At 41.1% G+C, this 60,948-nt stretch overlaps 1 protein-coding gene, 2 long non-coding RNA genes and 1 pseudogene across 4 annotated transcripts; 2 read left to right on the forward strand and 2 right to left on the reverse strand.

The window, feature by feature from the left end:
- The first annotated feature begins 23,492 nt into the window (after nucleotides 1-23,492).
- Nucleotides 23,493-25,292, forward strand: LOC120106778. Its single transcript, XR_005508814.1, has 2 exons — nucleotides 23,493-23,946; nucleotides 25,042-25,292. It is a non-coding gene; the product is annotated as an uncharacterized LOC120106778 (long non-coding RNA).
- A 26,562-nt stretch (nucleotides 25,293-51,854) lies between these two features.
- Nucleotides 51,855-51,973, forward strand: LOC113461785 (annotated as a pseudogene).
- Nucleotides 51,974-52,876: 903 nt separating this feature from the next.
- On the reverse strand, nucleotides 52,877-54,380 carry LOC120106777. 2 transcript variants are annotated; one of them, XR_005508812.1, is made up of 3 exons: nucleotides 53,911-54,380; nucleotides 53,685-53,826; nucleotides 52,877-53,405 (listed from the first exon to the last, which is right to left on the reverse strand). It is a non-coding gene; the product is annotated as an uncharacterized LOC120106777 (long non-coding RNA). The 2 variants fall into 2 exon arrangements; XR_005508813.1 differs by having other exon boundaries at nucleotides 54,106-54,379.
- A 4,577-nt stretch (nucleotides 54,381-58,957) lies between these two features.
- LOC120106779 lies at nucleotides 58,958-59,365 on the reverse strand. Its single transcript, XM_039119833.1, has one exon. The coding sequence runs from the start codon at nucleotides 59,363-59,365 to the stop codon at nucleotides 58,958-58,960; it is 408 nt and encodes a 135-aa protein (XP_038975761.1).
- Nucleotides 59,366-60,948: the final 1,583 nt, after the last annotated feature.

The following is a 60,948-nucleotide window of genomic DNA, read 5'->3' on the forward strand; positions in this document are numbered from 1 at the left end:
CGGACCGACTAGAACAACAAGCCTAGGTGGAAATAAATATGGTCTAGTTATAGTAGATGATTATTCTAGGTACACATGGGTCATGTTCCTAGCACATAAGGATCAAGCTTTTTCTGTTTTTAAGAAATTCCATAAAGAAGTAACCAATGCTAGAGATACCTCAGTAATAGCTATTAGAAGTGACCATGGTACCGAATTCGAAAATCAGTCATTTGATGAGTTTTGTAGTAAAAAGGGGATAACCCATAATTTTTCTGCACCTAGGACACCACAACAAAATGGAGTTGTGGAGAGGAAAAATAGAACTCTAGAGGAAATGGCAAGAACTATGTTATGTGAAAGTAACCTCCCTAAGTACTTTTGGGGAGAAGCCATTAATACTTCTTGTCATATATTAAATAGAGTTTTATTAAGACCCATTATAAAGAAAACACCTTATGAACTTTGGAAAAACAGAAAACCAAAAGTTAATTACTTTCATGTTTTTGGATGTAGGTGTTTTGTTCATAATAATGGGAAAGATAATCTAGGTAAATTTGACTCTAAATCTGATGAGGGAATATTCTTAGGTTACTCTACAACTAGTAAAGCCTATAGAGTCTTTAATAAAAGAACCTTAGTTATAGAAGAATCTATACATGTTGTATTTGATGATTCTAGTGACATCTCCTCTAGTAAGAGAGTTAACTTTGATGATGATGCTGAAATTCTTGAAGAAAAGATAGACGAGATGACATTACAAGATGATAATCAAAAATTGATTGAAGGAACATCATCAAGCCAAGAGGCTATTGTGGATCATGGGCTAACTAAAGCTTGGAGGTATGCTCACGGGCATCCTAAGGAACTAATTCTAGATGATCCATCTCAACCGGTTAGGACTAGAGCATCCCTTAGGAATTTAAATAACCATCTAGCTTTTGTCTCACATTTTGAGCCCAAACATATAGAAGAAGCCAAAAATGATGTAAATTGGATAAATGCAATGCAAGAAGAATTAAACCAATTTACTAGAAACAAGGTATGGAATCTAGTAGAGAGACCTTCTGAATATCCTATTATAGGTACTAAATGGATTTATAAAAATAAACTTGATGAAAATGGAATTGTTATAAGGAATAAGGCTAGACTAGTAGCAAAGGGTTATAATCAAGAAGAAGGTATAGATTTTGATGAAACCTTTGCTCCTGTAGCTAGACTTGAGGCTATTAGATTATTATTAGCATATGCATGCTCTAAGGACTTCAAACTATTTCAAATGGATGTAAAAAGTGCATTTTTAAATGGGTATATTAATGAGGAGGTATATGTAGAACAACCTCCTGGTTTTGAAAATCATCAATACCCTAATCATGTATATAAACTGAACAAAGCACTTTATGGGTTAAAACAAGCACCTAGAGCATGGTATGAGAGGCTTAGCAAATTCCTATTAGAACATAAATTCTCTAGGAGAAATGTAGATACAACACTATTTCTGAAAAAGCAAAATAAAGATATGTTATTAGTACAGATTTATGTTGATGATATTATTTTCGGTGCTACTAACAATCGCCTCTGCGAAGAATTTGCTGATCTAATGCCAGAGTGAATTTGAGATGAGCATGATGGAAGAGCTGAACTACTTCCTCGGGCTTCAAATCAAACAGTCTGAAGGAGGCATCTTCATCAATCAAGCCAAATATATCAAGGAGATGCTCAAGAAGTTTGATATGGAGGGAAACAAGTCAATCAGCACCCCCATGAGCTCATCATGCAAATTAGACCAAGATGAATCAGGTAAATCTGTAGATCAGAAACTGTATAGAGGTATGATAGGATCCTTATTGTATCTTACTGCAAGTAGACCTGATATTATGTTTAGTGTTTGTATGTGTGCTAGATATCAGGCTAATCCTAAAGAATCACATCTAGTTGCAGTTAAGAGAATTTTTAAATACTTAATAGGAACTAAGAATATAGGGTTATGGTACTCTAAAGAATCTAGCCTAAACTTAATAGGATACACAGATTCAGACTTCGCTGGATGTAAGCTTGATAGAAAAAGTACCAGCGGGTCTTGTCAATTTCTAGGAGAAAACCTTATCTCATGGTTTAGCAAGAAACAAAACTCGGTTGCATTATCTACTGCTGAAGCTGAATATGTTGCAGCCGGGAGTTGTTGTGCTCAAATCTTGTGGATTAAACAATAACTAGAAGATTATGGCATTAAACAAGATAAAATTCCCATTAATTGTGATAATACAAGTGCCATTAATCTAACTAAAAATCCAATTCAGCATTCAAGAACTAAACACATTGAGATAAGACATCACTTCATAAGAGATCATGTATTGAATGGTGATGTGACACTCCAATTTGTTTGTACTGATGATCAATTAGCAGATATTTTTACAAAACCCCTAAGTGAAGAGAGGTTTAGTGTGCTTAGGAGGGGATTAGGAGTGATTGATCCATCCTAGTGGTAGTTTCCACTAGATTCATTGATTTTGATGATTAGTTTGTGGTTAAAATAGAGTTTCTCTTCAATGATCATCAAATCAGATCTTAATTTAGTGATTTTCCCTCGTTTGGCACAAACATAGCATGATTTTTAGGTGCGTGCCAAAGTTAGAGACGACTCGAGTAAGTTTCAGAGTCGGCTCCTGAGGGAGAGTCGACTCGCGCATTTGCGGGAGTCGACTCGAAAAGATGGCAGCAGAGGGGGAGTCGACTCGCATATAGTCGGGAGTCGACTCGAGGTCTACAGGTGCATAAGGAGAGTCGACTCGCGCATATTCTGGAGTCGACTCGAGGTCGAGTCGACTCGCGACTTAGTGGAGTCGACTCGCAGTCGGGATCCGACTTTTTAACCCTAACTTTGTCGTTTCGAAAACACTTCTTTCTCAAGCCGCCACTGTTCACAAGCCCTAGAGCCGACTCCTAGGTCGTCCCCAAGGCTTTTTCCGTCGACCCTTCACCGTCCCCTAGGGTTTTCCTCCCTTTCTAGGTCGTCCTCGATCGTCCCCAAGACTTTCCCGTCGGTTCTTCACCGTTCATTAGGTTTTCCTCCCATTTTAGGTCATTATGCCGCGCAAGACCGTAGTCCGGAAGAGGTCCCGACCCGAGGCCGGTCCCGAGCGGCGCTCCAAGGCTCGGCACGATCCCGCGAGGCCACAACCTCCGGCTCGTTCCCCGCCAAGGGCGGTTCCCGCGAGACCATTGGCCGGGAAGGCCGTCACCACCGGGAGATATGTCGACTTCGACTATCTCTCCCGGGAGGGTTTCACCATAGGTGAAAGACTTAGGGTCCAGGGCTTAGAGTTTTTTCCTTACATTAGACCTCCTCACTTACCCTGGCCTCATTAGAGAGTTCTACGGTACCGTCCATCGGGGAGATGGAGGTATCGAGGGCACAGTAGCCGGTGTCCCTCTGTTCATTACGGAGGATCTCATTGCCCACATCCTCCACCTTCCACAAGTCGGGGTGGCTCCCACACACCCCGAGGACAGGGTTGAGGCCCTTACGGCCGTATTAGGGCATCCACCTCAGTCCCCCCTAGACGAGGTATCTGCTAGCTCACTTCCGATTGAGGTGCGGATCCTCTTGAGTATATTGTCTAGGTCCATCTTCCCTAAGACAGGGAGATTTGATTTTGTAAATGAGAGAGACCTAGCTCTTATGTTTTATATTCTTCAGGACACCCCAATCAACTTTTCCAAACTCATCTATAGGTATCTGTGTGAGCCCCTAGATAGACCTAGGCTCACCCTCCCATACGGCATGATATTCACTCTTCTGTTTAGGGAGTACGAGATTCCCATTCCTGAGGGGGAACCCTCCAAGGCATTGCGATGGACAGATCGCATGCGAGCGGGGACCCTACACAGGATGGGGTTTCGGAAGAGAGAGGGGATTTGGGTTAGGAAGTCATCCATCACCACACAGACCACCAGACCTTCCCCCAGTCCTGAGCCCGATTCTGACTTTCCCGACGTACCAGACTTTCCATCCACTTCTGCTCCTACCACCTCCGCCGGACCCTCCTCCTCAGCTCCACCCACTCAGCCTATGGAGGTCCGGATCTCGTCTGAGCAGCTCCGGGAGCTGCGGCAGGAGATAGTCCGAGATCTGCTCCAGGAGCTCCGAGGTTCGGTGCCTGCTCCCACTCCTGCACCCGTATCTTCTCAGTTGGTCCCTTTCTTGACAGCCGTGACTGACATGACGGCTCATGTACGAGAAGAGATCTACAATGTCCGGAGTTTGGTCCAGGGTCAGTCCTCCAGTATGAGTGAGGTCACGGGCATCACTCGGAAGATGCGCGATGACATCCGGAAGGACATGAGCACCACCACCCAGGGGGCCGAGCGCTTGTCGAATGTGCTCATCGACAAGCTGGATACACTTCAGACGTCGGTGACTGAGCTCTCCACTACACACAGCAGGGCCACCTCATCCATCATCACTCAGCTCGGGCATCTTACAGATGCGGTCACCCTCCTCATGGAGGAGAACAGATTGAGAGGAGGAGCCACATCCTCGAGAGGCGGAGCCACATCCTCGAGAGGAGGAGCCACATCCTCGAGAGGAGGAGATACATCCTCGAGAGGAGGAGCTACATCCTCGAGGAGATCATAGCTGCTTTTTGTGTTTTATTTTGACATGTATTGTTTTGCTTTACTTATTGTATTCTCAAATGTATTTACATACAAATCAATACAATGAGTAGCCCTATTTTCTTCCATTCTGTGCCATTTGATCTATGCTTGATTGTGTGTGTTTACCTCCTTTTTGATCCGATGACAAAAAGGGGGAGAAATATATATAAAATATGTAAAAGAAATCAATGAAAATCAATAAAAAGAAAAACTTTTAAACACACAAAATTTGTTCTAAGTGGATTTGGTACCTCGAGGCTCATTATCTCTCTTTTGGGGCTCCTAATGGAGTAATCTCCAGAATCTATTCAAGGGATATTCGGAGATTAGCTGAATCCTACTCAAGAACAAATTGACAGATTTTCCCTCTAAAAACCAAAAATTTAAAAGTCAAAAATTCTTAGAATCAAAACAAAGTAGATTGCATATGTTGAGGGGGAGAATCTGAATTTTAAGCAAGCTAAATCATTAAAGATATATAAGCCAAACAATTGATTGCATAATATGAAGGCTTATATAATTCCAAATGAAAGGGGGAGCTTTAACTCCGAAATTTATTGTTCACACCTTTCAAACTTGGATAAATTAAATTACCAGACATCTGAATTCATTTATGGATTTTACTTCCTTGTTTATAGAGCAATTCACTTTACATATACTCAATGTTTTGTCATCATCAAAAAGGGGGAGATTGTGGAGTGATTGATTAAAACCCTATTTGATTTTGATGAGCTCAAAGCATTTGAGTATATCTCTTGTTTACTAATGAATTCAATTAAGTGTTTCAGTGAAAATCTTGTCTAAGTGTCTCTAGACTTGGTTCATAATATTTTGGATAAGTTAAGAAGTCAGCTTGAATCAAAGTCTGAGACTCGAGTCGACTCCAGAGTATCACGAGTCGACTCCAAGCGTATCAAGTTCACTGGCACGAGCTCGAGTCGACTCCGGATCAGTACGAGTCGACTCCGACTGAGAACAGGCAGAAAAGTCAGAGAGCAGTTTTCGGGTCTGAGATTTGAGTCGACTCCAGTGGAACGCGAGTCGACTCCGATAGTTGGCAGGTCGACTCCAAGGAAAGCGAGAGTCGACTCTCAGCGGTACACAAAGAAAAAGTCAGAGGGCAGTTTCTAGACTCTGAGATTCGAGTCGACTCCCGCAATACGCGAGTCGACTCCGAGACTCCGCGACCACAAAGAAGACAGAAGACCAAGTTACTGCCTCTGAGATTCGAGTCGACTCCCAGACAGCTAGAGTCGACTCCAAGGCAGCTTCACATCAAAAAGGCAGAAGACCAAGTTTCGGAAACTGATAGCCGAGTCGACCCCGAGGAAGTTCGAGTCGACTCCAAGACTGGACGAGCCAAAAAGACAGAAGATAGGGAGTTCGGGCTCTGAGCGCCGAGTCGACTCCCAGGATTGACGAGTCGACTCGAGTGGACCAAATTCAAAAATAGATCCACGGACTCCATGGGATGAGCCGACTCCGAGAAAGCCAAGTCAGCTCCAGAAGTTGGCGAGTCGACTCTGGGTCAAGACGAGTCGACTCCCAGTCGCGAAGGCAACTTTAATTCAAATCTGGAACAGTTGCAGAGTCGACTCCAGAAAAGTATGAGTCGACTCCCGCTACAGACGAGTCGACTCCTGATCGCGCGAGTCGACTCCAACCCACCAACGGACACATTGTCAGACTGTACAGAGTGTGCAGAACGGGCAGAAAAAGCTCTCTAACGGCTAGTTTTCGTGGGGGTTGGTTTAAATAGCCACAGAGGACTGTAGCAAGGAAGAGAACAACCATTCCACTCCAAGTAATCAAGCATTCAATCTCTGCAACCTGTTCTTCAACGAAAAAGAGGGAAGAGCTGCATTAACTGCATTCACCTACATCTTCCCAGCAATTAAAGAAGCCTCCTCCTGCATTCAAGTCGACTACACATTCAAGAGGAGACCCGAAGTTTAAGAAGCCATTCCTCTTCTCCAACTTAAAAGTGTTTGAGGGCTTCTAAACTCTCTTCAGATTATATTGTTTTTCATCTGCTTTTGAGAAGCTTAGTTTTCTGTTTGTCTATTTTATTTACAACTTGTATTTGCTTGGTTCAATCGGGGGATTGAATCAAGGGTATTGAGGTTGGTTGGTGAGCGAGTGTAAAACCAACGTGTGTAAGGGTTCGATTGTGATCCCGGGAAAACAATCGGGGTGGTTCTAGTCGGTGAGCCTGGAAAAACCGACCGAGTTCGTTGTGAGCTCGTAAAACAACAAGTTTGGTTGTGAGCTTGGAAAACAACCGGCTGTAATCCAAGGGGGTTATAGTGAATTCCCAAGTGAGACTTGGGGAGTGGACGTAGGAGCAAGGGTTAGCTCCGAACCACTATAAAACTTGGTGTTTGTGATTGATTGTCTCTCTTCTTCTTCCTCTCATATCACTCACAGCACATAGCAATTAATTAAACAACTTGCAATAGTTTTAATTAGTCATTCACAACGTTTTAAATATTCAAATTATTTTAAAACCCAATTCACCCCCCTCTTGGGTTGTCTATCTGGGCAACACCCGGCAACGGCGCCAAAAAAATTGATAGTCAAATTTAAAGACCACGCAATAGCACGTATCTGGTAGGATAGTGATTACGGGTATCGATCCATAGGGATTGGGGTACAGTTATTTTTTTTAAAAAACAAAAATATTTAAAAGGAAGAGTTTGTGAAAAAACTTAACTAAGAAATTTTAATAGAAAAATGTAATTAAAATGATATCAGTTTGGGAGAACCTAGGGCATGGAATTCACCACTAACATCTGAACAAAGATTAATTGTATTTTAATTTATTCTTGGATTAACATGCAAATTGGCTATAAGCCTAATAAGCATTCAAATAAAATTTCACAAAAGTCATTTAGGAACATCCATCTTCAGTTAGCATGAAATTGTTAGATGTATGCCCTAGAAGCCAATCTGGCTGACACATTATTAATTCTAGGGACATAATTTTGTACTTGACTATTTATTATTGAATAAATAAAAGGCATCTTCTCATTCATATTATTTATGTGTCTATGAATCGTCCAAAAAATTAATAAGATGATGATACATATTCTCAAGAGTTGAGAATTTGAGCCATGTATCATTGGTGATTAATTTCTAAATACTCCTGATCAATGGATCATCACGAGGATGGTGATCGATCCGATCAGTGCACAGATCACTTTCCTTCTGGATGGACGAGACTTGAGTTCACAGTGTAGGGACACTGAAGTAATAGTGCAGGTGCTTGTTAGAGAACAAGGGTACTGAGCGTGACCAAGACAAGAAGTCACTTGGATGTCTATCCACTCGTCAGTGACTTGCTTGATGTTGCAGTAGTGTGACTGGTCCTTTGACCTGCGGTGCTTCGGCTACTCACAGTGAGGTTATTGTAGTTTGACTGCACACATACATGGTCTCTAGCCATATGGATTCATGCAGTGTAGATTGGCCGCAGTAGGTTCACTGTAGGAGTAGGGTATGCACCTACAAGGAATCTATCGACCTTGATAGAAGAGGAGTGATCCTATGTGATTTGTTAGACTGAGTTCTAAGACCTTGGCAGGGCAGTAATATAAAGTGGAGAAAGAGTTTTCCACTATCGAACTCGAGTCGAATAAATCTTGACATATGACAAACGAAGGGGTTTTGACGAGTTATCCATGACCTCCGTCCTGTAGGGATCCACGATAGTAGGACTGTATCACACGTTAACTGCACCTAGAGGTTCATCATTCCATTCTACTGGGTAGCCACTACATGCTGCTAGGTGTCACTGGTGGATGGTGGGACTCACAGGGATTATCTCGATGATCGATAACCCTAATGAGTTGAGTTGGAATCGTTCCAACCCATTGAAAGGAGTTTTCAAATGATATAGTGATAGAGATCACAATATATCTCACTACCAGTCAGAATAGAACCTATGGGGTCACACACACTAGAAGTATTGACCGATCCGATGGTTGAAAAGTGATTATGAATCACGAGTAATCAATTCGATTGATAAGAAGTTGAAGAAGGAAAGGGAATTAATTAATTGGACTTGAAACAGAGTCCTACTTCGAGTAGGATTCCTAGAGTCCTAATTGGATTAGGACTGGGAATCCTAGTTGGAGTAGGACTGGGATTCCCTACTTGGAATAGGATTCCTGCAATCCTAATGAGATTAGGAGTTTTGAATCAAAATTGGATTCCTACTGGAGTAGGATTTCTAGAGTCTAATCGGATTAGGACTTCGGATTCAAATAGAGTCCTAATTGATTAGGACTAAATTAAATATGTCCTAATTTGGATTAGGGTTTCTTAGTCACAATTAATTATTAATCTAATGAATCAATAAGACTCCTAATTGGATTAGGATTGAAGAGTTCAATTGAGTCAAAATTGATTTAAGTTCTAATTGGATTAGGACTTACCTAGATTGGATCCTATTGGTTCACCCTTGGACTAAGCCTAATCGGATTAGGGCTTGACCACATTAGGGCATTTCAAACCCTACTTAATGTGGATTAGGGTTTACCATGAGGAGGGGAATATGCCCTCCCCTTTTCCATGTGGAGAAGGGAGAAGAGAGGGGGCCGGTGCCCCCTCCTAGGAAATAACTCTAGGGCTCCTAGATTGTAGGAGCCCTAGATGGCTTTAAAAAGGGGAGCAAGGGGCCGGCGCCCTAGACTTGAATCCTCTCCTTCCAAGCCGTGGCCTCCCTCCCTCCTCTTCCCCTTGGTTCAGCCGCAAGCAAGGAAGAACATCCAAGGTGTTGGCGGCTTCCTCCCTGCTCCATCCTTGTTCCAACGCAAGGAAGAAAAGAAGGCTGCGTGGGGATTTCTTCTTCTTCCTCTTCTTCATCCTTCTTCTTCCTCCTCTCAAAGCACAATCAAGGGTTGATTGAAAGAGAGGAGATCAGCCATCAAAAGAAGTCTTTGCAAGGGAGCTAGCACCCCGGGAAGACAAGAAAGCTTTGATCGGTCCTCTGCTTCGTGTGGATACCCCGTAGAGGCCGGACGTTTGAACGGCTTCAAACGAACCTTCATCCTAAAACCACGAACTCAGTATTGCGGTGATCATCTACCCGCACAAGGTGAAGATCTGATCTTCTAAATGCATTTAAAAGTTTTAATTCTTATCTAACTACGAACGGTTTCATGAAACAACGTTCATAGCGATGAACGTCGATCCCGCTTATGCCGATTCCGCTGCCATCTGAATTTTTTTGAAATATCAGCGGCATGGGCGGGCTTCTAACAGAAATGTCTACCCCTAAACTAATGCGGCAGGACACTGCATCTTCCCCTAAGCATGAATGATCTTATATTATACTTAGTGAGCATGAAGAACAATTGTATAAACGTCATACTAAAATCACAGAAATTAATATGAGATAAAAGGATATTCAAATAAGATCAATTAAGTTCATACAATTCCAAGAAAATAAAAAAATACAAAACCTGTGTCGCTTTGTTAGGGCTGCATCCGGCCTAGAGAGAGGAGATCAGCCTTCCATGAAGAGTTGAACAGGCTAGCACTGCAAGGGAACTTCATTATGATTGGCTCCTTCCTCCTTCCTCCCGTCGGCTCCCTCTCAGCATACATCATCTTTTCATTTGGGAAATCATTCCAAAATACTCAAGAAACTCTTCTCCCTCCTCTGTTTCCTGTGAGACTTCCCAAATAAAAAAAAACTAAAGGATGGGATCAGACTTTGGGAAAAGAATGAAATGGGACCGAGCCGAAGTGAAGTGCCCTCCCCTGTTTCACATCTGGGCCCTTTTACTAGACTGCTACTTCTCTCTTCTTGTTCCAATTTCATGTCAAGATAAGGAGGGATCCGAAGTCGTGGCTGCATGCAGGGATTTGTGGGCCTGCTGTGGTTTGGATCTTGATAAGGAGAAGCTGGCTGCGGACGTTGAAGGCTGCAGATTCGTTGCAAAAGGCTGGGTGTTTGAGGTGTTGTAGCTTATCCCGTTGACTGCTGAAGCCAGGGAATGAAGGAGCCGAGCTTCTGGATTCTCGCGGACACTGGGCAATGATCCGGAAGAGGCCGATGCGGAGATTGTTACGTGGATGCAGGGAGATGCTTGGAGTTGAGGAAGCTGGAGAGCTGATCCTTTGAATCGCGGATGATTCGAACGGGATGCTGATGATGCAGCTGTTGATGGGTGTACTGAGAGGAAATATGGGAGACGTTGGGATGCTGACGCGTGAGTGTTAGAAGTATGCCCTAGAAGCCAATTTGGCTGACGCATTTTTATTCTGGAACATAAATTGTACTTGACCTTATTATTAACTTGGGCATTCTTTTTCATTCATATTGTTTATGTGTCTAGAATCGTCCAAGAATAATAAGATGATGAGCATATTCTTAAGAGTTAAGAATTTGAAGCCATGCATCATTGGTGATAATTCTGAATGCTCCTGATCAATGGATCATCACGAGGACGGTGATCGATCCGATCAGTGCACACATGCTTCCTTATGGATGGAAGAGACTCGAGTCCACAAGTGTGGCGACACTGAAGTAATAGTGCAGGTGCTTGTTAAGAACAAGGGTATTGAGTGTGACAATACAAGAAGTCACTGGTATGTTCTATCCACTCGTCAGTGACTTGCTTGATGTTGCAGTAGTGTGACTGGTCCTTTGACCTGCGGTGCTTCGGCTACTCATAGTGAGGTTATTGTAGTTTGACTGCACACAAACATGGTCTCTAGCCAATATGGGTCCATGCAGTGTAGATTGGCTGCAGTAGGTTCACTGTAGGAGTAGGGTATGCACCTATAAGGAATCCATCGACCTTGATAGATAAGGAGAGATCCTAATGTGATTATAAGACTGAGTTTGTAAGACCTCGCCGGGCAGATGCATAGTGGACAAAGAGTTTCCACTCTCGAACTTTAAGTCTAATAAATTTGACATATGACAAGACGAAGGGGTTTGACGAGTTATCCATGACCTCCGTCCTGTAGGGATCCAACGATAGTAGGACTGTATCATACGATAACTGCACCTAGAGGTTCATTATTCCATTCGCTGGGTAGCCACTACATGCTGCTAGGTGTCACTAGTGATGGTGAGACTCATAGGAAATATCTCGAGACGATAAACCCTAATGAGTTGAGTTCGAAATCGTTCCAACCCATTGAAAGGAGTTTTCAATGATATTGTGATAGGGATCGCAATATATCTCACTACCAAGTCAGAATAGAACCTATGGGGTCACACAAACTAGAAGTATTGACCGATCCGATGTTGAAATGTGATTATGAATCACGAGTAATCAATTGATTGATGAACAGTTGAAGAAGGAACAATGGAAATAATTAATTGGACTAAACACGAATCCTACTTGGATAGGATTCGGGAGCCTAATTGGATTAGGACTGGCAATCCTACTTGGAGTAGGACTGGAAATCTTACTTAGATAGGATTCCAAACAATCCTAATTAGATAGGATTTTGAATTCAATTGGATTCCTACTTAGAATAGGATTCCTAGAAGTCCTAATTGAATTAGGACTTTGGATTCAAATTAAAGTCCTAATTGGATTAGATTAAAATTGAATAAATCCTAATTGATTAGGATTTCTTAAGTCCTAATAATTATAATCTAATGAATTACAAGACTCCTAATTGGATTAGGATTGAAGAGTTCAATGAGTCAAAATTGATTTAAGTCCTAATTGGATTAGGACTTACCTAGATTAAACCCAAAATTGGTTCATCTTGGTCCAAGCCAAATTAGATTAGAACCCAACATGAGTGACCTTCCTAATCCTCCTTAGAGAGGATTAGGTTAACCATGAGGAGGGGCACACGCCCCTCCTCCTTTTCCTTGCTTGGTGCGGCAAACAGAGGGGCCGGCGCCCCCTCTTGGAAGGTTATCAAGGAGCTCCTAAAAGTTAGGAGCTCCACTTGCTTATAAAGGGCTATGGAGGCACCTAGGGCATTGGATTAGAAGCCCTCTCCCTCTCCAATTCGTGCCACCCTTCCCCCTTGGTTTTCAGCCGCAAGCAAGGTGAGAAGAAAAGAAAGCTTGGCGGCCATCTTCTTCCCCCTCCCCTTGGTTCCAACGCAGGGAAAAGGAAGTAGGCTGCAGGGGCTTTGATCTTCTTCAAACTTCATCCTTCTTCTTCCTCCTCCCAAGCACAATCAAAGGTTGATTCAAAGGGAGGACATCAGCCATTAAAAGAAGTCTCTGCAAGGGAGCTAGCACCCCGGTGAGACAAGAAGCTTTGATCGGATCTCTACTTCGTGTGGAACCCGTAGAGGCCGACGCGTGAACGGCTTCAAGCGAACCTTCATCCTAAACCCACGAACTTCAGTTTGCGGTGATCATCTACCCGCACAAGGTGAAGATCTGATCTTCATAATTAGTTTAAAAGTTTTTAATTATAATCTATCTACGAACGGTTATTGAACAACGTTCATAGGATGAACGATTGATCCGCTTATGCCTCTTCCGCTGCATCTAAAATTTTTGAAATTTTCTGCGGCATGGGCGGGCTCCCAACAGTGGTATCAGAGCTTAGGCTTCGTAGATTAAGATTAGAATTAATTATAAACCAGGCTTGATAAATCTGAAATTTAAAAGGATATGTATGCTGAAATTTTCTGCATGCAGAATTTTTCAGGGTTGCTGATTTTTGCATGCTGATTTTTATGTGATAAATTGATGATTCTAATTGCATTGTTAATGGATTACAAAGTTTAGAATCATGATTAGCATGATCAGCAACCTATGTCATAACATAATCATTAAGTTTCAGATCTGAAAAGTATAATTGCTGCATGTGGTGATGATCATAGATTCAAACCCTTTTGGTACAAATGTAATGACCTCGATGTGATCTGTAATGTCATGTAATTTTTCAGATGCTTGCATGCATCTTATTTGATGTTTTTGAGAGGCCTGCGTGCCTACTAAAAGGGGATGTAATTTATTATTATTTTATTTAATATCTGGTTGTATTTCTGTGATGTGATGTACGTCAATGATCAAGTTGAAGATAGTGCATGAGATGAACGGCGATCTGAGCGTTGATGGCGATTGGATCAAGAGTTGGTCAAGGATCGAATCAAGGAGGCTTGGAACCAATTCAAGAGTTGAAGACCAGTTGATCGGATTGACGTGCATGTGCTTGTAATATGACCTAATTAGAATCCATGATCATCACCTATTTAAAGTCTTAGCTTATTTGATGCTGCGATTATAACTGCCTGTGATGTCCGTTTGCATGTGATGTGAATGAGTCGGGTAGATAGGTTTACATGTGATGTAGCAACCCAATGAGACCTAAACTAAAACCTCCTCAATCAAGTCTAGAGTGAATCAAATGAGCAAGTCATATTAGATTAATTGATCTAATTGGTGTCTAGAAAAGCATGAAAGGTGGTTACTTAATTAGGACCTTACTCTCTGAGTAAGGGGAGCCTCCCACCTGCTTACCTGGCCAATTGTTCGATTACCTCTTATGAAGAGCTCAAGTTGCAAACACTAAGACCTGATTAACTAATATTAAGTCAATAGGTCTTCCACTGTGGTAGAGCTGCTAAGGTCTTTCTGATGTTGATTTGTCTCGGTTGGATACAGTGGGCAAGTTGCATCGGGGGGCTGACCTCTCTATAGACATGAGATGTTGTAGGTAAAGGTGGGGTGCGCACCAATAACTGTTAGTGAGGACCCAATGACAACTTTATTTCTACGGTTATACGGTGGGTCTGACTTAACTAAGAAATGGGACCAATAACTGTTAGGTGAGGTCTTAATGGCTTAGAGACCAAGTAGCACTGCAACATGCTGAGAAGCATTGTACAAGAGTTGTACATTCATCAATTATGTGTCACCAATAACTGTTAGGTAGGTGGTGGCATGTAAATCGGTGGGACCGCAGTACCCACTAGAATCCTAGTCATGTAGGATTTCCGTTTTCCTACCAGAAGAGTGTGAGGAATTCGAGAAAATAGTGGGAGGTACATTTGTTCTAAAGACCCTAGAACAAATTAGAATCAAGTACAAAATTCTAACTAGAATCTTTACTCTCTGAGGATTATAATGTCGCTTCTAGACTTTTAACTCATATCCTATAGAACAACCGTTTGACCAAACTCAATTATAAAGACTGGCTCAGCAAAATTCAAAAAGTTTTGAATTGTGAGAAATTAGGGTATGTGCTAGACCATGGAATCCCCGTGTTACCAATCTATCCGATCACTGATCAGCGTAAGACGCATGCTAAGTGGACGAACAATGACAATAAAGTTAGGTGCTGCACAATGGCATCCATGTCCAATGAATTACAATGCTAGCATGAGAACATGAGACTACCAGGGATATATTAAATCACCTGCAAGAGTTGTATGGTGATCAAAGTCGCGCAGCATGGTTTGAAGTGTCCAAAAGGCTCTTCAAGGCCAAGATGCACGATGGGCAGTCTGTCCATGATCATGGTTTGACCATGATAAAGGACTTACAGAAGCTTGAGAAGCTCGGCATGACCATGCACAAGGAATTGCAACGGATTTGATCCCGCATCCCTTCTAGCTTCATATGAACAGTTTATAATAAATTACCATATGAGCAAGATTGTATGCACCAAAACGAATTGTTAAATAAATTGTAACTACCTTAGGGACCTTGAAGAGTTCAAGGGGCATCGTTCTCGCTGTTGAGTTGGTTTCTACTTCCAAGAGAGAGTCTTTTGGAAGAAGAAGAAGCCTGCAAAGAAGCAGAAGACCGAGAAAACTCCAAGAAAAAGGCCAATTGCAAGGAAAGGTGTTTCCATTGCATCATGAACGGCAATTGAAAGGACTGTCCGACATACATGGGAAGCATAAAAAATATGAAGGGTGACAGACCTTCAGAAGGTATGTCAGATATGCTCAAGATACTTAGGGATTGTTACCTGTTGCTAGCAGAAATTTGATTTCTGTATCTTGTTTAGCACAGAAAAGATTTTTTATAAGACTACTGTTCCATTTATTGAGAAATAAATTGGTTCAACGTGGTTTTATGATTGATAGTCTCTATCACATACATATGGATGTATCTGTGAATGTATCTGAGCAAACATAAATACCATAGAATCTAATAGATCCAGAAATGAGATAAATCTAAAGTATTTGTGGCACCTCAGGCTTGGCCATATAGGAGAAGACAGAATAAACAAATTGGAGAAACATGAGCTTTTTGGCCTCATTGACTTTCGAGTCATATTTGATTTGTAAATCTGCCTTCAAGGAAAGATGGCCAAATATCCTTTGTAGGATACAGGAGGTCCACTGAAATACTTACCCTAGTACACACTGATGTGTGTGGCCCATTCGATGTACAGGCTAGGGGTTGTAATTTTTACTTCATTTATCGATGATTACTCACAGTTTGGATATGTGTATGATACACAAATTGAAACTTTTGAAAGGTTCAAAGAGTGAATATGAAGTAAAAAAATAAACAGAAAAACTTATTAAAGTTCTTCGATCAGATCGGAGGAAGTGAATACCTAATGGAGAGTTCCCTGATTATCTCAAGGAGAATGGTATAGTTTCATAATGGACTCCTCCTGGTACACCTCAGCTCAATGGAGTGTCAGAGAGAGAATCGGACTTATTGGATATTCCGTCCATGATGAGCTTCACTGATTTATCCTTGTTTCTTTAGATAGATGCCTATTTCAACTATTTACTTATTGAATAGAGTTCCCTCTAAAGTCCGTTCCTACCACACCTATGAGATATGACATGGTAAGAAGCTGAGTCTTGGTTATCTCAAGATTTGGGGATGTCCAGCTCAACTCAAGCGACAACAGGCGGACAAGTTAGAGGATAGGACAATTAATGCTCATTTTATAGGATATCCTAAAGAGTCATTAGGATACGACTTTTCGTCCCAAAGGATCACAAAGTGTTTGTGAGCCTAGATGCTATCTTCATGGAAAATAGTTTATCCTTGACAGAAACAGTGGGAGGAAAATTGAGCTTGAAGAGAAAGTCTCTAAAACAGCAATAAGCCATTGTTCCTATAGAACCTATTTATATTAAGCCAGTACACGTAGTACCTCCTCCACTCGTAAATCTAGTAGATCTCCCGTCCGCCTGAAAGGTACTTAGGTATGCTTACAGAGGATGTAGAGGAAGTGTTCCTCATGGGAGATAGGGATCAAGGTAAGGATCTTAATACCTACAACGAGCGATGTTAAATCAATTCCGAGAGATGGCTGGAAGTGAATGAAGTCAGAGATGAACTCCATCCATTCCAACCAAGTCTGGACCTTAGTAGATCCACCAGAAGGTATAGTACTATTGGGTATAAATAGATCTACAAGAGGAAATTAAGTTCGGATGATAGGTAGAGACGTATAAGGCAAGGCTGGTGGCGAAAGTTATAGTCAGTGCGAAAGTACTGATTATAAGGATCTTTTCACCCGTAGCCATGCTGAAGTCCATTCGAATTTGCTTGCTATTGCAGCATAATATGATTATGAGATATTGTGATAGTGATCACAAGTCTGTAAACTGCAAAGGTCCTTCTATGACTAAAGCAAACATCTCGGAGTTGGAACACTCGTTTCAACGATATAATCAAATCGTTTGATTTCATCAATAACGAAAAGGAACCATGTGTATATAAGAAAGTTAGTGGGAGGGCTATTGCATTCTTCGTATTGTACATAGATGATATCCTTCCAAATTGGGGAACGATATTCCCATACTAACTTAGGTCAAGGTTGGTTGTGTAAGGAATTCTCTATGATAGACCTTGGAAGGCATCCTATATTTGAATTAAGGTCTATAGAGATAGATCTAAAAGGATGCTTGTCCTGTCACAGAATATGTATATAGAGGGAGTGCTGAAGAGGTTCGGCATGGAAACCTCTAAAAGGGGATTATTATCCCTTAGGCATGGGATAAATCTCTCCAAGAAGATGTGCCCCAACACATCTGAAGAGATTCAGCGGATGAGCAAGATCCCTTATGCTTCGGCTATAGGGAGCCTCATGTATACCATGCAATGTACGTGACTTGATATAGTACATGCTGTGAGTGTCACGAGCATATATCAGTCAAATCCAGGCAAGAAGCGCAGATAGCTGTGAAGAACAGTCTTGAGTACTTAAGAAGAACTAAGGACATGTTCTTGGTCTTTGGAAGAAGATAGAGTTGAAGGTAGAAGGATGCACACATATTGATGATAGAAAGTCTACATTAGAATATGTGCAATGGTGGTTCAGTAAATTGGAAGAGTTCCAAACAACCGATCATTGTAGATTCTACCTTAGAAGCTGAATGTCAAGCCGTCTCTAAGGGTGCAGTGGAAACCTTTTGGTTTAAGAAGTTCATTGCAGAGTTAGGTGTAATGTCATCAGATGCCATAACACTCTACTGCAATAACAAAGGCACCATAGCACTAGCTAAGGAGCCAAAGGTCTCACCAGAAACGAAGCACATAGAGCGGCGGTTTAACCTAATAAGACTACCTCGAAAAGAAATAAGTAGAGGATCAAAGAGTAGACTCCACAGGAAATGTGGTGGACCCATTCACTAAGCAGATAAGTCAGCAGAAAACTGAAGCATCTTGAGAAGATGGAACTTTAAGTTTTTTGGCTGATTGGCTTTAGTGCAAGTGGGAGATTGTTAGAAGTATGCCCTAAAAGCCCAATTTGGCTGACGCATTTTTATTCTGGAACCATAAATTTTGTACTTGACCTTATTATTAACTTGGGCCATTCTTTTTCATTCATATTGTTTTTATGTGTCTATGAATCGTCCAAGAAATTAATAAGAATGATGATGCATATTCTTAAGAGTAAGAATTTGAGCCATGCATCATTGGTGAGTTAATTTCTGAATGCTCCTGATCAATGGATCATCACGAGGATGGTGATCGATCCGATCAGTGCACACATTGCTTTCCTTATGGATGGACGAGACTCGAGTCCACAGTGTGGCGACACCTGAAGTAATAGTGCAGGGTGCTTGTTCAGAACAAGGGTACTGAGCGTGACCAATACAAGAAGTCACTTGATGTCTATCCACTCGTCAGTGACTTGCTTGATGTTGCAGTAGTGTGACTGGTCCTTTGACCCTGCGGTGCTTCGGCTACTCATATGAGGTTATTGTAGTTTGACTGGCACACAAACATGGTCTCTAGCCATATGGGTCCATGCAGTGTAGATTGGCTTCAGTAGGTTCACTGTAGGAGTAGGGTATGCACCTATAAGGAATCCATCGACCTTGATAGATAAGGAGAGATCCAATGTGATTTATAAGACTGAGTTTGTAAGACCTCGGCCGGGCAGATTGCATAGTGGACAAAGAGTTTTCCACTCTCGAACTTAAAGTCTAATAAATCTTGACATATGACAGACGATGGGGTTTGACGAGTTGTCCATGACCTCCGTCCTGTAGGGATCCACGATAGTAGGACTGTATCATACGATAACTGCACCTAGAGGTTCATTATTCCATTCTGCTGGGTAGCCACTACATGCTGCTAGGTGTCACTGGTGGATGGTGAGACTCACAGGGAATATCTCGATGATCGATAAACCCTAATGAGTTTGAGTTGGAATCGTTCCAACCCATTGAAAGGAGTTTTCAATGATATTGTGATAGGGATCGCAATATATCTCACTACCAGTCAGAATAGAACCTATGGGGTCACACACACTAGAAGTATTGACCGATCCGATGGTTGAAATGTGATTATGAATCACGAGTAATCAATTTGATTGATGAACAGTTGAAGAAGGAACAATGGAAATTAATTAATTGGACTTAAAACACGAATCCTACTTGGAGTAGGATTTCGGGAGTCCTAATTGGGATTAGGACTGGCAATCCTACTTGGAGTAGGACTGGGAATGTTACTTAGAATAAGATTCCAACAATCCTAATTAGATTAGGATTTTGAATTCAATTTGGATTCCTACTTAGAATAGGATTCCTAGAAGTCCTAATTGAATTAGGACTTTGGATTCAAATTAAAGTCCTAATTGGATTAGGATTAAAATTGAATAAATCCTAATTGGATTGGAATTTCTTAAGTCTTAATTAATTATTAATCTAATGAATTAACAAGACTCCTAATTGGATTAGGATTGAAAGAGTTCAATTGAGTCAAAATTGATTTAAGTCCTAATTGGATTAGGACTTACCTAGATTAAACCCAAATTGGTTCATCCTTGGTCCAAGCCTAATTAGATTAGGACCTAACCATGAGTGACCTTCCTAATCCTCCTTAGAGGAGGATTAGGTTAACCATGAAGGAGGGGCACACGCCCCTCCTCCTTTTCCTTGCTTGGTGCGGCAAACAAGAGGGGCCGGCGCCCCTCTTGGAAGGTTATCAAGGAGCTCCTAAAAGTTAGGAGCTCCACTTGCTTATAAAGGGCTATGGGAGGCACCTAGGGCATTGGATTAGAAGCCCTCTCCCTCTCCAATTCGTGGCCACCCTTTCTCCCCTTGGTTTTCAGCCGCAAGCAAGGTGAGAAGAAAAGAAAGCTTGGCGGCCATCTTCTTCCCTCCTCCTTGGTTCCAACGCAGGGAAAAGGAAGTAGGCTGCAGGGGCTTTGATTCTTCTTCAAACTTCATCCTTCTTCTTCCTCCTCCCAAGCACAATCAAAGGTTGATTCAAAGGGAGGACATCAGCCATTAAAAGAAGTCTCTGCAAGGGAGCTAGCACCCCGGTGAGACAAGGAAGCTTTGATCGGATCTCTACTTCGTGTGGATACCCGTAGAGGCCGGACGCGTGAACGGCTTCAAGCGAACCTTCATCCTAAACCACGAACTTCAGTTTGCGGTGATCATCTACCCGCACAAGGTGAAGATCTGATCTTCATAATTAGTTTAAAAGTTTTTAATTCTAATCTATCTACGAACGGTTATTGAACAACGTTCATAGGATGAACGATTGATCCCGCTTATGCCTCTTCCGCTGCATCTAAAATTTTTGAAATTTTCTGCGGCATGGGCGGGCTCCCAACAGTGAGCTGAGAAGATGATGCTGGAGGATTGAGCGCATGGGATAGGGATGATCACGGAGTATTGAAATCTGTTCGTGAATGGAATCCGGAGAAGGTTAGCTTGATTCGGAAGAAAGATACGGGAGCTAGAAGATAAGGATGAAGCAGGGAATATGATGCGGATACGTGGGAATATGTGGATGGAGTTAGATTACAGAATACCTGGAATGCTGGGAGGAATCTTTGTTCTGAAACCGGGCCTTGTTTGTTGGACGTGGAAGATAACATGAGTTGGCTGGAAGATTGCATGGATGTTGGAAAGAAATCTTGGATGATGGATAAGGATGCGGCTGGTTCGGATTCGAGAGAGGATATGATGGGCTGGACGCTGAACAGGGGAGACATTAGATTTAGTTGAGAGGAAGTGATGGGGATGATGCGGAGGATTACGAACGTGAGATCGTTCCGGGAGAAGGATCTCATGCGGATGGTAGCCGTTAATAGGATCGCTGTGAACTCGGAAAGATGAAATGGATGTGGAGTTCGGGAGGATGAGGTGGATGTTGGGAGATTAGTTGAGATGAAGACACGGAGACTTGATGGATACGGCTGAGAACACATGGGAACAGGGGTAATGTTCACGGTTGGGATAATCGCGGAAGAGATGAAGATGGCCTGGGCTTATCCATGGGTGGTTGAAGGCTAGATTCTTTGGACGGGCTCTGTCGTGGAACAAGGGAAAGAGGATAAATCTAATAATGTTAGGAACGAATGGATCCTAAACGGGATGAGTCGGACGTGCGATGGACTCGGTTTGGGAGAGAAGAATTTTTAGGAGAAGAAGGACTGATTGTTGGGGTGATGAGATTGCTGGGATTAATCCGGGAGTTTGGACTCGGCTGGAAATGAATGGGTTGTATCATAGAGAAATGAGTGTTCGATACAGGAGATGTGATCCTATTCAGTTGGTAAGATGGTTGGAACGTGTGGGAAGGAAATTAGGTGACTGAATCAGAATTTGAGAGGGTCTTGATTTGCGGGGTGCATGTGATGTAGGTCCAGAAATAATCCCTAACGAGCTTGATTCAACCTGCATACATTAGACTCAATCAGTAAATAAATAAGTAAAACTTGAATTACCTTTAATAATTTATTAAAATGCAATGATGAAGGTAACAAATTTTTTTAGTTAAATTCACAAAATATATGAATTAAAATAATGATAAGTGCTATGAATAAGATATTAATTTATACATTATTTAGCACTTATCAATATGATATTCTAAAAATTGTGTATTAATTTGCTTGTAAATGTATATTAGGTTATTAAATGACTAATTTGCTAAGTGTGTATCATCTAATCATATACTGTATACTGATGAACACTTTGTTCTAGAAATTGTGTATCGATTTACTTAGATGTATGTTTAACTTACTAAATAATTAATTTACTTGGTGTGTATTACTTGACTATATAGTCTGTACTGCAATTTTTTTTATTTTTTTATTTTTTTAGTCATGGAATTGACAACTCTGTTAGTAAAAGAAAATTGATTTTTGAATTTTTTTATTTAAGATGCGCACTAAAAAACTGTGGCAAAAAAGAAAGCTAGCCCCATATGATTTTTGCTCATCATTTGGCATTTTATATAGTTATTTCCAGCTCATTCCATCTTCCCTTGTTTTGTTCAGCGTAATTTAACCCGTAATTGAGCTGGATGGCTAGAAAATAATAAAAAAGAACACGCTCCACGTTTCAGTTTCTTCAGTTGCCTCCAGGAGCAGGAACACAGCTTTCTAACTTCCCTAGGCGACTGTATACATTGCACACCCGAAGCAGTTCCCAAACCAGCCAGTAATTTTAGTTATTTTTTATTTATTTTACCAATGCTGCCGAGCTGCTTCTTTCGCCGCTTCTCTCGGATTCCTTTCAGTTAAACGATGATTTAATCTATAACGAGTGGAATCACGGCCATTTTTCTCTCCGCTAATCTTACAGATTTAGGTGCTGCCCTGATCGATGTGCGCTTAGTGATGCACTCTCTCCAGCGACAAAGTCATCCTACTTCATTGCTCCCAGACATCTCATTGCTGGTGACGCTTCCTTTCAAGGGCTGCCTGGTGATCAGAGGTGAGGACGGACTGTTCTTAATCTTTTATATTTATGAAGGAAACCCAAGCTTTTAAGAAATTCAATTTGGAATATTACCCCATCCGTGTTGATCCTGTCACCAGCTCATGTCTGCCATCGTCGCTTGCCAGCCTTAATTGCAGGTCCTGGCACCACCACTAGTGTAGCCGTCACGTCACAATCGGCTGCCACAATCACTGCCATGGCCACTGCTCAGAAGGCTACCAAATAAGTTTTGGATTTTAATTTCCAAGAAAAAATGAAGTCAATGAAGTCTGTCATCAGATACTTGGGGTCCTCGTCAAGGGGACTATTATTGTGGAAGTGGACATGAAGGAAATTAATGGACGTAAGGCAGAGTGGAAAAATGACTGCTTAAGACCGATTTGGAATTTATATACAGAAGTCAGATTTTGCAGCTAAAATATCTGCCAGATGAAGGCTGTCATCCAGACATGCTCCCGTAGAAGGTCTTATGTTAATACCATGTATTTAAATGCAAATAATGGCTCCTTGAATGAATCTCTTGGAAAATGGCTTTTCTAAAATCATCTTTTCTGCAGCATGATGCTGTAAACGAGCAGGTAAAATGGCTTTCATAGATCCTAATCCCTGGCTGAATATTTTGCCCCTCTAATTTTAGTCTTCTATGATCTTGTAATATTTGTAGTTACTGAGCTACTTTGATGTGATGGATTCATCTTAGACATTTATACCAACAAAAGGAGCTTCTTGGGCATATTAAAGGCCACGACGACAGCCACGCTTTAGATAGAAGGTCGTCAGGTATGGCTTCGGAGTCTTCAGCAGGAAGAAGCGCTTGTTTCGTATAGTTACGTTAACTGCAGTTGGTAGAATATTACCGAAGCCGTATGCAGAGAACCAAACGGATAGGTCAGTTCCTAGTCAAGCTAAGCTTGATCCAGATCCACCTCATCAAAGAGAATTCCCACCCCTTTTGATCTCCAAGACTATAAAAACAAGAAGGGGGATAGTGTGGCGAGTGACTATTGGCCCAGTCCACAGGAGTCCATCTAATAATTTTCAGCAAGTGGACAACTTGCCAGCTTGCATTCTGTCCACGCCCCGACCATCTCTATCTTCCTATTTTACATATATTGGTGTTACCCGGTCATCCAAATTCATTAATCCAAGGCATTGCATTGTTGGTGACGCTTCCTTGCAGGTTTTGCCCAATGATCAGAGGTGAAGAGGGCCTGTTCTTACTCTTTTATAGTTGAGAATGAAATCTTAAGATTTTTGGAAATTCAATGTGGAATATATACTCATGTGCAATAATATGGCTTCAAGTTAGATATGGTGCTGCATGATTTGTAAACTTACCTATAATACTTAAATATGAAGTATGTAGCTCATAATACCATTCTTGGTTTCTCTTTTACGTGAGAAACTGTTCTTGGTTTCTCAAAGCTTAATTTTTTGAATTTTGTTCAAGTATAGTTACCATTGTTACTATATTAGTCCAAATATGATTGATATTTTCTTTGATGTGTTTTCGTTCTTAGCTCTATTGTTTGGTTAATATTGATGTACAAATCGTTGTAACTGTGATAGAAAAGTACATAGAATAAAAATATTTCTTTCTCTTCCCTTAGTTTATCAAATATATTAGAAAAAAATATCCTGCAAATATATTAGAAAAAAACTAAGTATGTATCATTTGATTGTGTACTATATACTGATGAACCCTTGTTTTAGAAATTATATATCGATTTATCTTGATGTGTGTATTGACTTGCTAAATAATTAATTTACTTGGTATGTATTACTTGGCCATATAGTATTATGTACTATATTTTTTTTTAGTTTTTTTTAATCATAGAATTGACCACTCTGTTAGTAAAAAAAAAAATGACTTTTGGGTTTATTCTCTAAAATGCGCACTAAAAAAACTGTGGCAGAAAAAAAGTCCGCCGCATGTAATTTTTGCTTATCATTTGACATTTTATATAATTATGTCCCGCTCATCCAATCTCCTCTTGTTTTGTTCACTGTAATTTAACCCGTAATTGAGCTGGATGGCTAGAAAATAATAAAAAAGAGCACACTCATGTGCCTCCTGGAGTAGGAACACAACTTTGGACTTCCCTAGGCGACCGTGCACACTCGACGCGGTCCCCAAACCAGACAGCAATTTTCGTTATTTTTTATTTGTTTTACCAGTGCTGCCGGGCTGCTTCTTTCGTCGCTTCTCTCGGATTCCTTTCAGTTAAACGAGGATTTAATCTATAAAGAGTGGAATGACGGCCATTTATCTCTCTGCTAATCTGATATATTTAGGTGCTGCCCTGATCGATGTGCGCATAGTGATGCACTCTCTCCGGCGACAAAGTCATCCTACTTCATTGATCCCAGACATTTCATTGCTGGTGACGCTTCCTTTCAAGGGCTGGGCTGCCTGGTGATCAGAGCTGAGGACGGACTGTTTTACTCTTTTATAGTTACGAAGGAAAGCCCAAACTTTTTAGAAATTCACTTTGGAATATTACTCCTGTGCAATAATATATATAGCTCCAAGTTTAGAAATTCAATTTGGAATATTACTCCTGTGCAATAATATAGCTTCAAGTTAGATCGTGCTGCATGATTTGTCACTATAAAAAAATGGTCAATTAGCGACAAAATATTTTGCTACAAATTATAATTTTTCACTAATAAATATCATAAGAAAACGAAATAAAATATTTGTCATGAAATATCATTTAAGTAGTATTTTAGCAATAAAATAATATTTCGTTGATAATTTTTGTCCCCAAGAAATTGCAAGGGACACTACAGAAAAATGGGTTTTTCCCGGCGTTTTTTCTAGTCTTTAACGACGCTTATAAGCGTCGGTGAAAATACAGCCGACGCTTCACAAAGCATCGCAAAAGCGTCGGCTATACCAGAGTGGGAAATGTTTTTACCGACGCTAGGAAAAAGCGTCGGCAAAAGTAAGAATTTACCGACGCTTTATTAAGCGTCGGCGTATGCGGTTTTGCCGACGCAATAACGCGTCGGCATAAAATAGAATGCGGGTGCGGCGGATAGCTTACAGCAGGTTTTTACCGACGCTTTAGAGCGTCGCTTAAAGATTTTTACCGACGCTTTCCTTGCGTCGGGGAAAGCGTGCCAGCCCGTGCCAGAGGGGTTTTTAACAATGCTATAAAGCGTTGGGAGAGGATTTTTTTAAGAAAAAAAATTAGAAAAACAAATACTAAGAAACATATTATAGCAATATAAAGCTGCATTACAGTTACATCAAAACAAACGTTCAGATCATTCAAAAAATTTATATTGTCATATATGATGAATTTACATAATAAGTTCAGAATTACAATGTATTTTGAAAAATATAAGAAACATATAAAACTCCTTAGATAACGGTCTCAAAAATATCAGTGACCGAATTCAGCACCATCATCATCTCTACGAGCTGTTGAAGTATCAGAAATCTACTAAAAAAAAGAGAAACTTTAGAAGTTATGATAATCATTAACTCATGAAAATAAGTGATAATTATGTAAAGTCATCAAATATATATAGTTATTTATCTGAGGAGGGAGAAATATATATAGTTTTCACAAATAAATTATATTTCTATAACATCCTCTTCAAGTTTCTAAAACTTGTTCTTACCTGGAGAATTCTTGTTAATTAGGTATCAGTGATCATTTGTAGGAACCTCCATCCTCAGCTTAGCTTGAGCACATAAAAGAACTTTTTTAAGTGGTCTTGGAGTTGTCCTGCTAAACGATGTCAACTACACGCAAAGGACATGACTTAATCAAAAATGCTTCAGCTAAACTAAGCTTCAGCTGGACTTTTAATGCCACCTGCTATTTACTTCACTGCAAGAAATAAGAAGCTAGCAGAAAATCATATGTTCCTGCATCCTTAAACTCCACAAGTTTTTACAAAATCCTTAAACCATCTTATAATACTTGGAAAACCAGCAGCAACTAATGCTACCTTATATGTGCAATTTTTTATAACATAACATGTGGGAGAATGACTTAAATATTGCTGTGTCAGATATTCCTTCCAAAATTAAGCATAAGCCACTGCACAACAATTATTGACATCTCTTGGCTTCCTAATCTCCCTCTGAAGACCAATATTTTTTAATGCTAACTATAAGAGAAAAACTTAGGAAAAAAGTTATGTTCAGCTACCTCCCACAAATCCACTATCATTTCATAACATTATCATACTGGATAATTTTGATTCCTAGTCCAAAATAGTCCACATCATTATGAAAGCAACTACTCCAAATTAACTAAAAAAGATAACATGTTACATCATTACCATTCTTGTTAAAAAAAATTAACAAGAATTCTCCAGGTAAGAACAAGTTTTAGAAACTTGAAGAGCATGGAAGGAAACAAGGATGAACACAAGGGTAACTATTATCAGAAGAAACTTCAACCAACCAATAAAAAAAACTTCTTACAAGATGCGAACCTATGGCACATCTTCTCAATAATCAGATGCTACTCATCTTCTCAGTTCCAGAGAAGCAAAGACAGCCAAAATAATTTCCCCTAAATTCTGTGCCTAACATCATGCCCAAGCAGGAAAGCACCAGACATCCTCTTTCGAATTAGCATAAACACCAACAACTTATGCAAGTTTACTTTTGGCCATACTATTCAAACTAAAGCAGGGTCCTATAACATCCTAACTGCCTTAAGGGGATGTTATCAAAACTGCGAAATTAGAACGGAACAAGAAAAATATCTTCCATACCTTTGGCCGGAGATTCGTCGGGAGAAGCGGTTGGAGGAGAGGGTGCGGAGGACGCCGAATGCTGGACCGCCGCCACCGGAGAGGAGGGAGGAGGAGGGGACAAGGATCGGCGCTCAGGAAACCCTAGAAACCCTAGGTTTTGGAGAGCGTGGAGGCGGAGGAGGGAGGAGCTAGGGTCGGCTAGGGCTTGATATCGATCGAGGATGGGGGAGAAGGGGGGGCGGCCACTGAGTTTTGTTTAGAATTAGGTTTTCGACGACGCGAATACGCGTCGTCTTAGGTTGTACAATACAACGACGCTAATTAGCGTCGTATATTGCCGACGCTTTTTAAAAGCGTCGGGCTTTTTAGGTGCTACAAAAGAAAACGCCGACGCTTGAATAAAGCGTCGGCAAAAAAGCGTCGGCGAAAACCAATTTTGCTGTAGTGGGAGTTTGATGGCTGAATTCTTTTTGATGAACCACCAATACTTCTTCAAAGAACGGATTTCTGGTGGTAGGTTCTTCCTGGAGAATCTGAGTTTCTATGCTCTTCAAATTGGACCAAGACATCTTTCTTAACCGTAGAAGATTGAACTAGCTGTGACCAGTCCACGCTATTTGGTCTGGACCTCTTAGCTGAAGGCAGTTTCCGTATCCAGTCGACTGAGGACCTGATAGCTTAGGACCAAGTTGCAATTTATAAAAGTAGATGAAGGCAGTCATCGAGATGTGTTCCCATAGAAAGTCTTATATTTATACCATATGCTTAAATGTACTTCTAAAATGGCTTTTCTAAATAAAAGTCTGCCAGGTCCAGTTTGAAAATGGAGATGAGGCAGAATTTAAAGACGACAAGTTAGGACCAAGTTGCAATTTATGAAAGTCCGGCTTGGTGCCTGAAGCACCTAATCTAGATGAAGGCTCAAGTACGAACATATCCTCTCGTTTTTTTTTGCTTAAAAAAGTACGAACTTGTTGCGCGCGTGCAATGCAGTCGCGTTCCTTCCTTGAGGGGGGTCAACTGGGCGGCACATTTTTTGGGAATAGAGTGTTCCATCTGGTAGTAGATGGATAGTTGTTGCCGGAGATTAAAATATTTTATATGATTACTGGAAAGCAACTTTAAGTCTACTTTTATGTTCAAGATCTCTCCTCCATCAAGAGAGGTAAATCCAATTGGTTGGTTGTTTAGGATTGGCATCCATCACGTGGTGGGTGGATGATTATTGGTGGGGATTAATATTTTTATGTTTGGATGGAATGGCTTGAACGAGTAGTTGGCTGCATGCTGCAATGATGGTCCTTCCCACCTAAACTCCTCTATACAAAATAGTTTCATATAGATATGTCCAGCCATGATACCATCATTTGAGAAAAAAATCCCGTGTTGGGTGGATGATTATTGGTGGAGAGTAAGACTTCTATGTTTGGATGGGATGACTTGAACAAATAGTCGCTGCAAGCTGCAATGGCGTTGATGGCCCTTCCTACCTAACTTGTCCATATAAAATAGCTTTATATGGTTATGTCCAGCCATGATACCTGTCATTTGAGAAAAAAAAATCATATGGAGCATATTTTATGGAAGACAACTTTCAACTTCCCTAGGCGACGGTATACATTGCACACCCGATGCGGTTCCCAAACCAGTGAGCAATTTTCGTTATTCTTTCTTCATTTTACCAATGCTGCCGACCAGTTTCTTTCGTCACTTCTCCCGAATTCCTTTCAGTTAAACGAGGATGTAATCTAGAACAAGTGGAATCACGGCCACTTCTGCCTCTGCCAATCTTATATATTTAGGTGCTGCTCCGCCTAGTGAGAAAGTCATCCGAGTTCATTGATCCCAGACATTTCATTGCTGGTGTCTGGTGACGCTTCCTTTCAGGGGCTGCCTGGTGATCAGAGGTGAGGACGGACTCTTCTTACTCTTTTATAGTTATGAAAGAAACCCCAAGCTTTTAAGAATTCAATTTGGAATGTTACCCCAGTGCAATAATATGGCTTCAACACTACAAGAATAGTGGTCATTAGCGACGCTTTTTTTGGCCTTTAACGACGCTTTTAAGCGTCGCTAAAAACCATCCCGACGCTTTCATAAGCGTCGGCAAAGCGTCGCCTATGCTACAGTGGAGAAAATGTTTTCCGACGCTTGGAAAAGCGTCGGAAATTAGCGACGCTTTTTAGCGACGCTTTAAAGCGTCGTTAAATGTGATTTTAACGACGCTTTAAAGCGTCGTTAGAATAACACTTTTTTTAAAAAAAATTTCTTGATTTTAACGACGCTTTCAAGCGTCGTTAGAATATTATTTTTTTTAAAAAAAATATCTTGATTTTAACGACGCTTTAAAGCGTCGTTAGAATATTTTTTTTTAAAAAAAAATTCGTGATTTTAACGACGCTTTAAAGCGTCGTTAGAATATTTTTTTTAAAAAAAAAAATTTCGTGATATCATACAATGGCTATGTTACCGAACAATTTCTGAATACTGTAATCAACACAAATGCTGAAATGTAATGCGGGTGGAACATGGAGAAATAATTAGCATGACATCAAACTCTCATGTAAGCTTTAAATAACACAAATGCAAACTTTATATCAAACTCCCTTGTAAATAAGGCAAGTAACAAATAATTAAAAGTCTATTTTGATTCCCTTGTAGAAGCTTGGGCATCTTGTGCGAGTCCTTTATCTTTCTTTTAGGTTAAGGAGCAGAATTTGTCCCTTAAGGATCTTTGTAAGGAGTACTGGCTTCAAGTTCTATAAATCAGAGGATCATTTACCAGTGAATTTTCTTTTGTTTATCTGTTTCTGCATTGCATTTTAACATGCTCAAACCGTCATACCCAACCTTTGCAAAGCTCTGCTTTATTTTTTATGAGAAGCTCTGTTTTAACCTTCTTTCCTATTCTATATGCCACAAGGTTTAAGTTGTTCACTACAAAAAAAAGTGGTTCATAAATCATATATGTTTTAGTATGAATTCTGGCACTTGAGGCTTAAACTCTCATGTAAGCTTTATATACCAAAATTCAAACATATCATATTGACCATAAAGTATCATAATAACCTTATAATAACCTTATAAGGTTATTATAGTGATGTATATTTCTAGGAAAATTCAGTTTGACCACCTAGTTCAAAACTAATTATAATAACCTTATAATTAACCAATCATTCATGAATCATTGTTTACAGTGTCTTTGTATTGGTTAATGCTCTTCCTTTAGTTTTTATAGCATAAGATGAAAGGGAAAATATTAATTAAATATTAAGCATAGCATATAAGTAGATAACAATCAACCAGTTCCACAAAAGCAAAGAATTCATTCGACAGGATTGGTCATAAGAAGCTTATAAGGTGAATCATAGGAAAAATGCTAGGAGGCAAAAAAAAATAATTACCTGCAAACTTGATACTGCAAGCTCTGAGGCTTTGTCCAGATTGTCTGGATATTTCTGAACAGCATAATGCAAAATAAATCACTGCTACTTTCTAAAATATGAATAGATGTCACAATATGGCGCTATTGAGCTGAAAATGGTAAGTAAAACCCTTACATTGCTCCATCCCAGCAAAAGTGCAGTCATCAAATCCCCAGTGCCCTGCAAGTTATATATCAGTAAATTTAATAGAAGCCAGATTAAATAGCATGATTGATAAACAAACAATAACAACAGGAGAAACCACTAGCAAAAACTAGGACACAACAACTACTTCTGCCAGCTGAAGTGCATGCAACACAAAAATATTGCAAGAAATGTGGTTACTTGGAACAATGATTCAGTGCAGTAAACAAAGATGTGGAGTGACAGAACAAACAGCATCCTAGATGGAACCATAAATAAAAGTCATGGGCATCCAATCATTCATAAAGCATGTGTTGAATGGACACTAATTTCTCAGTACCAATTTTCATACCTTGGCTATACAAGCAATTTCTTAAAAAAGCTTATATCTAACTGGTCAACCTTCTACCTAGAAGAATATAGGATATGACCCACTTACAGAAAAATACCTTGACCAAAAGAACCAGAAGGGACTATTAATAATAAAAACATCCCAAGTGGAATTCTGTATAGCCCACAAAATAGCAGTAAGATAAAGGATATGACCATCATCGTGACATTACACTCAAGATACTCGGGAAAGGATAATAAAATACTTATGAATCTAATATATGAAACCCAGATCATGAAATTACACTCATACTTGAAGGAAAACGAGAACAAAAGCTTTGCAAATCTACCATATGAAACCCAGATCAGAAGAGATTCATTTAACTAAATTCCAAGAAAGAATGCAGCATTACAGTTCAGATCACCAAATCCCGCAAAAAGACCACCAAATAAGGCAAAAGATAGAACCATTATCACATAGAGATCTAAGGAAACTATCTCAGCAAGAATCCACAGTTCAGATGAGCAAATCGGCCAAAATAACCACCAAACGAATGGAGAAAAGAGAGAGAATCACAAGAAAGAAAGCCAACAAAAGTATCTACTCCGTACCTGCCCTGACCCCGGATGCGCCGGCCTTCTTCAAACCCTTCTTCTTGACGATGAAGCTGGCGCCGATGAATAAGCTCGAGGACAGCGCGAGGATGAGGCCCTTGATGTTGTCGGCGGACATCCCGGTGTAGGACTCCACCCAGCTCCTCCCCGACGCCGCCCCCGGCGCCATCGCGGAGAAACCCTATCGATCCGGACGCTACCTCGAGATCCCCACCGCCCGTCCCACGGCGTCGCCCATGGCGGCGGCAGCGGCAGCAGCTTGTCAGCGGGAAGGGAAAGCACCCGCGCCGCTAGATTTTGGGACGTAGGGGACGGCGCACGCGGCGGAGAGTCGGCGGCGGGGTGGATCCGTGGTTGCGGTGGGTCGTCGCCGTCGGTCGCCTCGGTCTTGTCGGAGATCTAGCGGCAGTGGGCGAAGAACTCGTGGAGAGAAGCGAGAAGACGCACAATGAGGAGGTAAGCGGAGAAAGAAAGTAGAAGGTTTGCCGGGGGGTGAATGGAAATATGATAGGGGAAGGAGAGGGGAAGAAGATCCCAAACCTGGCCAACGGAGAGGGGGAGAAGGGGAAGGAGATGCGGTGGAGGAACACGATTTGGGATCGTTCGTCGGAGGAGATTGGCTGAGATCGGTGAAAAGGGCTGAGGACGGAGAGGGTCGATCGCCGTGAGTTAGGGATTTAGGGCTGTGGGCTATGGAGGGAGGGGGTCGATGGGGTTTTGTGGAGGGGAGGAGTGAAGTCCGACGACGCTTATAAGCGTCGTCGTATTTTTTTTCTACGCTGACGCTTAAAAGCGTCGGCGGAACCTTTTTTACCGACGCTTTTATCAAGCGTCGGCGGTTACCGTTGCAAGAAAAAAATTTGCCGACGCTTTTTTGTAGCGTCGGCAATATAGAGTCGCCAAAACCCTTTATTGTTGTAGTGCAAGTTAGATCGTGCTGTATGATTTGTCACTATAAAAAAAAGGTCAATCAGCGACAAAATATTTTGCTACGAATTACAATTTGTTGCTAATAAGTACCGTAAGATAACCAAATAAAATATTTGTCATGAAATATCATTTAAGTAGTATTTTAAGCAACAAAATTATATTTCGTTGGTATAATTTTTGTCCCCAAATTTATGGTGCCAAATACTTCTACTCTAGCCTTTTGGTGGTAATTTTATTGGAAACAATTTATGATATTTTTGCAATGAAAATTATTGTTATGAATACCATGACTTTGTATGATAATATATTCTTATCATGAATTAATTATTAATTTTGATGATGATATTAGAATCATTCCCAAATATATACTTATGGATACAAGAAAATAAAAAAAATATCAGCAATTTTTTTGACAAGTTAATTTCGTCACTAATATTTTTTTATATTTGGCAAAAACATTATGTTTTGTCGCATTGCAGGTGGATCTTTATTTTTTGGTGAGGATAATATTTCATCGCCAAAGATTTATTTATTACTGATGTGTATAATTTTGTCACATAATATAGTCTATCTAGCGACGAAATAGTATTTCATCATGCACTCTTCAGTATATAAATTTATGATAAAAATTATTTTCATTGCTAATTATCTAATTAACTATCAACAATGATAATATTTTGTAGTTAAATATACCTTTATTGGTAACATATATATTTTTATTGTAGAATACTAACTATTTAACGACAAATTAGATTTTATCACCTATACATTATCTTGTAACTTTTATGATGAAATAATTTTTATTGCAAATTGTTTATATAATTTAGTGATGATAGTGTTTCATCGTTAAATATATATATATATTGGCAATATATAAAGTTTTGTTGCAGAATATTGACCATTTAACGACGTAATGGAAGTTATCATCTATATATCATTATATAACTATAGTTTGCAATAAAAAGAATCATGAATTATCTATTTTTAAAAACATTAAAATTATATAAATATATTAAAATTATTTTAAATATTTTTTAAAATTAAAAATATTATGAAGAATAAAGAAAGTTATTTAACTTTTATTTTTTGTTTAAAAGAAAAGGATTGAATTTTATAAAAGTAATTAATTATTAAAATAAGAAATACCATAATACATTTGAAATGATTATATTTTATAAAATAAATAAGTTTTCAATAAGTATAATAAATAATAATTTTTTATTACAAGTTGAAGATGTTGTAGTGGTTGAGTAGTAGATAACAAATCGAGATGTCATGGGTTTGATCCTATCTATATATCTAGATGCATACACATGATTTTTAGATCTAACTTTTTCCGACAAAGTAGATGTTTAGGCAAAATCATTTACTCACTTTTAGTGACAAATTATTTTGTCATGAATTATGTATGTGTTAACGACAACATTCATTTCATCAAAAATATTGAATATTTGGTGACGAATTACTATTTTCGTCATCGATGACTTTTAGTGATGGGGCATGGTTATGAACCTAGCAACAAAATTTTTTTCGAACCTAGCAATGAAATTTTTTTCGTCACCAAATACTTTAAGCAACGAAATTTATTTTTTAGCAATAAATTTTTTTGTTGCTAAATGTATAAATTCTTGTAGTGTGTAATCTTACCTATAATACTTAAATATGAAGTATGTAGATCATAATACCATTCTTGGTTTCTCTTTTATGTGAAAAACCATTCTTGGTTTCTCAGAGCTTAATTTCTTGAATATTATTAAGCATATTGATTACCATTGTTACTGTATTAGTTCAAATATGATTGATATTTTCTTTGGTGCACTTTCCTTCTTTGCTACATTGTTAGGTTAATATTGATGTACATATTGTTGTAACCGTGATACAAAAATATATAGAATCAATATATTTCTTTCTATTCCTTTATTTTATCAAATATATTAGAAAGAAACTATCCTGCAGATTTTTCTTTTTCAAAAAAAATCTTGTCATTTTTTTTTAAAAAAAATCAATAGTGATCTTTGTGATCTATATATCTTTCAAAGAACTCTTACCTCTCAACAATAGTTGTTAACTGAGTTGCTTAATTCTCTTCACCTGAAAGGCCTCAAATTCAAACTTGAGTGGTGAAGTATGCAAGGGAGTGATGCCAACCAATTATTCTAACAAATGCTAGCCCTACCTTTTTATTAGTAAGAATGAGAGTTGGATATTCAAGATAAATAAGATTCATTCTTTCGGCATAATAATGAGAGTTTGCTATCTAAGATAAATAAGTTTAGTTCTTTCAGTCATGTCAAGGAAGGAAAAGAATTGTATCGTCACATAGATTGTACATCTAATTCAACAACTCTTGGTGTGCTGCTTCCATTCCTTACTACATGTTAGAAAATAGTGTACTAGTCGATTGGAGAAAGTATATGGGATTAGCTTTACGTCCCATATCCATTGCATGAAAAAAAATATCATGGTTGCCACTCTTGCAACCTAAACTTGTTCCCATCATAGCCACAAATTTAGTGTTCAAGAATAATTTGACAAGATTACGAAATAATTCAGCAAAAATTCAATAAAGTTTAAAAATCAAAATACATTAGTATGTAATTATTTAAAATTGTATAATGTATGTAATTATTTAGAATTATATATCTTACATCTATTTAGAAATCATATATATTAAATTAGTAAAAGTGTATCAAACCTAGGAACTATGAAGAAGAGTGCTAGGCAATATTGTGTGGAAGGATGAAAAGAAATAAAATTTGGAGAAGAGAGTAGGATAGAGGTGAAGAAGCTTACAAGTAGGGCTGCAAGCAAGACAGGTAGGATTGGGGATAGGAACAATCCACACCCAATGCATATTCAAATCAGGTCAAAAAATTAACCTAAACATAACCCAATTTCTTTCAACTTGGATCATGCTAGATTTAATAGTAATTTTATAAATCCATCAGATTTTTCATATCAAATCAAGTCAAAAATAATTCAAAGACACAAGCCTAGCCAGAAATTCTTTCAGGTTCGACTTTTAGATCCTGACCCAACCTGAACTATTTCAACCTTAGCCTATGGTCAGACTAGAAGCTGGCCCAAGTCCACTTTTGACATTAGTTGAACAACTTTGTGGAATAGTAAAATTTAAACAATTAATGAATTTTTCAAATTATCACATAGTCTTGTTATTATAGTTGCAACAAGATAATATCTTATATTTTAATTGGGCAAAATGGCTCTTGGAAGGTTATAGTCTTGTTTCTATATCTCTAGTGTGATTTAGAAGTGGGAACGTCATATTCAATTCTATAGACCAAACCTCGTTGATCTTTTAATAATTAGATATTTTTTTATTTTATACACATCATACTTGTATACACTTCAAAGAATGGAAAGCCTTCTTGTTGTGAATGGTGGTACTATTTTCCAAGGTTAGTTTACAAATGGTTGGAGAAATAGTGATCTTAGAACTAAATAACATGATAGCAAGATTATTCAGTATATATGGGATATCTCATAGTTGAATAATTTTATTTATTGTATAGAACTCTTGAAGAACTCTCATTTATTACTAAGATCAAACCTTTTTTTTGCATAGATCAAACACCAAGAGAGAGAATATAAGACAGACAAGAGCTAGTCTGGTAGGACATAGGCCTGTCCAACAAAGAAAGTACAGTTCATGGTGGAACCAGACATGGCAGAGGCGGCTGTACTTCTAGCAGTTCAAAAGATAGGTGTTGCTTTGGGTGGAGAAGCACTGAGAAAAGCTAGTTCTCTGTTTGCAAATGAAGTCTCATTGTTGACTCAACTACCAAGTAGTATGAGCCGTATCAAGAGCGAACTTTTGGTAATGCAAGCCTTCCTCGGTCAAATAGATACTCGAACTGACAGCAACCAGGTCCTTGAAGCTTGGGTTCAGGAGGTACGGAAACTGGCACATAGTGTTGAGGACATTATGGATGAGTATGTCTATCTCATAACTCCACAGCAAGGGGGCAGGTTAGGAGGCTATTGTCACGCCCCGAACCCGAACTTAGGCCCGGGACGCGCCAGACGCCGCACACCCGCACGGCGGACCGCACGGGCGTGCAAGGCTGAATAATCAGACACTCAAGTCACAACATCAGATCACAATATCAATACTAAAAATCTATCATTTATGATAATCAAATCAATAATTCAATTTCAAATGTCTCAAATAAAGTTGGTAACATTTATTTACAAGATCAATTACTTATGACAAAATGAATCTAAATCTATCTATGTCCAATGTCATAAGTCCTCTCCTCCCGAATCCCCCATCAATCATCTCCTGCAATTATGTCAAAAACAGGTATGAGCTACAACAGCTCAGTAGGTAACAACATGCATAAAGTCACGATAACATGTATTAAAGCATATGCAATATAACTACAGGTCATGTGCACAAATAAATATGATGATCCGCAAACCAATCCGATACTCAAGTAATATATATATATATATACCATCTTAGTCTATCATATCACTCATAACATCATCCACATATCTACCGCATGACTACGGCCACATCACCCAGTGGCATGGTCACACCGAAGTGTCAACACTCTGCTCCAAATGGAGCCCTGCACCGCAGTGCTGCACCCCAGGGTGCCCCAATCTCTGCTCCTCAGAGCATGCTCCGCAGAGCCAAAACACCCCATAGTGCCGGAACTAGCTCCTCATACAAGTCGACAGGGCCAACGTTTCCACCCCATTGGCGGGAATCCTAGACAATAGTCACGCGGTCTCCAAAATCACATCCACAAATTCCAACAATCAAACTTAATATAAACATAAGTTTTCAAAAACCAATATATATATGCATAATAGATTTTCAGATGATCGATTTACAGTCAAAAACATGCTTCTAAATGATAATACTGCCAAGAATATAAAACATATCAATATGCTGGAAATAATCACACATATGCATAGTACATGTAAATCATACTTTAAGCAAGGTTACCTACCTGGGCTCGCTTAAAAATCCCTGCCACAGATATCACGAACCCCTGGTTAAACATAAATATTAATTATTTAATTAACTAAGAAACATAATTTAAATTATTCCCAATTCCTTAAATTTCTAAGTTCATGGATCCAAGAATGGGCCCCTAAGATCAGACTGTTAGATGTATGCCCTAGAAGCCAATTTGGCTGACACATTGTTGATTCTAGGGACATAATTTTGTACTTGACTATTTATTATTGAATAAATAAAAGGCATCTTTTCATTCATATTGTTTATGTGTCTATGAATCGTCCAAGAAATTAATAAGATGATGATACATATTCTCAAGAGTTGAGAATTTGAGCCATGTATCATTGGTGATTAATTTCTAAATGCTCCTGATCAATGGATCATCACGAGGACGGTGATCGATCCGATCAGTGCACAGATCACTTTCCTTCTGGATGGACGAGACTTGAGTCCACAATGTAGGGACACTGAAGTGATAGTGCAGGTGCTTGTTAGAGAACAAGGGTACTGAGCGTGACCAAAACAAGAAGTCACTTGGATGTCTATCCACTCGTCAGTGACTTGCTTGATGTTGCAGTAGTGTGACTGGTCCTTTGATCTGCGGTGCTTCGGCTACTCACAGTGAGGTTATTGTAGTTTGACTGCACACATACATGGTCTCTAGCCATATGGGTCCATGCAGTGTAGATTGGCTGCAGTAAGTTCGCTGTAGGAGTAGGGTATGCACCTATAAGGAATCTATCGACCTTGATAGAAGAGGAGTGATCCTATGTGATTTGTTAGACTGAGTTCTAAGACCTTGGCCAGGGCAGTAATATAAAGTGGAAAAAGAGTTTTTCCATTAGCGAACTCGAGTCGAATAAATCTTGACATATGACAGACGATGGGGTTTGACGAGTTGTCCATGACCTCCGTCCTGTAGGGATCCACGATAGTAGGACTGTATCACATGTTAACTGCACCTAGAGGTTCATCTTTCTATTCTACTGGGTAGCCACTACATGCTGCTAGGTGTCACTGGTGGATGGTGGGACTCATAGGGATTATCTTGATGATCGATAAACCCTAATGAGTTGAGTTGGAATCGTTCCAACCCATTGAAAGGAGTTTTCAATGATATTGAGATAGAGATCACAATATATCTCACTACCAGTCAGAGTAGAACCTATGGGGTCACACACACTAGAAGTATTGACCGATCCGATGGTTGAAATCATGATTAGGAATCACAAGTAATCAATTTGATTGATAAGAAGTTGAAGAAGGAAAGGAAATTAATTAATTGGACTTGAAACAAGAATCCTACTTTGGGTAGGATTTCTATAGTCCTAATTGGATTAGGACTGGGAATCCTAGTTGGAGTAGGACTGGGATTCCTACTTGGAATAGGATTCCTACAATCCTAATGAGATTAGGAATTTTGAATTAAAATTGGATTCCTATTTGGAGTAGGATTCCTAGAAATCCTAATTGGATTAGGACTTCGGATTCAAATAGAGTCCTAATTGGATTAGGACTAAAATTAAATACATCCTAATTGGATTAGGATTCCTTAAGTCTAAATTAATTATTAATCTAATGAATCAACATGACTCCTAATTGGATTAGGATTGAAGAGTTCAATTGAGTCATGGTTCATTCAAGTCCTAATTAGATTAGGACAAGCATAGATTGAACCCAAAATTGGCTAATCCTAATTAGATTAGGATTAAACCATGAGAGAGGCACCTAATCCTCTTTGGAAGAGGATTAGGCTAACCAAGTAAGAGGGGCATCAGCCCCTCTCCAATTGGTTAGGGCGACAAGAAGAGAGAAGGGGCCGGCGCTCCAAAGAAAGAAGGTTGTCAAGGGCTCCTAACTTGTAGGAGCCCTTGATGCTTATAAAAAGGGACCTAGGGCCGGCGCCCTAGGTATGAGCTCTCCCTCTCCTCTTCCATCACGTGGCCACCCCTCTCCCTTCCTTGGTTCAGCCGCCATCAGCAAGGGGAAAAGAAGAAGAGGCGTGCACCTCTCCTTGGCCTCCTTCCTTGGTTCCAATGCAGGGAAGAAAAGAAGGCTGCGTGGGGATTCTTCTTCTTCCTCTTCTTCATCCTTCTTCTTCCTCCTCTCAAGCACAATCAAGGGTTGATTGAAAGAGAGGAAATCAGCCATCAAAAGAAGTCTTTGCAAGGGAGCTAGCACCCCGGGAAGACAAGAGAGCTTTGATCGGATCACTGCTTCGTGTGGATACCCGTAGAGGCCGAGCACTTGAACGGCTTCAAGCGAACCTTCATCCTAGACCACGAACTTCAGTTTGCGGTGATCATCTATCCGCACAAGGTGAAGATCTGATCTTCCTAAAGGTTTAAAAAGTTTTAATTCTTATCTAACTACGAACGGTTCATAAAACAACGTTCATGCGATGAACGTCGATCCCGCTTATGCCGATTCCGCTGCCATCTGAAAAATTATTTGAAATATCAGCGGCATGGGCGGGTTTCCAACAGTGGTATCAGAGCCTAGGCTTCGTAGATTAAGGTAAGAATTAAATATCTAAAGGCTTATTAGATCTGAAAATTGATTGATCATGCATGCTGAAAAATTCTGCATGCAGATTTTTCAGGGGTGCTGATTTTATACATGCTGATTTTTATGTGATAAAAAGATGATTCTAATTGCATTGTTAACGGGATTACAAAGTTTAGAATCATGATTAGCATGATCAGCGACCTATGTCATGATATAATCAGTTAGTTTTCAGATCTGAAAATTATAATTGTTGCATACGGTGATGATCATAGGATTCAAACCCTTTTGGTATCAAATGTAATGACCTGCGATGTGATCTGCGATGTCATGTAATTTTTCAGATGCTTGCATGCATCTTATTTGATATTTTGAGAGGCCTGCGTGCCTCCTAAAAGGAGATGTAATTTATTTTTATTTTTATTTTACATCTGGTTGTATTTCTGTGATGTGATGTACATCAACGATCAAGCTGAATCAAAGGCATGAGATGAAAGGTGATCTAAGCGGTTGATGGCGATGGGATCAAGAGTTGATCAAGGATCGAATCAAGGAGGCTTGGAACCAATTCAAGAGTTGAAGACCACTTGATCGATTGATGTGCATGTGCTTGTAATACGACCTAATTAGAATCCATGATCATCACCTAGTTAAAGTTTAGCTTTATTTGATGTTGCGATTATAACTGCCTGTGATGTACCGTTTGCATGTGATGTGAATGCGAGTCGGGTAGATAGGTTTACATGTGATGTAGCAAACCTAACTGAGACCTAAATCAAAACCTCCTCAATCAAGTCGAGAGTGAACCGATATGAGCAAGTCATATTAGATTAATTGATCTAATTGGTGTCTAGGAAAGCATGAAAGGTGGTTACTTAATTAGGACCTTACTCTCTGAGTAAGGGGAGCCTCCCACCTGCTTACCTGGCCAATTGTTCGATTACCTCTTATGAAGGGCTCAAGTTGCAAACACTAAGACCTGATTAACCAATATTAAGTCAATAGGTCTTCCACTGTAGTAGAGCTGCTAAGGCCTTTCTGATGTTGATTTGTCTCGGCTGGACACAGTGGTCAAGTTGCATCGGGGGGCTGGACCTCTCTATAGACATGAGATGTTGTAGGGTAAAGGTGGGGTTGGGCACCAATAACTGTTAGGTGAGGACCCAATGACGACTTTATTCCTACGGTTATACGGTGGGTCTGACTTAACTAAGAAATGGGACCAATAACTGTTAGGTGAGGTCTTCATGGCTTAGAGACCAAGTTACACTGCAACATGCTTGAGAAGCATTGTACAAGAGTTGTACACTCATCCATCTATGTGTCACCAATAACTGTTAGGTGAGGTGGCATGTAAATTGGTGGGACCGCAGTACCCACTAGAAACCCTAGTCGTGTAGGATTTCCGTTTTCCTACCAGGGGAGTGTGAGGGATTCGAGAAAATAGTGGGAGTTACATTTGTTCTAAAAGACCTTAGAACAGATTAGGATCAAGTACAAAAGTCTAACTAGAATCTTTACTCTCTGCAGATACAATGTCGGCTTCAAACCCTCTGACCCGTATTCTTGAGACCAACCGACTGACCGGAACCAATTACAAAGACTGGCTTAGAAATCTCAAAATAGTTTTGGACTGTGAGAAGATAGGCTACATACTCGATTCAGATATCCCCACACTACCAGCACGTCCTACTGATGTTCAGCGTGAGTTGCATAAAAAATGGTTGGATGATGACATTAGAGTAAAATGCTATATGATGGCATCCATGTCTAATGAACTCCAATGCCAGCATGAAAATATAAAGACTGCTAGGGACATACTGGCACACCTGCAAGAGTTGTATGGTGAGCAGAGTCGCACAGCTCGTTTTGAAGTGTCCAAGAGGCTTTTCAAAGCAAAGATGCGCGAAGGGCAGTCTGTCCATGATCACGGTCTGACCATGATCAAGGACCTAGAGGAGCTTGAGAAGCTCGGTATGGACATGCACAAGGAATTACAAGTGGATTTGATCCTACAGTCACTTCCTGATTCATTTGGTCAGTTTATAGTAAACTACCACATGAATAAGATTGAATGCACTAAGACTGAACTCATAAACATGTTGGTAACTGCTGAGGGAGCCTTGAAAGGTTCAAGGGGCAATGTCCTTGCTGCTGAGTTGACTTCTGGTTCCAAGAGAAAGTCTACTTGGAAGAAAAAGAAGCCTGCTAAGAAGCAGAAGAAAGACAAGAAGCCAAAGAAGGAAGTTCAAAAGAAAAAGGCTGACGACAAAGAAAAATGTTTCCACTGCAATGTCGAAGGCCACTGGAAGAGAAACTGTCCTTCATACCTCGAGAGCCTGAAGAACAAGAAAGGTGACACACCTTCAGAAGGTATAGACTTGCTCATAATTGAAACTAATCTAACGGTTTCTTCTACTTCTAGTTGGGTTATAGATTCTGGTTCTAGTGCTCATTTGTGCACTACCATGAAGGGTCTAAAGGAAAGTAGAAGGCTGGCGGAAGGTGCGGTAACCCTTCGGGTTGGCAACGGGGCAAAAGTTGCTGCTGTGGCTGTGGGCACCTACCATCTGCGACTACCGTCTGGATTTAGTTTATTACTTAGAGACTGCTATTATGTACCTGCTGCTAGCAGAAATTTGATTTCTGTTTCATGTCTAGCATAGGAAGGTCATGTTTTTACATTTGACAAAGTCTGCTGTTCTATTTATTTAAGAAATAAAATAGTCGCACGTGGTTTCATGATCGACAGTCTCTATCATTTACATATGGATGTATCTGTGAATGTTACCGAGCAAGAAGTGAGTGCCAAAGGATCCAAAAGATCCAGAGATGAGATAAACTAAAGATATTTGTGGCATCTCAGGCTTGGCCATATTGGAGAAGACAGAATGAACAAAATGGATAAAGATGGGCTTTTAGGCTCATTGACTTCCGAGTCATATCCAGTTTGCGAGTCCTGTCTTCAAGGAAAAATGGCTAGACTGCCCTTTGTAGGACATGGGGAGAGGACCACTGAAATACTTACCCCAGTACATACAGATGTATGTGGCCCATTCGATGTGCTAGCCAGGGGACGTTATTCTTACTTCATTACCTTTACTGATGATTATTCACGGTATGGGTATGTGTATCTTATGAGACACAAGTCTAAATCTTTTGAAAAGTTCAAAGAGTTCAAGAATGAAGTAGAAAAACAAACTGGAAAACCTCTTAAGGCTCTTCGATCAGATCGAGGAGGAGAATACCTTAGTGGGGAATTCCGGGACTATCTCAAAGAAAAACGGCATAGTCTCACAATGGACACCTCCGGGTACACCTCAACTCAACGGGGTGTCAGAGAGGAGGAATCGGACCCTATTGGATATGGTCAGGTCCATGATGAGCTTCACTGATTTACCTATGTTCCTTTGGGGAGATGCCTTACTCACAGCGATTTATTTATTGAATAGAGTTCCCTCTAAATCCATTCCCACCACACCGTATGAGATATGGCATGGTAAGAAACCAAGTCTGGGTCATCTCAAGATTTGGGGATGTTCGGCCCACGTCAAGAGACTACAGGCGGACAAACTAGAGGCTAGGACCATAAGTGCTCGTTTTAAAGGATATCCTAAAGAGTCATTAGGATACAATTTTTACATCTCAGAGGATCACAATATGTTTGTGAGCCGTCATGCCATCTTCTTGGAAAATCAGTTTATCCTTGATAGAGGCAGTGGGAGGAAATTGAGCTTGAAGAGAAAGTCTCTGAAAAGCAACGAGTCATGGATCCTATAGAACCCATTTATACAGAGCCAGTACACGATGTCCCTCAACCACCTCGTAGATCTAGTAGGGTCTCCCATCTTCCCGATAGATACTTAGGTATACTAGAAGAGGATACCGAGAAAATGTTCCTAGTGGGAGATAGGGATCACATACAGGATCCCAAAACCTACAACGAGGCGATATCTGATATCGATTCCGAGAAACTGCTTTCCTGAATGGATATCTTGATGAAGATATCTATATGGAATAGCATTTGGGTTTCACTTCCAGTGATGGAGATCACAAGGTCTGCAAGCTGCAAAGGTCCATCTATGGACTAAAGCAAGCATCTCGGAGTTGGAACACTCGTTTCGATGACGCAATCAAAACGTTTGATTTCATCAAAAACGAAGAGGAACCGTGTGTTTACAAAAGGGTTAGTGGGAGTGCTGTCGTTTTTCTCGTACTGTACGTAGATGACATTCTCCTGATTGGGAATGATATTTCCCATGCTAACCTCGGTCAAGGTCTGGTTGTCAAAAGAATTCTCCATGAAAGACCTTGGGGAAGCATCCTATATTTTGGGAATAAAGGTCTATAGAGATAGATCTAAAAGGATGCTTGGCCTTTCACAGAAAATGTACATAGAGGAGGTGCTGAAGAGGTTCAGCATGGAAAACTCCAAGAGGGGTCTCTTACCCCTAAGGCATGAAATTCATCTCTCCAAGAAGATGTGCCCCAACACATCTGAAGATATTCAACGCATGAGCAAGATACCCTATGCATCGGCAATAGGGAGCCTCATGTATGCCATGCTATGTACACGACCTGATATAGCTCTTGCTGTGAGTGTCACAAGCAGATATCAGTCGGATCCAGGCAAGAAAAACTGGATAGCTGTGAAGAACAGTCTTAAGTACTTGAGAAGAACTAAGGACATGTTCTTGGTCTTTGGGAGAAGATCAGAGTTGAAGGTAGAAGGATGCACACATATTGATGATAGAAAGTCTACATCAGAATATGTGCAATTGTGGTTCAGTAAATTGGAAGAGTTCCAAACAACCGATCATTATAGATTCTACCTTAGAAGCTGAATGTTAAGCCGTATCTAAGGATGCAGTGGAAACCTTCTGATTAAAAGTTAATTGCAGAGTTAGGTGTAATGTCATTAGATGCCATAACACTTTATTGCGATAACATTGGCACCATAGCACTAGCTATGGAGCCATGGTCTCATCAGAAGTCCAAGCACATAGAGCGGCGCTTCCATCTCATACGCGACTATGTTGAGAAGAAATATGTAGAGGTGCAGAGAGTAGACTCCGCGGAAAACGTGGCAGACCCGTTCACTAAGCAGCCGAGTCAGCAAAAGACTGAAGCCCACCTTGAGAAGATGGGCCTAAGATATATGACCAATTGGCTTTAGTGCAAGTGGGAGATTGTTAGATGTATGCCCTAGAAGCCAATTTGGCTGACACATTGTTGATTCTAGGGACATAATTTTGTACTTGACTATTTATTATTGAATAATAAAAGGCATCTTTTCATTCATATTGTTTATGTGTCTATGAATCGTCCAAGAAATTAATAAGATGATGATACATATTCTCAAGAGTTGAGAATTTGAGCCATGTATCATTGGTGATTAATTTCTAAATGCTCCTGATCAATGGATCATCACGAGGACGGTGATCGATCCGATCAGTGCACAGATCACTTTCCTTCTGGATGGACGAGACTTGAGTCCACAATGTAGGGACACTGAAGTGATAGTGCAGGTGCTTGTTAGAGAACAAGGGTACTGAGCGTGACCCAAAACAAGAAGTCACTTGGATGTCTATCCACTCGTCAGTGACTTGCTTGATGTTGCAGTAGTCTGACTGGTCCTTTGACCTGCGGTGCTTCGGCTACTCACAGTGAGGTTATTGTAGTTTGACTGCACACATACATGGTCTCTAGCCATATGGGTCCATGCAGTGTAGATTGGCTGCAGTAAGTTCACTGTAGGAGTAGGGTATGCACCTATAAGGAATCTATCGACCTTGATAGAAGAGGAGTGATCCTATGTGATTTGTTAGACTGAGTTCTAAGACCTTGGCCAGGGCAGTAATATAAAGTGGAAAAAGAGTTTTTCCATTAGCGAACTCAAGTCGAATAAATCTTGACATATGACAGACGATGGGGTTTGACGAGTTGTCCATGACCTCCGTCCTGTAGGGATCCACGATAGTAGGACTGTATCACATGTTAACTGCACCTAGAGGTTCATCATTCCTATTCTACTGGGTAGCCACTACATGCTGCTAGGTGTCACTGGTGGATGGTGGGACTCATAGGATTATCTTGATGATCGATAAACCCTAATGAGTTGAGTTGGAATCGTTCCAACCCATTGAAAGGAGTTTTCAATGATATAGTGATAGAGATCACAATATATCTCACTAGCAGTCAGAGTAGAACCTATGGGGTCACACACACTAGAAGTATTGACCGATCCGATGGTTGAAATCGTGATTAGGAATCACAAAGAAATCAATTTGATTGATAGAAATTGAAGAAGTGAACAAGGGAATTAATTAATTAGACTTAAACACAAATCCTACTTCGGGTAGGATTCCTAGAGTCCTAATTGGATTAGGGCTGGGAATCCTAGTTGGAGTAGGACTGGAATTCCTACTTAGAATAGGATTCCTACAATCCTAATGAGATTAGGAATTTTGAATTAAAATTGGATTCCTACTTGGAGTAGGATTCCTAGAAATCCTAATTGGATTAGGACTTCGGATTCAAATAAGAGTCCTAATTGGATTAGGACTAAAATTAAATACATCCTAATTAGATTAGGATTCTTTAAGTCTAAATTAATTATTAATCTAATGAATCAACATGACTCCTAATAGGATTAGGATTGAAAAGTTCAATTGAGTCATGATTCATTCAAGTCCTAATTGGATTAGGACTAGCGTAGATTGAACCAAATTTGGCTAATCCTAATTGGATTGGGATTAAACCATGAGAGAGGCACCTAATCCTCTTTGGAAGAGGATTAGGTTAACCAAGTAAGAGGGACATCAGCCCCTCTCACTTGGCTAGGGCGACATGAAGAAGCTAGGGCCGGCGCCCCCCCTTCTTAGGCAAGTTGTCATTGGAACTCCTAAAAGTTAGGAGCTCCAATCCCTTTATAAGGAGGACTAGGGCCGGCGCCCTAAGCAATTGAATCCTCTTCTCCTTGCTGCCGCCACCCTCTCCCAACTCCCTGGTTCAGCCGCCAACAAGAGGAAAAAGAAGAGAGCCTTGTCCGCCTCCTCTTCCTCCAATCCTTCTTCCAACGCGGGGAAAAGAAAGAAGGCTGCAGAAGCTGTGTTCTTCTTCCTTGAGTTTCTTCTTCCTCTTCCTCCTCTCAAGCACAATCGAGGGTTGATTGAAAGAGAGGAGATCAGCCATCAAAAGAAGTCTTTGCAAGGGAGCTAGCACCCCGGGAAGACAAGAAAGCTTTGATCGGTTCTCTACTTCGTGTGGATACCCGTAGAGGCCGGACGTTTGAACGGCTTCAAACGAACCCTCTTCCAAAACCACGAATTCAGATTTGCGGTGATCATCTACCCGCGCAAGGTGAAGATTTGATCTTCCTATTAGTTTTAAAAGTTTTAATTCTTACCTAATTACGAAAGGTCTCGAAACAACGTTCATGCGATGAACGTCGAACTCGTGCATGCCGATTCCGCTGCCATCTGAAAAATTTTTGAAATATCAGCGGCATGGGCGGGTTCCCAACAGAAGTTGAGTCGACCCAACTGAACCTTGAGTCGACCCAAAGAAATGTTGGGTCGACCCTAGTGAAGGAAGGCTGAATTGCAAGTTTCTGTGGTTCTGAGAGGGTCGACCCAAGGAAAGGTTGAGTCGACCCAAGTGAAAGTTGGGTCAACCCAAGGACAGGTTGAGCCGACCCAAACACGGGCAGAAGCATAACGGCTAGTTCTGCAGAAGTACTTTTTGTCCTTCCAACAGTGAGTAACGGCTAGTTTTTGAATTCTAACCATTGGGGCTTGTCCAATGGATGAAGGAAACTATTTAAAGTGGCACTATTCATCAGAGAGAACATCCTTTTGCAAGAATATCAAAGAGTACACAAGAAAGACAAAGTGCCCTAATCTTCTTCATCCAAGTGCTTCATTCAAGTGTCAAAAGAAAGTGGTTGAGCAGATTCAAAGAGTCATTAAGAGCTCCATCCACCCTTGAAGAGTGAAGCATCCTTGACAAAGAAGAGAGAAGTCACATCAAGCGATAACTATTCTCTAAACTCTTCTTTGTAGATTATATTGTTATATTTGCTCATCTAGGAGCTTAAATCTTCTTTCTTTGTTTATTAAACTCCTTGTAAAGGTTAGTTGGTTAGCCCAAAAAACCAACGGTATAGGTTGATTGGTGAACCCGTAAAACCAATTGTAAAGGTTCGTTGGTGAGCCCGAAAAACCAACATAGGTTCGTTGGTGAGCCCGTAAAACCAACATAGGTTTTTGGTGAACCCGAAAAACCAAAGTGTAAAGGTTTTTGGATTGTGAGCCCGGAAAACAATCCAATTGTAATCTGCGGGATTATAGTGAATTCCCAAGGGGTCGCTTGGGGAGTGGACGTAGGTGCTAAGGAGAGCACCGAACCACTATACTTCTTGTTGTTTGTATTGTGATTTGTTTATTTCACTAACTCATCAATTAACATAAGTAAGTTAGTTAAAATTAAGAGAAACCAATTCACCCCCCCCCCCCCCCCCCTCTTGGCTTGTCACCTTAGGCAACACCAGCCATTATATTTGTTTCTAGGTTAGCCAAAAGGCTTTGGTTTGAAGGTGTTGAAGGAGTAATAAGACTTCATAATGAACTGGTCACAAGAATTCTTGTGCTAGAATACCTTGTTGAAAGTGGATAGCCTGAGTTCATGGAGGATGGTCGTTAAATGGGCGACTTATGCTGCTAGATCGCTATCATTGTTCTGTTCAGAATCATGTGTGACAAGAATTAATGATCAAGTTCTTTGAAGTTAGAATATCCTCATCACAAACATAGAAGAAATCTGGGAGAAGGTGCTGTTTCTCAAGTTCTAGAATGACCTACCTTTCCAAAATTTTATGTTATCATCAGATTTGAAGAAGAGGTTCAATTCACAGAGTAAGTTCTCTTCTCAAGGTTCTACCTAATGGACTCCTATAGTACATTTTTGAGATTCGGATCTTCCAACGGTCAAGGTAGTCCTGCAATATTTGTTGCATCCACTTGTTGAGAAAAGGCGCATTTCATTAGTTGGAGTTTTGTAATACCTAGGCTTTATTCTGATTGTTCCATGACACTCAGCCCCCCTCAATTGGGCCATATAAATTTTGATTTTAGTAATTTTAGTTGTTTTCCCTAGTTATGGCAGTTTCCATAAAGAAATAAATATAATAATAAATAAAAGTCAAGAAAATATGCTAGACGCTAGTTTAGATTATGTTACTTCTTGGGTACCTTTTTTGGTGTAGAATTCTTCTGGTTGTTTAAGCCAGGACAATCAAATGATTTTTTTTTAAGTTCAAAAATTCATGGATCACAACATTTTAGAGTGCAAACTATGATTATATGTTTGATGACATTTTTAACATATGAACATTCTAGTCTCTATGAGATTTGAGCTCAAAGCCAAGTTCAAAACATTCAAGTCCTCTTTTCTAGGTCTTGATCTACTCCACAAACTCATCTTCTTCACTTGTATCAAGTGTCTTTCAAACATTTATAGGAGTTTCCTTTCTCATAAGATTCTTGGAAACAAAAGTTTCTAACCTAAAAGGAAAAAGCCCAAATTTAAAAATAAGAAAATGTATCTCAGGGTTTAGATTTTATAGCTCAAGAGTGTGTTCCTTTTTTAACTCAAAGAAATGAAGATATGACTTAAGTATAAATCTAATTACATACACAAACATGTATATAAAGAAATATAGAAATGTCATTAGAATGACATTAATTACTTAAAAAAGGGCATTCCTATGAATGAGGCTCCCACCACTATGAGGTCTGGGGAGGGCTAGAAGTACACAGCTTTACCCCTATTATATGTTCTGAACCCATGACACTCAGGTAACAATAGAGCAACCCATGACACTAATTACTTAAGATTTTATTTTAAGTTTGTCTTCAGAAATTTTAATCAATTTCTTGAGACACAATTAAAACTGGTTGAAACCCCTGCCATTTTAGTTGAAGATAGCAAAATTTGTTGAAAATATAGTAAATTTGGATTGGTTTTGGCCAAAATTTAAATCTTTCAAATGATGCCAATTAGCTTTGGAAATCCATTCAACAACAATTGCAAAATTATAACATAAAACCTTGGGCAGAGACAAACACACGGGAAGGTTTATTCCCAAAATGGGTGGTTTCCATATACATCATCTACTTGATAAAAATAAAAAAAAAAACTGAAAGGAGGAAAAGAGGAGGGGATTGGGTGCATTCCTAGAAATACAGTTAAAAGATTCTATTAACATAACTCTTAGTCCATGATAGTAGACATAGAAGAGTTTTACTAGGAAAATGGCTGGAATAGATAGCTATGCTATGTCCAACTAATGATGAGAGAGAGACCAGCATAGGGATTTGAATTGCCAAAAGCAATTTAATCCATCATCTCAAAAATATATGATTTTGACATATGTTTACCAATCAACAAATGCAGATCTGATTTTATCCATGTATTCCTTTTATTTATCAGAACATATATAGGAGAAAGATCAACTTAAATTGGAAAGTTTGGTGAGTATTTGAATAGTATGTTGCTGATCTTCTTATAATCTTGTAGAGCACCAGAATTAGTTGTAGAAGTTTGATCTGTGAATGGAAAGTTTCATTGACGGCAAACTCCATGACAAGCAAAGGAGAAAGGACATGCCGTTTGAATCCTTCCAAGCTGGTTCTTATCATTTTCCTCCTCATGCTCTAGTTGCATTTTTTGTCACCATGAGAATCATGTTCGTCTTTCTACTTATATAATCATTTTCCTCTTCTTAGAATAGGAGAGTCATCTGTTCCAGGAAAGGTAACACCCCTCTAGACAGCATATTTATTATAGTGCCCCTAGAGGAGGCTCGTCAAAAAAGAACAACTGAGAATGGTACCCATAAGAATGCAACAAATGAGAACAATGCCCATAAGAATGCACCTTCTTCTCAGTCTTGGACATGGACTCGGGTATGTATGTTGGATGTGGGTGTGGGTGTTGGTACATGTCCCAGTGCCGAACCAATATCTGTAACAACCCAGAACCTCACCCAAAATGACTAACCGAAAGGTATTATTTGAGTTTCTTGATCCTATATAAGTACCCAAGATCTCCTCGGCAAATAACCAATGTAGGACTAAACACACGCCCGCACGGATCTTCACATGCTCCTCTCGTTCAAGCCCTGACGTCCTCGTCAGGCTAAGGATTCAAATCTAATCACAAACACCATGATAGGCCCGTGGTCAGCCTCCATGAACCCGGCTGCAGTGTTTTCTAGTCCACATAGGCTATGGGCCGAGTTCGCTCTGATACCATTTGTAGCAACTCAGGACCTCACCCAAAATAGCTAGCTGGAAGGTATTATTTGGATTTCTTGATCTTGTATAAGTACCCAAGATCTCTTCGGCGAATAACCGATGTGGGACTAAACATATGCCCGCACGGGTCCTCGTACCAGCACTGATGCACTGGATCCCATGAGAATTTTGCAGTTAAGCATGCTTGGGCGAGAGTAGTACTAGGATGGGTGACTCCCTGGGAAGTCCTCGTGTTGCACTCCTTTTTCATGTGAGGACCCGTGCGGGCATGTGTTTAGTCCCTCATCAGTTATTCGCCGAGAAAATCTTGCGTACTTATACAGAATTAAGGAATCTAGATAATACCTTCCGGCTAGTCATTTTGGGTGAGGTCTTGAGTTGTTACAATACCCGTGTAAAATCGGAACTTAAGGCTAAGCCAAAGAGTCAGCAACATAGTTTCTAACTTCTTCCCTCAACTTTTCTTATCTCTGATTCATTCGAATCCAAAAATCTTAAGAGTCAGTAAAGAACACGAGAATAAGATATTTCAATTTTCAATCCTCAGGGTTGGTTTGGTATTTCCTTAATAAATAAGATGGAGTCCAGATGTCATATTCCAGTTTTAAGATGGGTAAAGGAGGCCCTGTGCAGATTTAAATCAAGTTTAGGGACGTTGTAGGGATTTAAATTTGTAGCTTTTCTGTCTCACTCCTCAAAAAGTCAGACTTTCAATTCTCTGCTTCACGATATAAGGCCACACACTCCCAACCACCCTACCCACCTGCCTTTGATCACATTTTATATATTTTGATAGACACAAAATTTTTTGCTTCATCTTTATGATGCTAACCACTGCATGAAGGTTGATAATGGTCTTCATGTATAATTTTTCTAGTTTCTGTTATCCTTTGGCATCTCACAACCCAAGGCTTCAATAGTGGCCCATATTCCAATATATCAATGATTGGACTTGAGACAATTCTCCGACTCGTATTGAAAATTCAATACAACACACCATCAGAACAATAATAAGCATGCCTTTTGTACAGAAGAAATATCATATTCTCCAACTATATGCATACAATTAAGTTAAGAAGTTCATTAGCAGTACACGAAATGATGAGGAAAAAAACTCGACACGTTTGGCATTGAGAGCTTCCTAGTTGTTGAATGTAATGAACTTTCAATAATTTAAGTTTGATATGTACATTATATGCATCCGCTAAACAATTCACCAATTAAAATTACAAATTTTAATTATATAAAATGCTAGTTTCAGCATACAACCACCAAAAGTATACAAACAAAGTTTTAAATAACATGAAACACTCCAAAACAACGTGTCGTAACTTTTTTGTTTTTTTCTTAAACTCACCGGATATCTAGCATGCGGCGGTGACTGAATAACAGTTTCATAGTTTTCCAACAAGTCATTCCTAATATCCATTTGAATTTCAACAATTGATCTGTTGGACAGAGAAGAGGGTAATTCTAGATTCGAGTCTTCAAAAACAGCAGCATCAAGAAAGGCTGCAGGGGGAAGTTGTCAAGGAGTAAATCAATTGGCTTTGCTGCTAGAATATGATGAGCTTGCAGGCTATTGCGGTGATCAAAATAAGAGCTGGCAAGGTAAGATTAAGAGCATGGCAAACAGCCAAAGATTCTCCCATCACCGCTTCACACATTGCTCACCTGACATTAAATTTAGTATATGGAAATATAACTATTAATAATTTATAATTAAAGCAATGACCAAAAATAATGATAAAAAGATAATTATGGACCAAAATTATATAGCAAAAAGATACAATGAATAAAAAGACAGCATATATTTCCTGCAAGACAACACTCAAAGACAAGTTCTTTGCCAAACTTATTATCTTACCTAATTATAATAAAAGCAATACAAAAAAAAAATGTTAGGAGACTCAGGTGCAGCCCATAATGCAAATCATAAGTTTTCATGCTAACCTGGTCAGAAGACAAAGCAGCGGCATGACATGCCCAATTGCTGGTTAAGATCAAGAGGAAGAAGAGGCCAAATATCATCAGCCATTGGGCCTTATGCTGGCATTGCATGTCCATATACTAGAGGTTACACTTCCCAGTGGAACTGCGAAGGAGAACAAGGACCGGGCATTAATGAGAATCTCCAATTAATCCATGAATATGATTATGCGAGTCACAGACAACTCACCAAGCATTGAGATTACATCAATCGGGAGGGGAAAAGATGAAAATTTTGAGAATTAATTAGCTGATTTTTAGGGGAGATAAATAAATAAGTTTGGGGATTTAACGCAGTAGCAACTAAAAACTAAAGAGAAACACAAGAACACCGGATCCCTTGTATTCCAACAAATCAGGGTGAGGAAAGAGAAATTTTCTATACCAGCGAGTAAAATTTCCCGAAAAATTTCGAAGATTCCTCAGGAAAAGAGGAGCAGATCGAATCCAGTTGAGCGGAAAAGGGTTTCAAACTACCCTCGCTGAGGAGATTTGGGATCGCATAGAGGGAAGCGCTGGATGAGCTATGAGGAAGAGAGAGAGAGAGGAGGGCGCGGCTCGGGCCCTCAGAGAGATTGACGGTGGGGAGTCATGGGTTCAGAGAGAGCGAGAGAGAGAAAGAGAGAGAGGCAAGAGCCGGAGCCGGAGCCGGAGCCGTCGCCATCGCAGGTTCATGCGGCTGATATCGGGGATCATACACTGAGGGCTCGTTTGGTTCGCGGGAAAAGAAGGAGGGAACGGAAAGTTATGAGATGCCTCTTGTTTGGTTGGAGTTTTCAAAGGAGAGAGAAAAAAAAATTGTATTCTCATGAAAATATGATTCCCACATTTTATGGAAAAGTCTTTCCCATGAGAAACATGAGAAAGTTACTTTTTCATGAGGCGGGAATCACTCAATTTTTACTTTTTCCAAAAAATTCCTTCGGCATTAAAGAAGCATTAAAGAGGCATTAAAAACCTAATTTTTATTAAGGGCATAATAGAAATTATACATAACTTTCCTAGAAAAGTGAATGGCCAACCAAACATAAGCACTTTGCAAATTTGTCACTTTCCCATGGTCAACCAGCCAAAAGTATTTTCCGAGGCATCCTCTTCCTAGGAATTTGTTTCTCAGGAATCATATTCCTAGAAGGGAAAATGTTTCCCGCGAACCAAACGAGCCCTGAGGAAACGTATTTCTGACTTTTATATCACAGAGGGCTTAAATGTTAGAGTGCAACAATTTTTTTTTTTTTTGGTAAAATAGAGTGCAACAATTCGGTGTTAAGTTTTAACTCCCTCGATAGGGCTGTTAACGAGCCGAGCCGAGCCCGAGCCTCCGCAGGCTCGGCTCGGCTCGTTTTACAAATTTCCTGGCTTGGGCTCGGGCTCGGGCTCGGTACCGAGCCCTGTATTGGGCTCGGGCTCGGGCTCGGGTGGCACAGCCCGGCTCGGGCTCGGGCTCGTAAAGCTCGTTTGCCCGAGCCCGAGCTCGAGCGGCGAGCCCGAGCCCGCCCCATCCCCATCCGGCCATCCCCATCCCCATCCCCGTCCCCATCTCTGTCGGAGAGAACAACGAGCAGCCGAGCTCGGTTCCAAGTCCCGACGATTCGTCGTCGGAGAGAAGAACGAAGGAGAGAGAGAAAGAAAAGAAGAAGAAAAAAAGAAAGAAGGAAAGAAAGAAATAAAAAAAGAAAAAAAAAAGAGAGAAGAATGGACTCACCTCGTCGCGTGTGGCGGACGCTGGCTTCGGCCGCGAGCACCGTCGGCACGGGCGTCGGCCGCAGGCACGACCGAGGAAGCCGCGGGCTCGGCCGCGGGCGCCGCCGGCCGTGGCCCGACCCTCCCGTGCGAGGGACTCCTCGGCTCCTCCTCTGATTCGCCGATGGAGGAGGGCTTCTCATCCCCTCCTCTGTCGCAGTCTCGCCGGTGGAGGAGTCGGCAAAGAGAGGAAAAGGGAGGGGGAGAAACGGAGAAGAAACAGGGGGAGGGGCCTCGGGTGCTTCCTTCTCAGGCGGCGGAAGGAGGCAGTGAGGCATCGGCGGCGGTCGGCGGAGGAGGAAGGCGAGAGGGGAGGGACACCGCCACACCGGGTGCGGGAAGCTTCTGGAAAAACCCAGAAGGAAGGAAAAGAAAAAAAAATAAAAAGAGAGAGGAGGTGGAGGGAATGGGTTATTGGTTCGGGTTAACGGGTTGGGTCCGAATCCGAACCAATCTAATTCGATTTAAAAAAATAAATGGATTTGGGTTAGCTTGGGTTGGGTCTGATCTAAATCCAACTGAGTTCAATCAGATTAGGATTTAAATTGATTAAGCCAAATAAAATTTAATTGGGTTGAGTCCAAGTTTAATTGGGATCCAATTAAATTGTTAATTGGACTGAGCCCTCATTTGGGCTCATGAGCTGCTCGGGCTCGAGCTCGGGCTCGGGCTCGGATTTAAACGGACCTCATTTTGGGCTCGGGCTCGGGCTCGTTTGACTAACGAGCCGAGCCCGAGCCGGGCTTTTACCGAGCCGGGCCCGAGCCGAGCCCGAGCAGCTCGGCCCGTTGACAGCCCTATCCCTCGATACTTCGATAGAGGTGAATTGACATGTAAGGCCACGACAGAACCTATCTCTAATTTTTATATCTTAGGAGGACTTAGGTATGCGAATACAAAAAAAATCAGTTATTTTTTATTTTTTGCTAGAGTGGGTGGATTCATACCTGACCGGTATGAATGTACCAAATAAAGTCATAAAACAAAATGCCCCGAAGTGCTCGGGGTACCTCACCGTCTCCAGCCCACACGATACCCCCGGAGTGACTGGCTATGTAAGCAGCCACGCAATCAGCAGCCACATTAGCTTCTCGGAAGATATGTTTGGCCTGGAAAACCCTCCCTCCCTCGCCATGGCCTAGATGTCACGAAGCAATGGGTGGTCATTATTGTTGTAACAACCCAGGACCTCACCCAAAATGGCTAGCCGGAAGTTATTATTTGGGTTCCTTGATCCTGTATAAGTACCCAAGATCTACCCAGCGAATAACCGATGTGGAACTAAACACATGCCTGCATGGGTCCTCACATACTCCCCCCGTTCAAGCCCTGACGTCCTCGTCGGGCTAAGGGTTCAAATCTATTCAAATCTAATCACAAACACCACGATTGGCCCGTGGTCAGCCCCAATAGATCCGTGCTGCAGTGTCCCCTAGTCCACATAGGTTATGGGCCAGGTCCGCTCTGATACCATTTGTAACAACCCAGGACCTCACCCAAAATGGCTAGCCGGAAGTTACTATTTGGGTTCCTTGATCCTGTATAAGTACCCAAGATCTACCCAGCGAATAACCGATGTGGGACTAAACACACGCCCGCATGGGTCCTCACATAAACACCCGAATTCCTACGGGCACGGGCATCACCTAATCTAATTTATTATTTTAGATAGCATAGGAATAGGCCCGGCAAAACCCCTATATGGCTTCTGCACACTTTAATGTTCAAAAAAGAATTCGCGGATTTTTTTTAGTAGTAGAATTTATAGATAGAATACGATTGAATTGCGTAATAGTAATAGGAGTAGTATTTATTTGTAACAACTCAGGACCTCACCCAAAATGGCTAGCCGGAAGATATTATTTAGGTTCCTTGATCCTGTATAAGTACCCAAGATCTACTCAGCGAATAACTGATGTGGGACTAAACACACGCCCGCACGGGTCCTCACATACCCCCCCGTTCAAGCCCTGACGTCCTCGTCAGGCTAAGGGTTCATATCTATTCAAATCAAATCACAAACTTCACGATTGGCCCGTGGTCGGCCCCAATGGATCTGTGCTGCAGTGTCCCCTAGTCCACATAGGTTATAGGCCGGGTCCGCTCTGATACCATTTATAACAACTCAGGACCTCACCCAAAATGGCTAGCCGGAAGATATTATTTGGATTCCTTGATCCTGTATAAGTACCCAAGATCTACCCAGCGAATAACCGATGTGGGACTAAACACACGCCCGCACGGGTCCTCACATACTCCCCCGTGCGGGCGTGTGTTTAGTGCCACATCGGTTATTCGCTGGGTAGATCTTGGGTACTTATACAGGATCAAGGAACCCAAATAATACCTTCCGGCTAGCCATTTTGGGTAAGGTCCTGGGTTGTTACAAATGGTATCAGAGCGGACCCAGCCCATAACCTATATGGATTAGGGGACACTGCAGCACAGATCTATTGGAGCTGACCACGGGCTGATCGTGGTATTTGTTATTAGATTCAAATGGATTGGAACTCTTAGTCTGACGAGGACGTCAGGACTTGAACAGGGGGAGTATGTGAGGACCCGTGCGGGCGTGTGTTTAGTCCCACATTGGTTATTCGCTGGGTAGATCTTGGGTACTTATACAGGATCAAGGAACCCAAATAATAACTTCCGGCTAGCCATTTTGGGTGAGGTCCTGGGTTGTTACAGTGGTCACCCCTAGGGCCCCCCTGAATTCAACTAATAACCGTGGCCGAGTCCCCCTCCATAATGATAGAACTGGCTCGTAAGCCGCGTCGGGCATAACGAAGGCCCGCCTACACAGTTCTCAGCTCTGCACCAAGAACCGAGGTGTCGAATAACTAACAGCCCCCAGCAGCTACAACCCGGGCGTCCGGGTCCCGAATAACAAAACCCGCACCATCCCTCATGCATTCATCCAATATAGATCCATCAAAGTTGATCTTGAAAAAACTCAGGGGTGGGGACTCCTAGGTGAAAAATACCGTACGGAGAGCTGCCGAAGCAAAATGGAAACCCCAGATGTTTCGAGTTGTCAAGGTCCCTTCATCGGGTATGATGTGACTGAGCTCCTTCGCTAGCGAGCGGGCGCTCTCCACGATGAACCTCGGCGACATCCCACGCTAGCCAAAAGTTTGGGCGTTCCTCGCCAGCCAGATCTAGTGGGTCGTGCATGCCGCTCTAGCCGCCACTTGGCGGCGCAAAGGAGACTCCGACCATTGTCGTATAGCCTGAAGGAAGTGTTCCTGCCCACTCCGAGCCTCCTGAGGGATCCTTGCCAACTGCCAAGACACCAGCGCCCATACGCACTGAAACAGCGCATGATCCACTGTCTCATCCACACCGCACTCCCCGCACTTCGAGGAAATCCTCAACCCTCGTCCACTGAGAGCAGCTCTTGTCGGAAGACGATCCCAGACTACCTTCCATAGGAATAGTACTACCCTTGGGTGGAGACCCAAGCACCAGATCCAAGCATAGTCTGGCCCGGCTCATGCACTGCCGATGCAGGCAAGAAAGTCTCTCACCCTGACGCCGACCCTACTTGAGGAGCTCCAAATCTGGATATCAGGATCTGCACATTCGGGTATCAGGAGAGAATAAACCCTCTCCGTAAGGTGATTTTCGAAAAGCTGACCCAGCCTAGCCTCGTCCCACTCATCCCCCCCAGGAACAAGGAGATCACAAACATGCTGGCCCTCCGCCGCCTCGACGCTAACCACAGTCGACCAATGCCGTAAGGGGAGGACATCCACCCATGGATCACCAGCCACATCGATGCTCCGCCCATTGCCTATCAGCCATCTAGTATGCGCGAAGACAGTCGGCAAGTATCTCGCTATCTCTCGCCACAAGAAGGAGCATCTTTGCCCACCACAGGCCAATACCTCGGGACCCATCCCCTCACAACAGGCTGCTATGGTCCGACTCTAGAAGCCCTGCAGCTCCAACAAGAATCGACTAGCATGCTGGGGCAATGAGCGCTTCTCGCTGCTCCAGGAGAGAGGGTATCCCAAGACCACCCTTGCTGGATGGAAGGCAAACACTCTTCCAAGCCACCAGGTGCACCCCGTGACCACCTCCATGTGAGCCCCATAGAAAGCTCCGAAGTAACCGCTCAATCTTTAACAACACTATCTTCGGCACCACCATATTCGCCATGTGATAGATGGGCATGGAGCCTAGAATAGATTTAATCAACGTCAATCTACCCATCATCGATAGAGATGCTGCCCACCAACCCTTCAGCCTGCTATAGACCCGTTGTACCAAACCAGTGCACTCAGCAACCCTCAACCTCCTACCAGCGATGGGGATACCTAGGTAGCTCCAGGTCCTAGCCTGCTCAAGCGTCTCCATAATCCTCAGGATTTCTCGTCTAACCCCAAGCGATATGCTAGGGCTAAAGGAGATGGTAGACTTCTGGAAGTTTACTCTCTGCCCAGACGCAGCACAATAGTCGGCCAGAATCCTGCTGAGGGCCTGTGCGTCCGCCACGCATGCTCTTGTCAAGAGAAGACAGTCATCGACAAAGAGTAAGTGAGATATCGACTGGGCTGTAAGCCGCCAGCTCCTGATCGACACATGTAGCCCGCAGTGCTCGAGATAGGACATCAGAATAAATGATGAACAAGTACGGGGATAACGGGCATCCCTGTCGAAGTCCCATAGTGGATTTGAAAAAGAGGGATGGTGTGCCGTTGACCAAAATAGAAAATCTTGATCCCCAAACACACCCTATCACTCAGTCAATCCAGATCTCATGAAAACCAAAACTCTCCAAGGCTCGTTTAAGGAAGCTCCACCTAATCCTGTCATAAGCTCGCTCCATGTCCAGCTTGATAACCATCAAACTTCACCGCTTCAGAGCCCGTTGAAGATCCCACATCATCTCTTGGGCCAACATGACATTCTTGGAGATACTCCTACCTCCCACAAAGGCACCTTGCAACTGGCAAATAATGTCGGAAAGGAAAGGCTTCATCTGCATCACCAGTATTCTTGCCACAACTTTATATAAGGTTGTAACAACCCAAGACCTCACCCAAAATGGCTAGCCGGAAGGTATTATTTGGGTTCCTTGATCCTGTATAAGTACCCAAGATCTACCCAGCGAATAACCGATGTGAGACTAAACACACGCCCGCACGGATCCTCACATACTCCCCCCGTTCAAGCCCTTACGTCCTCGTCAGGCTAAGGGTTCAAATCCATTTGAATCTAATCACAAACACCACGATCAGCCCATGGTCAGCTCCAATAAATCCGTGTTGTAGTGTCCCCTAGTCCACATAGGTTATGGGCTGGGTCCGCTTTGATACCATTTGTCACAACCCAAGACCTCACCCAAAATGGCTAGCCGGAAGGTATTATTTGGGTTCCTTGATTCTATATAAGTACCCAAGAACTACCCAGCGAATAACCGATGTGAGACTAAACACACGCCCGCACGGATCTTCACAAAGGTTGTGCACAAACTGAT

Source organism: Phoenix dactylifera, unplaced genomic scaffold (genome assembly GCF_009389715.1).
Source record: "Phoenix dactylifera cultivar Barhee BC4 unplaced genomic scaffold, palm_55x_up_171113_PBpolish2nd_filt_p 000630F, whole genome shotgun sequence".
NCBI classification, from domain to species: Eukaryota; Viridiplantae; Streptophyta; class Magnoliopsida; order Arecales; family Arecaceae; genus Phoenix; species Phoenix dactylifera.

Excerpts from the sequence above, each read along its gene's own strand:
- LOC120106779 (XM_039119833.1), bottom strand. The coding sequence starts at position 59,365 with ATGGGTCCCGAGGTATTGGCCTGTGGTGGGCAAAGATGCTCCTTCTTG.